This window comes from Lathyrus oleraceus, chromosome 6, assembly GCF_024323335.1.
Source record: "Lathyrus oleraceus cultivar Zhongwan6 chromosome 6, CAAS_Psat_ZW6_1.0, whole genome shotgun sequence".
Lineage (NCBI taxonomy): Eukaryota > Viridiplantae > Streptophyta > Magnoliopsida > Fabales > Fabaceae > Lathyrus > Lathyrus oleraceus.
Genome location: NC_066584.1, coordinates 44,019,510 through 44,080,457, shown reverse-complemented (window position 1 = coordinate 44,080,457; position 60,948 = coordinate 44,019,510). Strand labels below are relative to the sequence as shown.

General features: G+C 34.7%; 4 protein-coding genes across 6 annotated transcripts; all 4 read right to left on the bottom strand.

Moving 5' to 3' along the window:
• Positions 1-7,278: 7,278 nt before the first annotated feature.
• On the bottom strand, positions 7,279-9,063 carry LOC127093916 (uncharacterized). Its single transcript, XM_051032806.1, has 2 exons — positions 7,871-9,063; positions 7,279-7,777 (listed from the first exon to the last, which is right to left on the bottom strand). Exons 1-2 carry the CDS (start codon positions 9,061-9,063, stop codon positions 7,279-7,281), a joined length of 1,692 nt encoding a protein of 563 aa, XP_050888763.1.
• A 999-nt stretch (positions 9,064-10,062) lies between these two features.
• LOC127093914 (uncharacterized) lies at positions 10,063-14,296 on the bottom strand. Its single transcript, XM_051032805.1, has 2 exons — positions 10,830-14,296; positions 10,063-10,540 (listed from the first exon to the last, which is right to left on the bottom strand). Exons 1-2 carry the CDS (start codon positions 14,294-14,296, stop codon positions 10,063-10,065), a joined length of 3,945 nt encoding a protein of 1,314 aa, XP_050888762.1.
• Positions 14,297-14,741: 445 nt separating this feature from the next.
• LOC127093913 (uncharacterized) lies at positions 14,742-15,920 on the bottom strand. The gene has a single exon (XM_051032804.1). It carries the CDS (start codon positions 15,918-15,920, stop codon positions 14,742-14,744), a length of 1,179 nt encoding a protein of 392 aa, XP_050888761.1.
• Positions 15,921-27,236: 11,316 nt separating this feature from the next.
• LOC127098201 (transcriptional corepressor SEUSS) lies at positions 27,237-35,903 on the bottom strand. Of its 3 annotated transcripts, XM_051036730.1 has the most exons (11): positions 35,604-35,903; positions 33,939-35,251; positions 33,734-33,853; positions 33,428-33,476; positions 33,073-33,287; positions 32,874-32,942; positions 32,454-32,551; positions 31,445-31,538; positions 30,269-30,338; positions 28,384-28,692; positions 27,237-28,260 (listed from the first exon to the last, which is right to left on the bottom strand). In XM_051036730.1, the coding sequence occupies exons 2-11, from the start codon at positions 34,983-34,985 to the stop codon at positions 27,746-27,748; spliced, it is 2,586 nt and encodes an 861-aa protein (XP_050892687.1). In that variant the 5' UTR covers positions 34,986-35,251; positions 35,604-35,903; the 3' UTR covers positions 27,237-27,745. The 3 variants fall into 3 exon arrangements, with proteins under 3 accessions (XP_050892687.1, XP_050892685.1, XP_050892686.1); XM_051036728.1 differs by having other exon boundaries at positions 27,237-28,692; XM_051036729.1 differs by lacking the exon at positions 35,604-35,903 and adding an exon at positions 35,347-35,554 and having other exon boundaries at positions 27,237-28,692.
• Positions 35,904-60,948: the final 25,045 nt, after the last annotated feature.

Genomic DNA, 60,948 nt, shown 5'->3' with positions numbered 1-60,948 from the left:
TTTCATTTGTCCATTTGATACTTTCACCTATCGAAGATTCTTCTTTGATCCTGGAATACAAGACAAATGTATTAATCAAAATTTCAAGATCAATTGACACTACCCAAAGCTACTCCATGAGAACCCGACTTTGGAAGAAGAGACTGTAGAAGAGCTCTCTTTGGGAAAGGATGCTTATGCAATCATTTATCCGTCTTGACTCCTCGGGTGTGTTCTTTCCTTTCTCTCACTCTTATTTTATATTTATGCTCTTTCATTGAGGATAATGTATATTTTAAGTGTGGGGGAAGGAACCATTTATTTGTTTTGTTTTCTTTGTTTTGTTTTCAATTTTTCTCTATTTTGATTTTTGTTTGCTTTCTTAAAAAAAATTGCATGATTTTTCCTTTGGTTTTTGAGTTACAATTATAAGCATTTTTCTTAGTTCTCTTGACTAAAGTCTTGTGGTGTAATGTGAAAAATTTGCTGTGCATTTTTAGTATGATAGGTAGGACTAAACTCTAAATTGTATATCATTTGTGATAGATCAATTAACCTTGTGAGATTTTGAGCCTTATATGGATAACATACAAAAATCCATCTCTATCTTTCTTGTGTGATTACACTCATGTTTATTAGTCTCTAGAACTTGAATTAACTCTTGTTGAAACTTTTTGTTTACTTATACACATTGATATGATAAAGCCAACTTGTTTTTGTTTATTTTTTTAGCCAGTTAGCCAAAAAGCCAACCCTGAAATAATTTCATCCCTTGTTTGAAACCCCCTTGAGCCTATTATCCTTTTTTTGTTTAAAACTGATTACAAGCCGAGAAGTGAAAAACAATGTTATCACCCTATTCAAAGGGTTGAAAGAGTCTTGTTTGGAATTGTGTGGAGTTGAATAAATATATTTGTAATAATTCGGAAGTTGGCAGAAAAAGAAAAGAAAAATAGAAAAAGAAAATAGAAAAGAAAAAAAATGAATGAAAAAAAATAGAAGGATGTCAACATACTCCTTATGAAAAAGAAAAAAAAGAATAAAAAAAGAAAGGAGAAGAGAAAACAATTGCTATATAGTTGTTGAAGTGAATGAAATCTTTTGTAAATTCAACTCCCGTAATTTCTTTCAAGTCTCTTTTATATCTTTGAATTTAGCCTAGTACCCCTTAGGATTTATCTCACCCCTACCTTGGCCACGTTACAACCAAATAAAAGTTATTTTGATATTTGTGTGTGTTGCGGTGGAAATAGGATATCAAACTATTAATTAGCTTGAATCACAATTCTTAATTCACAACCGCTCTTTGATTTATCCGAAGGAAAATGTCAAAAGAGGAAAAACCTATTCTTGCATCGTAAGCACAAGGCGGGGAGATACCTAGGTAAGGGGTTGTTTAAGCTTAGGGAAGGTACTAGCACCCTAAACTTCTGTAGTACTCTACAGGAACCTTTTGTTTATTGTATGTCTTTTTATTCTTATTATCTGTTTCGAATATGTACTGAGCTAAAGGATAAAGTGACCTAAAAGAGACCTAAGGGTTAGTCCTAAGTTTACTTGGCAAGACGTCGCATCTTGTGCCTACATATCCTGACGGGAATGGAATCAGAGTAATTGTAGTTCCCCTCGAAAGGGAGGCTAGAAACTTCTTGACTGTGGTCAAGGTTTCGATGGGGCATAAGCATTTCTTAAGGAAACGCTTACGTGGAGCGTTGAAACTCCTATTTCTACGTTGAGGCGTTGAATTGAAATTAGGGCTAAAATTAGGGATTCCACGGCGGGAAACCCTAAGGCAGAGTACGGCGACTCTTTGACCTAATGCTAGGGTAAAGGGCGTTTTCGTCCACGGCGGGACGCCTAGGCTATTGAGGTTTTGGAAACGATCAAGGGTTTGAAAAGGGTCAACATTTAGGGTTATTGACTCGGCGGTCACACTGCTAAACCTAATTCCTTCGGAGGGCAAGACGGTAAAAACATGCAAGCAACAAAATTATTACATGGCAGGCATAAAAAATATGAAAATAAAGCAAACAGTAAAGGAAAGCATCGCGACCACTCGCGTAAATTACAAATCCCCAAAAATGTGAAATAAAATAAACCGCGACCATGGCCTCGCATAAATTACATCCATGGAACAAAAACGAACAAATGAAATAGTAATGATAAACTGAAACAAACAAATTAACGGGGGTTAGACGAAAATGAAACGACTAAGTCAAAACTGAATTTTTGAGATTTTTCTTTGTTGAAAAGAAAAGTTATTATATATTTTTTTATATTTTTGATAAGGAAGGGTTATTTTAAAACTAATGCCTTTTTTCTATAAAAAATTGTTTTAATTTGAAAGTTTTTTTTTTATTAAGAAAAGAACTTATTTTTAACTTTTGTGGTAAATAAATAAAAACAAATTAATCTAAATATTAAAAAAAACTGTGCTATTATTATCCTTTTTTAAACGGTGGAGAATGATAAATACAAATTATAAATTATGTACCTATCTTTTAAAACAAATTAATTATAGACTATGAATAAAAACAAATTAATCTAAATAACAAAAACAAGCTTGATTATAAATTATGTACCTAGCTTTTTTTAACAAAGGAAATTTGGTACGTAAAAGTTATATATAAAAAAATCTTACTTAATAGCAATTATTAACATTACAAATTTTATTAATTAGAAGTTATTAGAAAACTTTTCAATTTACTATGTTAATAATTAGAAGTTATTAGAAAACTTACTTAATTAGAAGTTATTAGAAAACTTTTTATTTAAAACAATTACTAATACCAATTTACCAAAACCCAACAGACAAGATAAACGTGAAAAGAGAAAAGTCATTTGGCTTTGTGCTTGCTGCTAGGGTTTGTCAATCCTTTCTCTTTCTCTCCTTATACCGGCGGCGGCCATTGTTGCATGCTCCATGTTTCCTTCTTCTATCCTACACATCTTCTTCTTAAACCTGAAATGCACACATCAGAGCAAAACGATTTACGGTGATAAAATCCTACATGTACGCGTTTGTTATTGATGGCGTTTGTTGAGGTTCGTTAGCCGATGATGTTTTGCGACTGAGGCGTTGCTCGATGACGGTAATGGGTCCCGGTGGTAGTGGCAATCAGAAGGATCCACGGCCGCCACAAGTTCCCGACGTTGATCCGTTACGACGAGGCTTCGGTTCTGGCTTCCCCTCCTTCTCCCCGGATTTCGGATCCCTCCTAATATTTATATCCCCCTCGAATCCACTGTGGGCTTTGATTTTTCATGATTTCCGCTGAAGTTGTTGCTAGATTTGTTGAGGTATTTTCGGAACAGATTATTAATGAGTTTTTGACTGAACGGCTTTGTTATATTGTTGCTGTGCTTTTGGATCCGGATTTTATGTTTATTGATTTTATTTCGGATTTGCTGGCTGATATTGTTTTGGATTGTTGAACGGATCCAGTGGATTTGAAAACTTGTTAATTAAACCGGTTCGATGGACTGGCTTTCTGAACTGTTTTTCTGAACTAGTTTCTGAATTGGTTTTGTTTGAACTATTTCAGCTTGTTGGACTTTTTGTTGGAATTGTGTTTTTTCATAGGATGATTGGAGTTAAGGTCCCATTTGGGGCAAACCGTCCTCCTGAGAAAAATCACTTCTCAAACCGGCTTTTCAAATAAGCTCTTTTTTGTATAATCTCTTTTTGGCCAAGCAATCTCAAAATGCAGTTTTCCTCTCAAACCGGCTTTTCAAATAAGCTCTTTTTTGTATAATCTCTTTTTGGCCAAGCAATCTCAAAATGCAGTTTTCCTCTTCCTCTTTCGGTGCCTTTCGATAAGAACAAACATCTGCCCTGTTCTGGCCGAGGTCGCGAACGGGACATCCGTTTGATGATATCTCTGAGGGTGTCAAATTAACCGCTTCAATTTCCTTGTTTTGCTCATTTTGCAGGTTTGAAGATATGTCGGAAAAGTAGAAGAATCGGAGCGAATAGACATCGGACAATATAGTAACTTAAGAATTTTATGATTCCTTTTGTAGAAAATGTACTTATTATTTTTGTAATTTTATGTATTATTATTTTTGTGTAAAGAATTAATAAAAATTCCTTATTTTTGTGGAAAATTATTATTATGATTATGCAAAACAAAATGAAAACCACTACATATGCTGTTTGTTTAATGTTGGAAATAGAATTAAAATAAAACTATGAAATAAAGTTATATTTTTTTTAAAATGAAGTTATCTAAAATGAAATGAAAACTTAAAACGGGATTAGTTATTTTAAAATGAAATAAAACTTAAAATGAGATGATCTATTTTTTTAAAATGAAATGAAACATAAAATAGAATTAAATAAAATTAATTTAAAACAAAATGACGGTACAATGCAATATGGTTATCCGACTAACTTCGCTTCCGACACCATTTCCGATTAAAATCTCCCAACCAGATCAAACAAACCAAAGTTCCTGATTACAACTCAAAATTCAAACTTGACGGCCGGATGTAAACAAATGACCGTTTTGCCCTTCATAAGCTAAAGAGCGCACCACGCGATATTTCCTGCAAAAATCAACCAACTACAAGAACTTGTTAGTAATTAGTTAAATGCAAAAATGCAACAGAACGCGAGATGGTTCGACTAATCTTAGGGCAAAATTTGGGGTGTTACAGTTGCCCCTATTTAAATAACTTCGCCGAATGATTTGAGCGACGTAGGCTCGAGAAATCATGGTGAAAGGGATTTAAATATAGATAACCGAAAATTTTGCCCTTAGATGTGGCGATATGCACTGCTAGAGACAAAACGGAATAGAATAATCCTGACCATGCTATGATGCGTATGATGCGGATGATGGAATGATAAATGCAATGATACAGACGATACGACGACACAGGGGACAGACGCAATGAACGAACCACACTGGGGAATATGACGCACTGGGGAAACAGCGTGACACGGGGAATTCTAAAGATGATGGTCAACTGGTGCGAGCACGACCAACCGTCACTTTTAGAAAGGGAATGGTAAAACGGGATCCTCAATGGAGATGGCACCGATGGAACGGCCTCCGCTGGGGAATATCTGAGAGTAAATGATCAACAGGTTCAGGTGTGACCGGCTGATAGTCTAGGGTAAAAAAGTAGGATCGGCACGACTGTAGGATCGATTAACAAGATGCTGGGGCATTGAGCAAAGCATAACCTCCGAGCTTCTGGAAACTCTCCCTCGTGACAGGATCAAACGGAATTTTTAGGAATCCGTAGGAAATATACGGGGTAAAACCGGCTGTATGCCAAAATAAATGGACTTTAATAGGAAATGCCCTAATAAGCTTTCTCGAGAGAGAACTGCCACTTATCGTTGGAAGGGACTTATATGCCAAACTACATAAGCTTTCCAATGAAGAGGTTGTTGCTTATCTGTGGATAATAGATGAAAAATTGATTGATTGATGAGCTCCGCTGGAGGGAATTGTCACTCATCTGATAAATAAACCTCTTCATATCTAAGGTCGGCGCCCGGAATACGATTCAGATTCTTCTTTTACTAAAGGATAAAATGGACTTCTTCATACTTCAAGGTCGGCACCCTGAACATGATCCCGCTCCTTCTTTTACTAAAGGATAAAATGGTCCACGGCGGGAGGCCCAAGAATGAGTGCGGCGACTCAACGTCTTAAGGTTTGATGTAGGTGATACGCTCCTCGGCTGGGAACTGTCGCTTGTCTGCAAAGGATTGTAAATGATTTCCTTGAAAGATAGTGCAAAATAAATGCACGTCCAGGTAGGTTCAGTGACCGACGGGACCGAAGTTCGATCTAGAACTGGGCTAGAAAGACTCCATTGGGGAAATAACCTCAAATGGGGATTATCTTATCCTAACACGGAAAGATAACTGAAATAACCATCGTCCACGAGGGTTGAACTCTGTGGCGATTAGCTGGAAATAAATAGTATCTTATGCTTAGGCTGACGATCTACTTGGAGAGAGCGGACTAACCTAGTTACTCGGAGGTAACGACAAAGGATGACGATAAATAGCAAACATGCTAATGCGCATGCCAAAGTGTATACTACTGTGTATGTAAATGTGTATGAAAAAGTCATGCAATGAGTATGCCATGCTTAGGCTCATGCGTATGCTGACCAAACCGACGAGCGGAGGACCTAAGATGAAATAAGCATTTCGACGGGAATATTCGGGGACCTCTGCAATAGTACCCCTCTCAGGGGATAAGAAGAGCTGATGGGAGAACCGAATCTGGCTTCAAAATATAACTTCCCTGGGGAGAGAATATCATGACTTCCACTGGGGAGAATTCAACAGACATTCCTGGGGGAAGTATTCCTAAGGCAAGTAAGGCAATTCTACTGAAGAACAGATGATCCCATTGAGGATGGGCCTTCCAGAATAGATATCACTTGGAGGATACCGGGGATATCTCTGCAGTCTTGAGAGTCACTGGGGATTATCGAATGAATCACAAAAGTGTTGTCAACTTAAAATCTCGCTGGGGACTGTCTCTGGGAATATGATGGTAATGATCAAATGCTTATGCAACACCGAGACTTACCGGGGAGCGAAGAGATCCTTCACAAATTTCCATGAGTCAAAGTAAATTTCGTTTCCAAATGTATTTCTGAGAAAATTATTTTGGTTTTGAAAACACTTTTCACGTTCAAATTTTACTAACAAAAGCAAATTGCATAACAAAATAAAACGGAGATAATGTGAACAAGGAAACTGAACAGCAAAAGGTCCATTTTATTGAAGAATGGTAACTTGCTAAAGGCATAGCTCCATGGAAAATTACAATTTTAAATTGGCAATATGGGAAAGGTTACATTGAATCCAACGACCTACTATCCCTAATGACTAAGACTACCCAAAACCTTGCTCATGAAGAGAGTGATTGGATTTGAAGTGGACTTCTGTAAATGTATCTGCGATGTTTGGTGTCGTCCGATGCAGTGAAATACCATGTCCCTAACTTTTGCCTGAACTACCCTTTCGGGTTTTCAATCCACCGGGACGCTCATTTTTGCCTAAGTCGCCCTTTCGGGTTTTCAACTTAGCGAGCCATAGTATTTTTTTTATTTTCTTTAGGCATAATATTTTTGGACTGCATCGGAGTTCACAGGATGTGCGAGCTCTTCTCCATCCATTGTTGTAAGAATTAGCGATCCTCCGGAGAAGACTGTCTTAACAACAAATGGACCGTCGTAATTGGGCATCCACTTCCCGCGCATGTCCTTGTGAACTGGCAAGATCTTCTTGAGTACAAGTTCTCCTTGTTGAAACTCACAGATTCAGACTTTCTTGTCGAAGGCTCTCTTCATCCGTTTCTGGTATAGCTGACCATGGCACATAGCCGTCAAACGCTTCTCGTCGATGAGGTTTAGCTGGTCGAACCTGTCTTGAACCCACTCGGCTTCATCTAGCTTGGCTTCCCTCAATACCCTTAAGGAAGGTAGCTCAACTTCAATGGGGAGGACGACATCCATTCCATATACTAGTGAGAAAGGTGTTACCCCTGTTGAAGTTCGAACAGTAGTTCTGTATCCATACAAAGCGAATGGTAACATCTCATGCCAATCCTTGTAAGTCTTAACCATCTTTTGTAGGATCTTTTTGATGTTCTTGTTCTCAGCTTCAACAGCTTCATTCATCTTAGGACGGTATGGAGAAGAATTATGATGTGCAATCTTGAAGGTATCACACAACTCCTTCATAGTCTTATTGTTCAAATTGGTACCATTGTCAGTTATGATCCGACTTGGAACTCCATAACGACAAATAATTTCTTTCCTGATGAAGCGGACAACCACCTGTTTGGTCACATTGGCGTAGGAAGCAGCTTCTACCCACTTGGTGAAATAGTCAATAGCAACTAGGATGAACCGGTGACCATTGGAAGCTTTTGGCTCAATTGCCCCAATCATGTCAATGCCCCACATGGAGAAAGGCCACGGTGAAGTTAGAACGTTCAACGGTGCAGGAGGAACATGCATTTTGTCAGCGTAGATTTGGCACTTGGGACACTTCCGGGCGTATTGGATACAGTCAGACTCCATCGTTAACCAGTAATATCCAGCTCTTAACATCTTTTTAGACATCGCATAACCATTGGCATGAGTCCCGAAGGTTCCCTCATGAATCTCCTGAAGTAACATGTCTGCTTCATGCTTGTCAACACATCTGAGCAAAACCATGTCGTAACTTCTTTTGTATAACACACCATTGCTGATGAAGAAACGGGATGCCAGTCTTCTCAATGTCTTCTTGTCAAGACAGGAAGCACCCTCGGGATACTCCTGTTTGAGCACATAATTCTTAATATCATGAAACCAGGGCTTTTCATCCACCTCATTTTCTTCGACCACCTGACAGTACGCGGGCTCGGTCCTGCGTTCAATTCGAATGAGAGGTGCTTCATTGACCAATTTGACCTTCCACATGGATGCTAACATGGCTAAAGCATCAGCCACATGATTCTCAGATCTCGGAACATGTTCGAACTTGATCTCGTCAAAATACTTAATCAACTCGATGATGTAGGCTCTATAAGGGATTAAATTCTCGTGCTTCGTCTCCCATTTACCCTTTACTTGATAAATAACCAAGGCTGAATCTCCACTTACCTTGAGAAGTTTGATTCGGAGGTCGATAGCTGCTTCAAGGCCAAGAATGCATGCTTCATACTCTGCGACATTGTTTGTACATTCAAAGTCTAACCTTGCTGTAAAAGGGGTGAACCCACCTTTCGGATTCATCAGAACTGCGCCTATACCATGCCTACTGTAATTTGAAGAACCATCAAACATCATCCTCCACCAGAGACCCGGTTCCGGACCTTCCTCAGGACCTGGCTCTTCATAATCTCTCTTTATCAATAGGATGTCTTCATCAGGAAAGTCGATCTTGAGAGGCTCATAATCTTCTACGGGCTGATCTGCCAGATAATCTGATAAAATACTTCCTTTGATAGCTTTCTGCGGTACGTACTGGATGTCATATTCCGATAGCAACATGTGCCAACGGGCAAGCCTCCCCGTCTGAGCCGGCTTTTCGAAAATGTAATTTATTGGATCCATCTTCGAAATCAATAATGTGGTATGACAAATCATGTACTGCCGGAGACGTCTAGCAGCCCATGCTAGCGCACAACAAGTCTTCTCCAAGAGTGAATATCTGTTTTCACAATCAGTGAACTTCTTACTTAGATAGTATATGGCATGTTCCTTCCTTCCAGTCTCATCATGTTGCCCAAGTACGCAACCCATAGACTTCTCAAGAACGGTAAGGTACATGAACAATGGTCTTCCAGGAATATGAGGGATTAAGATAGGAGGCTCTTGCAAGTAATCCTTGATCTTTTCAAACGCCCGCTGACAGTCAGGATTCCAATCAATAGTCTGGCCTTTGCATAGCAACTTGAAGATCGGTTCACAAGTAGCAGTCAAATTAGAGATAAACCTGGAAATATAGTTTAAACGCCCCAGAAAACATCTGACTTGTGTTTCAGTCTGCGGAGCTGGCATGTCTCGAATGGCTCGGACTTTATCAGGGTCTACTTCAATTCCTCGCTGACTGACAATAAAACCAAGTAGTTTTCCAGATCGAATACCAAAGGTACACTTAGCGGGATTCAGCTTCAACTGGTACTTTCTGAGTCGTTCAAATAACTTTATCAAATGATCCAAATGGTCCTTTTCGTTTCGAGATTTGGCGATCATATCATCCACATAAACTTCAATTTCTTTGTGCATCATGTCATGGAAGAGGGCAGTCATGGCCCGCTGATAGGTTGCCCCTGCGTTCTTCAAACCGAAAGGCATAACTTTGTAGCAGAAGGTCCCCCAAGGGGTAATAAATGTAGTCTTTTCTCGGTCGGCTGGATCCATCTTGATCTGATTATAACCGGAGAAACCATCCATAAATGAGAAAACCGCAAAACTAGCTGTATTGTCGACAAGGGTATCAATATGAGGCAATGGGAAATCGTCTTTTGGACTAGCTTTGTTCAGATCCCTGTAGTCTACGCACATTCTGACCTTACCGTCCTTTTTGGGCACTGGAACAATGTTGGCAACCTAATCAGGATACTTTGCAACTACAAGGAAACCCGCATCCAACTGTTTCTTAACCTCATCTCGAATCTTCAAAGCCATGTCAGGTCTCGTTCTTCGAAGTTTCTGTTTGACATGAGGACATTCTGGCTTAAGCGGTAGTTTGTGAACTACAATATCTGTGTCTAAACCTGGCATATCTTGATACGACCATGCAAACACATCAACGTATTCCTTCAAAAGCTTTATCAACCCCTGCTTGATCTCAGCCCCAAGCATTGTACCAACCTTGACCTCTTTCTTGTCCTCGTCTGTGCCAAGATTAACCAAATCTACCTGCTCCTTATCTGGTTGAAGTTCCGTGTACTCGTACTCGACCAACTTTGTCAGTTCAGTGGGTACTTCAGAATCTTCCTCACCCTCATCTTCAGCTTGATAAATGGGTGAATCCCAATCAGGAGAGACAATATCGTCATTGGATTCAACAAGGTTTGTAATGTCACTGCATGTTGAAAGGCTTATTTTATTAAATGTTTAATGAAAATGAGAGAAGTGAAAATGTATTTTAGTTTGTTTTTGAAAAGATTGCCAATTTCATTTTTAAAGGTGAGAAAAAAAAAACAAAAACAAAAAAAAAAAACAAAAAAAACAAAAAACCAGTGGAACAACTTGGAACAGAACAAAATGCATTTATTAATAATTGTTTGAAATGAAAGGTGGCCCTACAACGCGATCCAATAGCATGGGGCAGAGCTAATGGATTTGAAAACACAAATGAAAAATTAAATTACTTTGACACTGGAAAAATAACAGGAATCTCTATAGCCTCCCAGTTGCTCAATGTTGCACTACTCTTGAACACCAGGTTGCTTAAATCGTCATCTTCATTACCATCGCTGACGGCATTAACTTGAAAACCTCCACTGATAAACACTTCTTGGTAAATCTTCGGACGCCCTTCGACATTTGTAGAAGCTTTATCATGAGTTGGTCTGTAACCCAACCCGTGGCGATCAGTTTTGGTCTTGACGTTGATTATCTCTCCCCAACCTTCAGGAATGCCCCTGTCAATTGTTGATCTGGTACTCTTTAAGGATGAAAAAGATGGATTACTCTGGCCTTCCACAGTCTCTTCGACCTCCACTAACACAGCATTGGCGATCTCAAGTGCTTGGAAAGAAGTTTCCAACGCGTCTTCATCGACCTCAATATAACGGAACGAAGATAAATTACTTACCATTAAATCCTCCTCACCGTGAATAATCACCAGCTTATCATCAACTACAAACTTCATCTTTTGGTGCAAGGTAGAAGTCACAGCCCCAGCAGCATGGATCCAAGGTCTTCCAAGTAGACAACTGTAATTGGGATTGATATCCATGACTTGGAAAGTGATATTGAAAACATGCGGACCAATCAGAATTGGAAGTTCCACTTCTCCAATCAAAGCTCTACGAGAACCATCAAACGCCTTGACAATCAAAGAAGTAGGCTTCACCATAGTTTCTTTGTAAGCCAACTTACTAAGATATCTCTTGGGTAGGACGTTCAAAGATGTACCGGTATCCACAAGCACCCTGGCTAAATTATCCTCTTGACACTTCGCTGATATGTGCAAAGCACGGTTGTGATTCGGGCCCTCTTTCGGTAGCTCTTCATTGCTGAAGCTAAGAGTATTACATGCGGTAATATTGGCGATCACACTATCAAACTGACCGGTAGTAATATCTTGAGCGACATGACTTTGCGTCAATACTTTCTGCAAAGCAGCCCTATGAGCGGGTGAATTCAATAACAGAGACAGGATAGAGATCTTCGAAGGGGTCTGATGAAGCTGATCAACGACTTTGTAATCACTCTTCCTGATGATCCTTAAGAATTCAGCATCTGCATCATTAGTAACAACCTCTTTATTTTTATCTCTGGCAGGCCCAACAGTGTTAGTAGTTGTCTCTCTAGGTGGAGCCTCATCAAAACGGGGAGTGTACACGCGACCACTGCGAGTCATCCTGCTTGCCCTATCTATGTTAGTCACACTTTCACCATCAACCTTCACTTCTTCTCTTGGAATGACCTTCCCAGATTCTTTGTCAATCGCGGTTACACCATACTTCCAAGGTACTGCTTTGGGATCACTGAATGGAAATGGACTCGGTTTTTGGATAATCAACGGTTTAGGCTGGTCCACTGTTGGAGTAACAGGAGTCGGTATACTGAACACTGGCATGACAGAATTTGGTGCTGGCAGATTAAACACTGGTATCCTACCCCTTGATTCTGGAAAGTTAAAGGTAGGCTCAATTGCGGCTACTTCTTTCGCCTGGTTAACTACTTGCAAAAAACCATCATCAATCAATCTCTGAACGTCTTTCCGAACCATAACACAACCCTTATCACATCCCTTACAACTCGTACAACCGATATGGGAAATAGATACTAGGCCTGCTTTAAACAGCTTTGAATGGAATTCCTTGAGCGGAGTCTTAATCTGAGCTACATCGAGGATAGAATTCTCTTCAGACGAAGCATCAATGGCATTAACAGCCCCATGGTCAGGCAAATGGTTACTTTTGACATTGGGCGGCGGATCGTTGAATGACAGAATCTTCTTTTCCATCAGATCCCTCACAAGGTTTTTCAAAGCATAACAGTTCTCCAAGTCGTGACCTGGCGCACCCTCATGAAATAAACAATGAGCGGCGGCGTTGTAGTTGGCTGGCAAAGGATTCGGAGGCGGTCCCAAAGCTCGAGTAGTGACCAAACCGCGTTGCACTAAGTAAGGATACAACTCGGTGAACGTCATCGGAATCGGTGGACAAGTCTTGTATAGTCTCCTTGGAGCATTCTGGCGAGGCGCCTGGTTCCTCGGTTGTTGACTCGCCTGAGCGTTGGATGCTTGTTGATAATTCGGAGGAGGATAAACCGGAGGCGGATAACCAGGAACCTGTTGCATGGGCTGATAAACGGGCGCTTGTGGAGCTTGTTGGTTAAAAGATGGTGCAACAGCAGCCACGTATGGCGGTGATGCATACTGAACCGGGTATCCCTGTGGTTGGGCATAATGTGGCGGATATTGATACTGCCTATTCCTTCTCCTATCTGAAGACACAGCATGAGTCTCTCCTTCCTTCTTTCTCTGAGGATTGACGGAAGTCTTCTTAGCTTGGTCCTTCGAACTTGTACTGCTAGACCCACTGGACATCTTTCCACTCTTCATAGCTAATTCAACCTTTACTCCAACAGCAACAATATCAGTGAAATTCGTGGTTACACTACCCACCATCCTTTCATAGAACTCAGGACGAACGGTGTCAACAAACCAGTCAGCTAATTCTTTATCAGTCAATGGAGGTTCAACCTGGGAAGCAATTTCCCTCCATCGCTGGGCGTATTCCTTAAAGGTTTCAGAATTTTTCTGCGTCATACTCAAAAGTTGTCTCCTGTCAGGAGCCAAGTCCATGTTGTACTTATAGTGCTTAATGAAAGCGTCAGACAAATCTTGAAAAGACTTGATGCGAGATTGGTCCAATGTTAAATACCACTTCGACGAGGCACCTTTCAGACTGTCTTGAAAACAGTGGATCATCAACTTGTCATTTTCCACATGGGCAGCCATCCTACGGTAGTACATTATCAAATGGCTTTTCGGACATGTAGTCCCTTCATAGCAGTCAAAGTTCGGAGTCTTGAACTTTGGCGGAATAACTAAACCGGAAACCAAACAGAATACTCTAGCAGCAGCACCAAAGATCTGGTCTCCTTCCATCTTTCTTAATCTTTTATCAATGGTAACAACCTCCTCGCGAAGCCTATCACGCGGCTGGTAACCTTCATCATTATCATCCAGAATTTCATAAACAGGCTCATTAAGATAAGGTTGCACCCGAGTATGGACATTAGCTTGTGTGAAGGTAGGGACCACCTTTGGAGGCTCGGGAACCAAAGGCACAGTCTGTTGAACGTTTTGTATAACCGGCATGGCTTGTTGACCACTTTGTGCAACCGACATAGTTTGTTGAACTGACGTAACAACAGGCGGATGTATGAAACTCTGCGAAAGACCATAAGGAAACGGGTTCTCAACTGAAACAACCGGAGGATCTACGGCAGCGGTAGTGTTGATCTCAGAAACCACAGTAGGCTGAGTATCCATCTTTGCATTGATAACCTGAAGTAGTTCCATAATTGTTCCTACATTCCCTCGAAGGTCTGCTAGCTCGTTGTTAACGCGATCCATCTCTTGAGCGTGCTCTTCCATCCTTCTTCGAGCTTGAGCTCTAGTGTTGTATCGATTCAGGGTGACAAAACTGTACGCGAGAGAACCGAGTATGAGACAACCGGGAGACACATGAAATGCAAAATGTGATGCAACATGCGAATGAAAGATTTCATGGAATTCAAGCCTTTACGAACATCGCGGAATACCACTGGGATCTTTATTTATTAATTTGAAAATGGATTACAAATAAATATTCTTAAAAAATCTTAACAAGAAAAAAAAAAGCTAAATAAAAGCTACGAAAGCCCTAAGGAAGCGTAGTCCACGACTTCAACGAGTAGGCGGAGAGTCGGAGGAAAATAAATCCTCGTAGATTCTTCTCTTTTTGTAGGAAAGCACTTCTTCATTCTTCGCCTGCAGCTGCTTTTGTAGCTCTTCATTCTCACTGACGATAACCTGATATTTATTTTTCCACGTTTCTGCCTCATGTTGTGCTCTCTTCAAAGCGAATTTCCAACTTTTCAGCTTCGGACATGAATACTAAAACAGGTTCTCTTCTCGGAGGTAAAGGATCTTGGCGAGGATAAGGCATCTTCAGCTTGATGGCTCTTTCCCGGACCCAACGAAGATAAGGTTCCATGGACACACAATTCGGCTTTCCCAAACTTTCTTTGCCCTTCTTGTGCAAATGACGCCAAGGGGATACAATCTGATCTTGAAGTTCTTTGTCACCCTTAAAGAAGATTTTCTCCACATGAACACTTTTAGGCGGTTCTTTCAAGGGATACCCTAACTGTCGGCGAGCTAGGACTGGATTGTAGCTGATTCCTCCACTAAAACCAAGTAAAGGTACGTTGGCAAAGTCTCCACAGTTGTCAATAATTAGTATTCCATCATACACACGATTATACCAAACGATGTCCGAGTGTGTCAGCGCCATGACCCTTGGTGACCAAAATCCCTTATCAAGACTCAAAAAAGACTTGGGCAAGTGCGAAATAAACCACTTGTATAATAAAGGCACGCAACAGGTGATCATTCCTCCACCATGAAAATTCCGGAGATGTATGGAATGATAAGTGTTACCCAATAACGTTGGTACTGGATTGTTCTTCATGAATATTTTGATGGCGTTAATGTCAACGAATCCTTCAAAACTTGGGAAGAGTAGCATTCCATAAATAAGCAAAGCAAGGATTGTCTCAAAGGTAGGCATGCTTAAATGATCGGCATAATATTGGGCTTTCTTGATTAAGAAATGCGTAGGTAACCCTACAGTTCCGCCTTTGGTGATCATGTTGCCTTTGATGTCGGACACCTTTAAGCATATGGCTTTAGCAATGTCTTCCTCTTTAGGGTCCTTCTCTAAGAAAGGGAATGGAGACTTATCCACAATAGGTAACCCCACCAACTGAGAGTACTCTTCTAAGGTAGGTAATAGCTGATAATCTGGGAACGTGAAACAATGGTAATCCGGATCATAGAACTGTAGTAACGTAGAAAGAAGTCCATCCTTCACTTGGATTCTCAATAAGGATAATAGCCTTCCGTACTTGTCCTTGAACCCCTCTTGATCTTCAACCAAAGCTCCTAGCTTCCTTAGGTCATCCAACTTAAAATTCTTAAAAGAGTATTTCAAGGTGTTTCTCTTATTGTAATCCATGGTAGCCTGCGATGTTCATAAATAAAGTTTGAATTCCATGAGATGTAATGCAATGCGATGTTTTATGGATGTAATGCACATAAACACACAAAGTCCTAGGTTAAAGGTATATGAGCGGAAGTCAAGGTCTACCCATCCCACAGAGGTATGTACTATAGGGTTAATTGTACCTGCGGAACAAGGGTTCTAAATCGGTGCCCAAAGTCATCAGTCCATCTTTCGGATATTATCAATTTCCCAATTGACTCGGTGGTTAATAATATTCTCAAGAGAACCTCTTTTGAGTGTGGTATCGCGTAGCAACTATTTTGGGATTACTCCCTCATAGTCCCCGTACTACGTCCTATATAAGGCCAAAGTGGTGTTAAGGTAACTACGGTCCCCAGTGTCATAGGCTCCCATCGAAGATAGTAAGTGTCTTCACGATTACTCGTTCAACAGAACTACCTTTCAAAAGGGCCTCAACTGAGCGGTGATTCTCAAGTCGGCTTGGTCGGGATTCAACTCCCTATAAGCTTCGTTGAATCTATCACCTCCTATAATAAGTTCACTCAAATCCGGGTGTAGGACTTATCTCACAACAAAGATACCCCCCATAATACACAATAATATATACAGATAATTAATAGTATAAAATATCATACAATACACAAAATAGGGGCAACCCTTAATTATGTTGGTCCCCAGTGGAGTCGCCATTTTCTGTTGCGGTGGAAATAGGATATCAAACTATTAATTAGCTTGAATCACAATTCTTAATTCACAACCGCTCTTTGATTTATCCGAAGGAAAAGGTCAAAAGAGGAAAAACCTATTCTTGCATCGTAAGCACAAGGCGGGGAGATACCTAGGTAAGGGGTTGTTTAAGCTTAGGGAAGGTACTAGCACCCTAAACTTCTGTAGTACTCTACAGGAACCTTTTGTTTATTGTATGTCTTTTTATTCTTATTATCTGTTTGGAATATGTATTGAGCTAAAGGATAAAGTGACCTAAAAGAGACCTAAGGGTTAGTCCTAAGTTTACTCGGCAAGACGTCGCATCTTGTGCCTACATATCCTGACGGGAATGGAATCAGAGTAATTGTAGTTCCCCTCGAAATGGAGGCTAGAAACTTCTTGACTGTGGTCAAGGTTTCGATGGGGCATAAGCATTTCTTAAGGAAACGCTTACGTGGAGCGTTGAAACTCCTATTTCTACGTTGAGGCGTTGAATTGAAATTAGGGCTAAAATTAGGGATTCCACGGCGGGAAACCCTAAGGCAGAGTACGACGACTCTTTGACCTAATGCTAGGGTAAAGGGCGTTTTCGTCCACGGCGGGACGCCTAGGCTATTGAGGTTTTGGAAACGGTCAAGGGTTTGAAAAGGGTCAACATTTAGGGTTATTGACTCGGCGGTCACACTGCTAAACCTAATTCCTTCGGAGGGCAAGACGGTAAAAACATGCAAGCAACAAAATTATTACATGGCAGGCATAAAAAATATGAAAATAAAGCAAACAGTAAAGGAAAGCATCGCGACCACTCGCGTAAATTACAAATCCCCAAAAATGTGAAATAAAATAAACCGCGACCATGGCCTCGCATAAATTACATCCATGGAACAAAAACGAACAAATGAAATAGTAATGATAAACTGAAACAAACAAATTAACGGGGGTTAAACGAAAATGAAACGACTAAGTCAAAACTGAATTTTTGAGATTTTTCTTTGTTGAAAAGAAAAGTTATTATATATTTTTTTATTTTTGATAAGGAAGGGTTATTTTAAAACTAATGCCTTTTTTCTATAAAAAATTGTTTTAATTTGAAAGGTTTTTTTTTTATTAAGAAAAGAACTTATTTTTAACTTTTGTGGTAAATAAATAAAACAAATTAATCTAAATATTAAAAAAAGTGTGCTATTATTATCCTTTTTTAAACGGTGGAGAATGATAAATACAAATTATAAATTATGTACCTATCTTTTAAAACAAATTAATTATAGACTATGAATAAAAACAAATTAATCTAAATAACAAAAACAAGCTTGATTATAAATTATGTACCTAGCTTTTTTTAACAAAGGAAATTTGGTACGTAAAAGTTATATATAAAAAAATCTTACTTAATAGCAATTATTAACATTACAAATTTTATTAATTAGAAGTTATTAGAAAACTTTTCAATTTACTATGTTAATAATTAGAAGTTATTAGAAAACTTACTTAATTAGAAGTTATTAGAAAACTTTTTATTTAAAACAATTACTAATACCAATTTACCAAAACCCAACAGACAAGATAAACGTGAAAAGAGAAAAGTCATTTGGCTTTGTGCTTGCTGCTAGGGTTTGTCAATCCTTTCTCTTTCTCTCCTTATACCGGCGGCGACCATTGTTGCATGCTCCATGTTTCCTTCTTCTATCCTACACATCTTCTTCTTAAACATGCACACATCAGAGCAAAACGATTTACGGTGATAAAATCCTACTTGTACGCGTTTGTTATTGACGGCGTTTGTTGAGGTTCGTTAGCCGATGATGTTTTGCGACTGAGGCGTTGCTCGATGACGGTAATGGGTCCCGGTGGTAGTGGCAATCAGAAGGATCCACAGCCGCCACAAGTTCCCGACGTTGATCCGTTACGACGAGGCTTCGGTTCTGGCTTCCCCTCCTTCTCCCCGGATTTCGGATCCCTCCTAATATTTATATCCCCTCGAATCCACTGTGGGCTTTGATTTTTCATGATTTCCGCTGAAGTTGTTGCTAGATTTGTTGAGGTATTTTCGGAACAGATTATTAATGAGTTTTTGACTGAACGACTTTGTTATAATTTGGAGGCAAACCGTCCTCCTGAGATTGTTAAGGTCCCATTTGGGGCAAACCGTCCTCCTGAGAAAAATCACTTCTCAAACCGGCTTTTCAAATAAGCTCTTTTTTGTATAATCTCTTTTTGGCCAAGCAATCTCAAAATGCAGTTTTCCTCTCAAACCGGCTTTTCAAATAAGCTCTTTTTTGTATAATCTCTTTTTGGCCAAGCAATCTCAAAATGCAGTTTTCCTCTTCCTCTTTCGGTGCCTTTCGATAAGAACAAACATCTGCCCTGTTCTGGCCGAGGTCGCGAACGGGACATCCGATGATGATATCTCTGAGGGTGTCAAATTAACCGCTTCAATTTCCTTGTTTTGCTCATTTTGCAGATTTGAAGATATGTTGGAAAAGTCGGAGAATCGGAGCGAATAGACATCGAACAGTATAGTAACTTAAGAATTTTATGATTCCTTTTGTAGAAAATGTACTTATTATTTTTGTAATTTTATGTATTATTATTTTTTTGTAAAGAATTAATAAAAATTCCTTATTTTTGTGGAAAATTATTATTATGATTATGCAAAACAAAATGAAAACCACTGCATATGCTGTTTGTTTAATGTTGGAAATAGAATTAAAATAAAACTATGAAATAAAGTTATATTTCCTGCAAAAATCAACCAACTACAAGAACTTGTTAGTAATTAGTTAAATGTAAAAATGCAACAGAACGCGAGATGGTTCGACTAATCTTAGGGCAAAATTTGGGGTGTTATAGTGTGTATGTATTTCAATTGTGGATGTTAGATTGTTTTCAAGTTTATGGTAGTACTAACTTTCATGTTGTGCTTTGAGTGTAAACAGTTAATCTAAACACTTAGAGTTGAGTGAATTTTATCTTGTGAGGATCTTACTGTTGTTGATGTACTCTTTGGTAATCTATTTTCCTATCTGCTTTGAATGTTACAAAAAGTTGCTTACTAACACCATATTCTAGAAACTTAGACTTAGAATTTTGTTTGTATCTTATATCTTGAAAGCTTTTGGAAGTGCATGCTCTGTTTTCTTTCCTTTTGTTTTGAAATTGTAATTTTGCTCGGAGTGCAAAAGTTCAAGTGTGGGGGAATTTGATCAGTGCATTTTGATGTATATTCTTCTATAATTTTCCTTAGACATTTCTATATTTTATTCTATTATTTTTACTATTTTAGTGTGTTTTTACATTTAAGTTTATTTTTACTTTTATTTTATTTTCGTACTTTATTTTCAGCATAAATAGTTATTTCATACCATGTTACTATGCAGATCATAACTTGAGCTACGAGGATCGGATTAATGAGTTCTAATATGTGTTGGAAAGCTGAGAGGATAAGCTAAAAGTTTCATGATGAAGTCAAAAGTTGATTCTAAGTGAAGGAGGGTCGAATAATTCGTTGAAGTTCCAGACTTAATTAAAATAGTTAGTTTGGGCTAGTTTTTGTTATTTTCTGGTCGGATTCTAATATGGGCCCGAATTTACCTTTTATTATATTAGGTCTTTCACTACTATAGAAATCCTAATTCTGAATTTTGATGATACAATATTGTTTAGAAGATTTCATGGAGAGCTAATTCCCAAAGAGTTGATATGTTGTATCGAATTCCACTTTGAGGTTTTTATTAATTTCAATTTAATTTCAATTTCTTTTCAATTCTTCCTATAAACTCGTTTGCTTAATTCGATTACTTTCGTTTGCTTAATTCGATTGTTTCTTATAGGATAGAGTTGATTAAATTTGATTGTTTGTATGATTCTTAACTATAATCACGTTAGCGTAACTTTTTCGTTATCGTGTTTGATTAAGTCGCGTTTGCTTAATTCACGTCTGCTTAAATCCGTTTGCTTAATTCGGAAATTAGGAACATACATCATATAATACCAATTTGCGCTTGTCAGTGGATATTGTAATCGAATGAGATTGAATCCATTAGGGAATTGAAATTATAAGAATCGATGATAAGTCGGAAATCGATACAATAGATTAACTTATTTATCAATTTTGCTTTTACCTTTAATCATCTTCGATTTAAGTTTTGAATCTTAAAAACCCTTTCTTTCTATTCGTTTGATTATAACATTCAAGAGTCCTTGTGATACGATATTCGAGTGTCGTTTCCGTTTTACTACACTTTTAAACTCGTTTTTAACCCCTGTGCGATAGCGGATCACCTGGCATATAGGGTGTAACCATTTTGTGATTCTTGAATAATAGTCATGATTACACTGCATTGGAATGTATATATAGATTCCTTTTGATGACCTGCTATAGCAGGTAATGCGTAGGACTGACTGACACATGTCAGTCAGTTTGTTATAGTTAGTTAGGCTTGTTATAACTGTTTCTAACTGTGTTAGAGAGTTAGTTGCAGTTAGTTATAGGGCTATGCTATTTTGGATATTGTGTTTTCTTCTTGAGTGTTACGTAGGTATGCTATATTGTAAGTTGAGGTTACTTTGTATATCATGTTGCATGCAAAATATACGAAGGGAGAATTCATTTAAGTAAATTCATGAAGCTTTAATTGTTTTTTGGAATGGAGTTTTTATAAAAAAATAAATTAAGATTATTTATTTTAGCATATCTAGAAGTTATGTACTGTCTTCATGTGATTTGTATCTCAGTTCTGTAGATGACAAATTAGAGATAAAGTGGTTAACTGTTTTGTTTTCAGGAAGAATAAAAAGGAAAGGATTATGCTTTGTGGAACTCAATAGATATGAGTTTGGAATATTTTCATTAAAATTGGAAAGATAAAGGTGGCACTCGAAAGGGCTCCATACAATTTTGATAGTATCCATTTTATCATCAGAAAAAACTTTAAATTTGATCAAATTATGTAACTTCGCATCTAAATTGTCATGTATTTATTTGTAAAAGTTTACAGTTGAACCTTCATAGTTTAGAGAGTTGTTTAGTAGAATCAACCAAAACACGCATGGTGATTTATTTGGAAAAATCATTTGTGATCTTTCTTTTAACTTTAGTTTTGTTGAGTATGAAAAAATCTGACTTTGGGTGAAATATTTCAATTCATGTGCCGAAATAATCTCTAGAAATACCTTGATTTTAGATATTGAAAGAAAAAAAAAGGACCAAGTTTAAAGAAATCATGGGAAGGATTTTGATTAAAATTTGTCTAATATCGAATATTTGGACAATGTCTATTAGTGAGGGTTATATTTGTTTAACAATTCATTTTCTTGATGAAAATTGAAAGTTAGTTAGTCGTGTTCTTAACTTTTTTCGAATGAAACATGTATTGCGTTGAAACAGAGTTGTCATAAGTTTTGGGGTCCTAAATAGGTTAGTTACAATTTAATCATAAAAAAATAAATATAGTCCCTATTTAATTACGATTTAACCTAATAAATATTTTTTGAGATCCTATTCAATTATAAGTTAACTATGAAAATTTTGAGGTCTTATGCGGTAGACCGTCTTTCACGCCCTCAAAGACGGTTTTGTATTGGAAGCCACTTTATTTGACTGTTAGGACCGTCTTTGAAGACGTGCAAAGCGGACTACCGCACAAAACTTTAAAATTTTCATAGTTAAACTATAGATAAACAGGACCTTATAAAATATTTTTCAGATTAACCGTGATTAAATAGTGCTTCTATTTATTTTTCTTATATTAAACTGTGATTAACCTATATAGAGCCTTCAAAATCTTGAGACAACTTTGTTGACTATCAATGGAGAATATATAAGAAAATATTTACCATTACTTTGGATAAAATGACAACATGCAAGACCATTTAAAAACTCATCTTCAAATGCAAGACAATTTGATGTGTGATCGTGAATTTTTTTCATATCCGATGTGGGGGTTTAAAAGTTGCTAGGAAAGTCCCCCATAAAATTAGTGAGAGTATAAACATGTTATAGGATTCGATGGAAGAATGTTTAAGTTTAAACAATATGTTGATGATGCAGGATAAGTGTTAACGGTGGTTTACGATTTAACGTATTTATTAAATGAAATAACATATATTTAATGTTTGAAAGTGTCTTGCAATATAGAAAAAAAATGAGTTTTAAAAGATGAAAGATATGAGCTATAAACATTATTCATCTAATGGGGAATGAGATAATTTTAGAGTTTTTAGAACCGTTTTATGATATTACCAATTTGATTTTAGGTTTATCTTATATAATTGTAAATATGAATTTCATGCAAATGTGAAAATTTTAGTGTATTTTAGAGAAAAAAAATCAAAAAAGAATTGATAAGATGATTGCATGGATTTTTTAAAATTTGAATAGTAGTAATACTTTATTTTATTTTTTTTCTTATTTGTTCATTTTTATGATATATTGTTGTCATTGTTATGTTATACCTACACCTAATTATGATTGATTGTGTTTTTAAGATGAGGAAGACATCAACATTAAGGATGGATATAATATTGAGGTGACATTATTTAGATCGCGAGATTGAAGTGGAAAATTAACTATTGTGGATGAATTGTTTTATAAGTTGTTGTATCATATAAATTAATCTTTTGACATCTCTTTTAATTTTTGTATCTAGTAGATTTTAATGACATAGACTCAATTGTATTTGTTAAATTGATCTTTTCCATGTATTTTTTCCATCTTATAAAGATCTCTTACTAATTATGTAACTTCCTTATTTTTAATCTTGTATTGATTGCATGAAATAAAAATTTTATAATCATGACTTAGACATGACTTTTTAGTTAAATGAATACAAATATTGTTGAGTTTGATTACGAGTTATATACTTTGATGAATGATAATATTGTTGAATTTGATTATGAGTTATTGAATTTGATGAATGATAATATTATTAAGTTTGATTATGAGTTATGAAGCTTAATGAATGATAGTATTGTTGAGTTTAATGTACTTAAGAGATTTATAAAATTTAAAATCTATTAAGGTGATTTTGGGAGAAAAGTTTTTTAATAGAAAACAAATGTTTTTTTTTAAAATTTAAGAATATTATATTTTAGAATTAAAAAATTAAGTTTTTTTTTTTGAAAAAAAATAATTATTAATTTGGGTTTTGCAGTCCTTCTAAATTTTGGGACCTACATATTTTGGATTCATTATTCTTAGGTATTTTTAGACCCCCCTCGTTATATGAACCGTGACTCAAATTTATTAGCCTTTTAAAATGACAACGGTAGATAGTAACATACAACATAAAATACATGATAGAAGAAAAATTTGATTAGATGTGAAGTTTTTACACAATTAGAAATTGGTACATTTGTTGTTAGGCATAGAATCATCATCTTTGATGCGAGTGAAGGAAGAGCTTGGTAGGAGAGTCATCGTCGAGTGTTCACAATGGAAATCAAAACTCTTCTTCTAATAGTTGTATTTTTATATAAATCATAACTCTTCTTCTTTCTCATTTCAATTTTTTAAAGTTTACATTTTAAAATACCCAAAATTTTAACACGACAAAATTTTATATATTAAACCATCAATCATACATAAGTCACATAAATTAAAACTCAAAATATTTACATAAAATACAATTCAAAATACAACTATGGGATATATCACACACTCTTGTTTCTCCTCTACCTCATATACCTATGTGTGTCTTATGCTCTAATAATATCACTTATATGATATCCCACTAAGGGTTGCCTTCCTAAGACTTTCCTCTACTTAGATACGTCGACATCTAGGTAAGACATTCATAACATGACATGTTCTTGCTTATCCCTTCTCTAATATCTATCGATGGCATGACCTTGGGGATCTCTTGATGGCAGTGGTGTTAGATAAGGATATGAAACTCTGTAAAATTATTGAATGTAATCGTATATTGCACTCTGATTAGAAGCTGACACATTACGTACATCTTCTGCCACTGTATGCCCATGGTAATCCGCAAATAACTCCTAAATATCTCTATAACAGAATGTGGGAGGCGCATCCAATGTATGGTCCCTAAGTATACCTTATAGATACCCAAAATCTATTAGTACTAACTTAGGTAAATATGGGTACATATGTCGAGATCCTTACGTCAACCATCTAAAGTACCATCATATATCATATGATGAAAGTGTCTCGTGATGCTCACCGTATGGTGTGAAACAAATATTATCCTCCAAAATGTAGTCAAGATCGTGTATGTAGGGCTTAGTCATCAGATTCCCCCTGAGTTGGATAATCGAGCATGCACGTGTCAACTTCTAGGTGTAGTTAGTAACATATTAGCATTAGCTGATACGAGGAAATGGTGGAGGATCCATGGTCTAAAAATGGTTTAGATTAAAATTAGTAATTTAAAAGTACAAGAAATTAATAATTAACATGTATGTAAATTATCTAAAATACATTGTTGTTTCATATCATTTGTCATGTCTTCCGCTGACTAGCTTTACAACATGGACTACAAATAAATTAAACGAGATATCCCCTAGTTATACTCATAAATCATCTTAAAGTCTATGAAGTAGTTAATATAGACAACATTGACTTAAGGATTGTCCACAAATATGATTGTGTCAGCCAAAAGAAAAAAAAAATGTTTTCAATGCATATTATTTATGATGGTGACGTGTGCGTCATCACCAACATGATTTTCAGTGATAGTTAAATTGTTTACGTAATTATCCTTTAGAAATGAAAAATGGCATGTGAGCCTCGAGTGTCTAGAATCTCCTTTTGGGCATTCTTCGGACCAACTCCTAATTATGTCACCATTAAGTCTAATGCTTCGAATCTCCAAATTGAAGAGTGATCCAACACTATTCTTATGATCACAAGATGGAGGATGCACGATACATCATTTGGAGTAATACTCATCTCACCAATGGAAAGATAAAATATAACTCTACTCTCCTACAAAAGTCCTCTAGACCATATGATTTTAATACTTCTTGAAACCATAGTTCATCTGAATGCAACAACTCTGATATCTTCCTACCATGATTTATACACTTGAGTGTCTCACGATACTGGAAACATAAATACATCAACGTCAAACGATTCAATTAGTATAATCATCATAAAACAGATGTTTGAAAGCATAATAAATATTTTTTTGCATCTGCTTCCCACATATGAGCAGCAACATGGTTTATATATTGGGGAGTAGTGACATTTCATCTGAGACTCCAGAAAAACCTGAGGTGTGCCAGCAGATTCAGCGTGTAGGTGTACATCAAAAGTATGTATGGCAACAACGGATGCATCTTCATGAGCCTTATATTCTTGATCATGAGACGTTCCTTCATCGGCACCATATAATTGTTCAACTATATAGGAAGATTTAATTTTTTCCCTACGCATTAAAGTATGTTGAGACTGTACGTACCTCTCAGTTGTTTGTCAGAAGCATATCAAAAGACAACCACATGACTTAGAATTTAAACAAAATGATTTTAAAAAACATGGCAAACATCATTTTTTATGGACAATGACTTGGATTATAAATACACGTACATTTGACACTCAGAATTTATGCAACTAGCATATGTAATATAACAAATAAAATTAACCTATGACAATATCATCCTTGTCTAAATGAATTCAATAATGAATTCAGAAGACAAATATTACCGCAATCGAAAATACACACCTCCAAATTAAAATCACATATTTTTCACAAAACTACGTAAAAATAAAATTGAGTTAAAGACCAAAGGTATTATTCGAACTTTGATCTCCGTATAACTTTGATATTTGTGTAGTTTGCACTAGACTTATACCATGCATAAACCCTACCCTCCAAATTTATCAAACTCAAACCAAAACAAACTGGAATGAAAATTATATAACATTGACATTAGAGGAAATATAATATAATTTAATTTAAAATTAGGAAAATGAATGGATCACAATCACAAGATAGGGATGGAAAACTTATTGATTATTCTTCAAAGAAATGAATAATCAAAATTGATTAAAGAACTTAATTTGAGTAAAATTTAAGAGATTTTGACTAGTCTTCACCCATAGTCTGCTCTTGACTACGTATGTGTTGTTTGCTCTTTTGATTTCAAATATTACTAAATGGGGAGGAAAAAACTATTTGTTTTATTTTAAATGGTGCATCCGAATGTTGCAGAAGTAGCTATATTCTCATCCCTAAACACAAACATGATGCAGGAGTTTTTCATAGATTCAATTGTACATCAAAAATATCCTTGTTCTACACATGTGTGATGATGACGTAAGCAATCCATCTGCCACTTACACGTCTGTATTTTCTCCATTCCAAATATTTTATCAATTTCTAAATTTATCTCTTTCAAAATTAACACAATTAAGTATATAAATGTTGAGATGCCAGATAGATTGCTCTGAGGACATTGAGGTTGTTTTTTTGGACCATTTGAAGTGCCTTAGCAACCTTTATAAATTTCCATACCTTTTTCAACATGTAAAGATTACATTGTGTAAATTCCTGGAAACTATTCAGTTCCAGTTTTCTTCAATGCTGCTTGTTCTTCCATCATTCACCCATCAAATATTCTTGCATAAAAATCAGCTATGTGCAAGACTCATCCCCATTGATGTATATGAACATATGCTCCCAAACAGTTGAAGTTTGCACCCCAAAATATCAACTGATAAGGTTGTGTATGCCATAGACGTATTTTAAAAATACAAAAAGTAAATGTTACAACTGAATACAACGGAAAATCAGCCCCATCAGCCAAACAAACAGCCAACAAATTTTCATTTTCTTATATATATATATGTAAAAATAAAAAAAAAAACAGATTAGTACAAAGACCTATGACTACCTGACTGCTGCATACTGCCATCAGCAGGAGGGTTCTGAAAGCAAATCTAGCATTCCTCATGCTGCACAGGAAGCTGCCCAAGAACCACTCTCTGTATTCAAAAGATTGTGCTTATGTTTGGACGCGCATTGCCATACTTAATCCCGCGTCCATAGGCATTTTTACTGTAGTTTTTCAGAAGCAAGAAAGTTTAGAGATGAGTGAATGCGCAGTTATGTGATCACGAACAGGCACTGTGATGGACCTGGTTTCTAATCAAATTGAAGATTATTGAAACCATTTACTGCTCCTAACCCACTAAGTAGTTGGCTTGACAAGTCCTGTTGATGATTCATAGCCTGTTCCCGAGTAAGCGATGTCATTCCTCCTCTCCCGTTCATGACTGAATTATTTCCCATTCCTGGCCTCATTCCATTGGGTAAACCAGATGGACCAAGACCCATTGTGCCATAACCCCCGACACCAGGATTACTGTTCACACCTCCATTACCCATCATGCCATTGCCACCGTTGAGGCCAGTGTTAGTACTCCCTGGTAGGATACCATTTACATTCTTCATGTCATTTCCAAGAGAATTGGCACCTACCATTCCGCCTGTTCCGTTCATCTGGGAGGACATCATCATCTCATGAATGATTTTCTGGACCGAGTTCTGTGCATCGTTACTAGGGTCACCTTCACCAGAAATAGACGTCTGGTTTTGTTGTTGCAAGGAAATATTAGCTGGTGAGTTTGCTGTACCCATGTGATTTGCAGATGTTATGCCTGGGTGAGAATTTTGTGGGTTGTTAGAGGAGGACGGTGTCGGTGAATGAAAAGGGGACGAGTTTGGTTGCGTTTGTGGCACTGTATTGCATGAACCTGGGGATGGAATATGGGAAGAATTACCTCCATATGGACTGCTTGCATTGTTCATTGAATTTTGCTGCCTAGCATTCATAGAGTTCTGGTGGAGAAGTCCAACAATGGTGCTTGTGGTAGTCGATGCAGATGCTGAATTGACATTGTTATTTACATTTGCCACACCATTGTTAGAAGGAATTTGCATGGCAGCAGCTTGCACAGAGTTCTGATCACCATTTGAGTTATGGGACGCCATATGCTGTTGTTGCTGCTGTAATTGATCTTCAGACTGTTGCGCCTGACTATGAAGTGCAGATGAATTACTTGTTCTCCGAGGGAATTTGGACAAGCTGTCTGAGAGAATGCAAGAAAAATGAACACTCCATTATTAGCAAATCATTACAATCAAATAGATAGCAATATTAAATTGACAGAGAACACACTGACAATGTCTTTCTCAAATAATTTCGAAGATTAAAACTTTCCTTAATTTAAGGGACATGACACTGAAAATAGTTTGAGCTCATTTTCTAACCAAGTCAAATGTGAAAAAAAAGATGCACAGTTTTACCCCTCAGTTTTATTAGTAAAAATGGTTTGACTGTTCTTACTTCTTACCATCCACAAAACTAGTCAAGTACTCAAAACACAAGATTTGTATCAACAATACAAGGCACAAGTCAACAGTTAAACCACAAGCATATCTTCCCAAACCGTAGGAAAATGGTTGCAGATAGGACGGGGACAAGAAACTTCACAATGAAAATATATTGCATTAGCGTTATCAACAGTGCATTACTTGTTGCTGATTTGCTATTGCTGCTTCAAAATCAGCTATTCACAGAAGCTAATGCTTCAGAAAAATCTTGTTTAGTTAGCCATATTTTTAATTTGAATTTCAATGTTCAGATACTTTAAACTTGTTTGTTTTCTTGACTTACTAAGGTTTCTACCTCAATCTTTTTCTTAAGACTCATGCCTTATATTTCATAAATATTGAGTATTACTTTAGTTTGTGAGCATTTATATATCTCACTATACTTTTAGTTTGTCCGTATTTCTTTGAACGCTGCAGACAGTGTCTTCAAATATCAAACGAGTAGCACAACATTTTTCATGGGAATAAGTTGAACGCCAAAAAAAAATATACATGATAGGTCAAACTACTCATTTAGTCTCTCCATTTTTAAACAAAATACAATTTAGATTCAACAATTGAAAACCAATTAGGTTGACTGAAGTTTCATCGAGTGCAAGTCTATGATGTGCCAACCTAGTGGTAAGAGCTTAACATCATAACCTCAAGCGACAGAGTTTAAATCCCTTACGAGACAGCTTTAAAATGGCTCATTAGTGCCACCATTACTAATAACAATTTCCCCTTACTCAATTATCTTTAAAAGAAGTTTCATTGAGTGCAAACCAATAGTGTATACATGGAAAATGATAAGTAAGCAAACAACAATACCACATGGAAAACACAATATTTTAGTACTTGGTGGCAAAGAGCTATATTGAATATGCCAGTTCACCTTGGCATTCATGAAAAAATAATCCAATCAATGATCACAAGTGACTCGTGGACTGGCAAGGGACACTTTTTCCACCACTGTCATTAAAACTACATAATGCATATTATGTTTGACAACTGTATCATCATTTGATAATATTTTTATTTAAACGACAATGTAATTATCAACATAACATGTGACAGAATGAAATCTGACAGCAAGAACTATTTATAGCTTGGAAACTAAAGGATCTGTTTAATCAGTTTAAGTTGCAGGGCAAAACAGAATTTTTATTTAGAATGAAACTATAGGGACTAATAAGTAACTTAGCTAAATTTTAATATAAACTGATAATAATAGTGAAGTTAAGCACATATCCATTCACAAATGTGTCAAAAAAAGTGAACAGATCAACTTACCCATAGGTCCAGTTCCTGTTTCTCTGCTATAATCTATCAAGTCTTTCATACTATTTACCACTTCTGATATCTGCAACATAAAGAAGGAAAAAAGAACTTGTCAAGTTAAGCTCAGCAGACCCTACTTTAATAAATATTGGAAATCATACTTAAAGAAATTAATAATTTTTCTGATAACTCTTCCAATTTTATTTATATACACTGTCATCATTTTCTAACTATCTAAAAATAGCTAATTTCATAGTACCAACTAATTGGGTAACTAGCTAACTGGGTGGGGCTATGGCTACCTACTGGAAGTTACACAGTGCGAACTTGGACGTTACATTTATACTAAAAATAGTAAAATACTTACCAGACAGACTACTCAACAAATCTTATTGAAGAACTAGGTTAGAATCTGGAAGGCAGGGCTTGGTAGAGCCGGACAAAACATGTGCTCTGATTTATGTTTGGTACATTTCAAAAACAGAAAAGGACACAAGTCTTAATAGTAGTGCATTTTGGTCCCCTTAAAAAGGTGGAAAAAAAGACTAGTCTATTCATGTGCTAAAACTACATGTATCTGAATTGCAGGAAGATTTATGAAATTAAAAAAAATATATAAAAAAAAAGCTCTAAATAATAGGTTCATTAACTATTGGTATATACAATTATATTATTGAGATTAGAGTATCAACCCAGCATAAACCGTTTTGCAAATTGATGCTTCACAACAGACATTAACCTACTTGTGACACACCGCCTAATGTGGAAGTACCTCAAACAAAAATCAGCTGACCATTGAATGAATACACACCTAAGCAAAACCTGCCAGTCTATTTAGTTTCGGTAGAGTCACAATAGCATTCAACTACTAATTACTCCATCTGTCTCATACTGCATGTCTTACAAGGTTATATATTATTACACTTAAGAAAAACATTGAGTGTTCTTTTTTCCGTGATAAAATGAGTTTCAGTAACTAAAATAGCCTTATTAATTAAAGTAGTAAGTGGAGTAACTAAGTGGATTGAGATAATATAAACAAGGGTGTTAGTGGAAACAGTTATCAATGTTTCATTGATGTTCTTAAAAAACAGACAATATGAGACATGCAATTGTTCTAAATGTGACACTTTGTATGATATGGAAAAAGAAAGTACTAAAGCGCGTGTCTCAATAATTAGAGCTTACTTGTAGGCACCGCACATATCTCTTTGTGTATCCTAAATCATTAACCAATGGAACTTCCAAGGCTTTTGCCAACTGACGGGCTGATGCAACAAACCTGGAAAAGCAGCAACGCAGGAAATAAAATTAGACAAAGAAAAAGAGAGAATTCTAGAAACAAGTGAAAATAATTTAGAAAGCACACAGATCATGAAAAGCAGCACAATCAAATGGGAAATGAATGCATCAGATCATGCAACACATGTCCATGAGGCCCAAATATATATGATGAGACCTAACATGCAGCAAAGACACGGATGCCATTATCCTAGCAACAATGACACCTTAGTTCAGAAGTTCCAATAAAACCCAGGAACAAAATTTTATTCTTAAATGAAAAAAATGCACACTTACAAGAAACATCTCAGTATATAAAATAAAAAAGGTTGCAAAATCAAATTATATTATAAGTCTAGGATATGTGCAATGGTGGAAGAACACAGATGTAAAACTCTAACCATAGAAATTTGATACAAGGATAAGACGAATGTTTGTATCATCAATAAGAATAAAAAATCGGTAAACAGCTGCATCTGAAAATGTATTACAAGCAAAATTTGTTCTTTCAATGAATGAGTTAAGTGATAAACAAATTAAAAATAAGATTTCATCCAAAACTCCTATGAAGCATCACTATGAGATGTATATCCAAGAAAGCCAAGCCAAAAAGAAGGGTTGAAAAGAGACCATAACAGATTGCAGACTAAAATTTAAAAGAGAACAAAACAGATTGCAGATTAAACTTTAAAAGATAGGAAAATTGAAAGTTAACATACAAAATCCCTACTTATAGGGAAAATTAACCAAGGGCTATTCCATCATCCAAGAAAAAGAAATCACAAGAGAATTAACAAAGAAAACTTTTAAGTTTTAAAAAGTGGAATTGACTATCATAGAAGTTTCACAATTAGATAATTTAGAAAAAAACGCCGGATCAGAAATTAAAATATAAATATATGAAAAATGGACTCACAAATTGCAATTATTTTGTAACTCTGGAATGGATAGATTGGGTGCTGCATTTTGTGTACATGCCTGATATTTTTGAGCAACTGCTCCAAGCTGACTAACCTGATACAAGAATTGATATAAGCATATATAAGCATAATGTATAACACACTTCATTGGAAACAAAAATTTAATTTCATAAGTACTAATCTGTTAAAACCTCTACAAGTCATTACTGGCAAATAATATAACTGGCAACTAAGGTGGTGGTTGGCATATATATTACCATATGAAAATATGCTATAATCATATGAAACAAAAATATAAAACTCGTTTAACTCGAAATAAAATATGCCAGCCATCACAGCATAAAATTTAGTGAGCATGTAATGATATTGATATTTGATACAAGATCAAGATATAAAGAAAGTATTTAATCAGCAACCTGAGGAATTAACAATCTTCTGGGGATGAGCTCTTCATGACGCCGAGCACAAAATTCCCAAGAACATATCTGCAAATGAAAGAATGAACAAAATAATGTCAACTAAAAATCCTGTCGGATATAAATATAATTATAATATCAATAATAATGCAATCTCAGATTCAGTTAAAAGCTCAAAATAATCGTTTATATCCATAACCTTCAGGTCTGGAGAGAAAACTATTCGAAGTTGGCCATCCCGGACAACGCGGAGTTGCTCAAAAACACTTTCTTGTATTGCTTTGGCATAATCTAGAACAATCTGGCCAGAGGAATTATGATATTCACGAGGCATGTCAACATACAAGAGCTCTTCTAAAGTACCACTTTCATACTTTATTTTGAAAAGCCTGGGAAGAACTTCAGCAGTTGCCTCTGAAAATACAATAAAAGTTTCAGAAAAAGCTTAATACATTAATCCATGTGCTAAACCTACCAACAAGTTTGAACATTTATAACACCAATATTTAGATGTTAAAGAACCAAAACTTGATAAAATAACAGAAAGAACTTACCAAACCCACGACCAGGTTTGCGGTTACATATTTCACAGTGCCATATATCCTGAAAATATTTCAAAAATCAATAGGTTAGCTTGAATAAACACTTGTTTTCTGAACCTAACATGGCCGCACCTTAATAGAATATTTGAAACAATAGCTGCTTGAGATATAACATTATGGCAATCATAACAAAATGAAGACGTTAATAAATGAGTACAGTACAGTGAAGAACGGACTATGGACATCATTTAATAATCAAGATACTAACTTAGAGGAGGCTATACAGGCATCTAAATATGGTTTAGTCTTGCAGCAGACCTGAGGGAAAACTCCAGTTGTTTGTCTGCCACTTCCATACATGGAAACGCACCACTTCTTTTTGGCATTAGGAGCAAAATACTCGGCAACAAATTTCCTCCAGAAATCAATGTTGTTATCCTACATAAAATCAAGGGCAAACGTATATTAATATAATATTGTATACATATTTAGAAGAGTAAAAAGTAGTAAGAATAATTATTACTTCGGGTCTATGTTGTTGCTGATACATGTAATGTGTCAGCCGCCTAGCACACATCCCAGGTTCATATGCTGGTTTCACAGGAGACCTTATAGGCATATTCTGCTGCTGAAACTGTTGCGGTAGCTGGGACCGTTGCTGCTGAGGCATTGACTTTAAGAGTTGCTGCTGCTGATGTTGCTGCTGTTGTTGATATTGCAAAAGTCTCTGCTGTTGCAAAAGATTCATCTGTGCAGCAGTAGCCTGAGAGGTTTGCCTTGACATGTGGAGGAGTTGTTGCTGCTGCTGTTGTTGCTGTTGATGCAAAAATGGTTGATCACTATGCTGGGGCTCCATTTTTACAGGTGCCATACCTCTCATTGATTGAAGTTGTTGCGGTTCCAATTTCACCTGAGCAAGATTCCTCAGTGATGGCAACTGCTGCCCAAACTGATCGTTGTTTCCCTGAGGCTCCATCTTCACAGGTCCAATGCCACCTATACCTCCCCGCATGGATTGAAAATGTTGTTGTTGCTGATGTTGTTGTTGTTGAGAGTTCATTGGAGCCGAAAACTGCTGCGCTGACTGCTGCTGACCATGCTGGAAATTTTGGGCGTCGAGTTGTTGGGAATGCTGTTGATCCGACAGCAACTGGTTACCAGAAGGGTTTGAAAATTGCTGACCCTGACCTTGTCCTTGACCAGATGAACCAGAGTTAGCCATATTTGATTGCCCAAACGACGAGGAAGGATTACCAAATCCCATTCCATTGCCAACACCAGACAAAGGGTCCTGTTCAGCCCCAGTATCCATACCACCCCGTTGACTATTTCCCAATCCACCGAGTCCCGAGTTCGGAATCCCATTGGAAAAAGACTGATTCATCATGGAAGCAACATTAGACATGTTGCCTAACATGTTCATGTTATTATACTGATTTCGCTGAGAAACCAGCGAAGGAAATGAAGCTTGTCCACCTTGACCCCCCATCATCCCCGAATTCGATCTCATAAGTGAAGGCGACGCAGATTGGGCACCACCAATAGGAGTGGGTGGCCCCGGAGGCACCATTCTAACAAACAACAATCACTCAACAACACTAAGCACAACAACAATACCCAAGTACACTAAACATGAGTTCACCCAAGTTACAAATCACACCCAAACTTATGATAACCAAACACGTACACACAAAAATTACAGAAGAAAAAAAAACATAAACCCAAAATCCAAGCCTTATTATTGTGCCTCCAAAATAAAGTGATAAATCCACAATTACACTATCTTGCCATTAAAATGCTCAATCTTCAATCTTCAAGCAACTTCGAAATGAATCTCTGCATAAAACAAACGAAAATACAGATCCAAATCATCAACCAAATACCACAAAGTCACTAAATAACAAACCAAATTAAAAAATATATATAATTACCAAAGACTTCAAAAGTTTCTTTCAAGATAATACCAAATCAGCTAGTACTACTTCAAAAATTAGCTTCTACTTCTCAACCAAGTCTAAGCTCAATTGAAGGAAAAAAAAACTAAAAAACAATAATAAATTTCAAAAAAAAAAACTCTAGAGTTCGAAAAAACAAAACAGATGAACAAAAATAGTAGCTGAAGATCGAGTTCCAGGTGAGTAAAATTCAACGATCCATGAGTGAAAGGAGTTGAGCCGAAGAAACTTACGAGAAGTAGAAATTGAAGAGAAAATGAAAATAGAATTGAGTCGAAGAAGAATGAGTTTCGGAGTTTGTCTAGGGTTTGTTATTGTTGTTCTTCTTCTTACTAGTGAAGATGAGGGACCCTGTGGTTCTGTTATCTCTCAGAGATTATATTTTTTAGAGAGAGAAAGTAGAGAGAGAAAGTTATGTGTAGCGGACGTGAAAATAGAATTGGATCTGATTGATTTTTTGCTTTTTTTTCAGCTTTCTCTTTCTTCTTCTTCGTCTCGTTTTGTTGTTAATGTAACACTTGCACACACTCTGTCTTCTGAAAACAAGTCAAATCTTATTCTTCTTTCTGGCCTGTCTGTCTTCTGCTCATGTATCATGCCATACCATCATCATCCATCATCCATCACCATTCATTATGTATGTCCATTCGATGTTCATGATATCATTAAATCAAAAATAAACTCCGCTTGATTAAAAACGTAACATGCATAGTCATCACCACCATACATGCATTCAACCATGCATCATAGGATATGTCACATGTATGTACCATTAAGACATGTGAAATAAGAGACCCGAATAAAACGGGTAACAAATATAAACATCATAAACTTTTTGAGAAATGAATAATTAGGTAAAAATAATAAATAGTACAATATTTTAAAATTATTCTTAAATGTTTTATCAATATTCTATTATTAAATATTTATATATTTAAATTATAGAAACAAAAAGTTTTGAGTGAGTAATTTTTTTATTACTTTTTTTTTTAAGAAATTTTTTAATCTCTCTTAAATGAATTGGAATAAGGAAAAGTCTTAAATAGAGAAGGAGTCGTTACTTTACTAAAACTTACTAAAACGTTGATTTTCATAAGTGAAATGTCGATGTTGTCCTTTTCCGAAAAATGTTAAGGCGCACAAGCATTATATAAGCCTAGAGACATATCTACCTTAATGCATGCATGGTTACTTTGGATGGAATAAAAATGAAAAAATAAAATTAAAATTAGTGTTAGTTTGGATTGCAAAAGATGAGTCATGTTGTAGACCTATGGTTGACATTGGCAACGTATTAAATCCAAACATGTGTGTACTCACTCACCTTGACTGTTTGGTTAAAGTCCACTAGTATGATCTTGCTAAGGTGACTATTTATAAATCCAAGAATATTTTATGTATCCTAAGTTGTATTGAGTTTTTAACCTATAATGAAATGTTATAAGTTTGGTTTCGATAATAAATAGTTTTCTTTTACTTTTTATTTTAAAATTTAAAATGTTATTATGATAAGGTGTGATAAGGACATAAGGTGATAAAGATTGAGTTATTTTGTTGTATTGAACTAGTAAATATTGTTGATTTGGGATGAGTAAAGAGACTCAAGTTAGGAAGAATTAATTTGGTTTTATATTTGTGAAATCGGAAATTATCTATTTCCTATTACGCGTGATGGAGAAATATTGAATTGATCAATAAGACTTGCATATAATTTTTTGTTGATTTGGAAAAAGTGTGTCATAATGTGTCTAGGAAAGTTCTAGAGAAAAAATGCATGAGGATTGCATATATTTTATATATCCAATATATGTATGAATGGGTATAGATTAATGTGTGAACATAGGATTGAGAGACGAACAATTTTTCCATTACAATAGAGTAGGACTTTTAGGGGTGCTCGCGGTACGATTTTGATCGATTTTGAAATAAAAATTCATTTGATCCAAAAATATTTTTTTTTGCAATTAAATTTAATTTTAGATGATTGATTAAAAAAATATGATATGATCCGTTTCAATTTTATGCAGTTTAATTTGTCAATTTTTGGATATTTTTAAATTACAAATTATATTTTTTAGTAAAATTATAGAAATGCTAGTAAATAATATATTTAATATAATATATAACCTATAGACTATAGTATGTTAAAAAAAGTTTATATTACATTGATTATGGTTGAAACAAATAAAATATTATATACAAATAGATTTAACTAAACTAATAAATAATATTAAAATATAATTATCATCCAATAATAAGTTAACACAACATATATTAATAAAAACATAAATAAACAACTATAAAAGTATTTACACGTGGTTTGATTTGATTTGGTTTGAATCAGTTTCGAAAAATTAATTTAAAATCTGATCTGAACCAACTCGTTTTTACAAAATGACATTCAAACGCATTCAATAATATTCGGGTTTTTTTGTAGCTTTCGTTTTTTTTATCGGCTTGCAGTTTTTATTTGGATCGATTTGAATTTGAACACCCCTAAGGATTTCAGAGATTTTATGTGACACAAAGATACCGATCAAGCAGAAGAATTTTTTTAGCGGATTGTGGTAAGATATGTAATGTTGTGCGGAACATAATATTTGGTAGTTAAGAATCTAACACATGAATAAAGTAATTTTTTATCCGATTGTGGTAAGATATGCAATGTTGTGCGGAACATAATATTTGGTAGTTAAGAATCTAACACATGAATAAAGTAAGTGTTATAGAGATGTGGTTGTTGTATTGGACGTGTGATAAGACTATAAATGATAAGATTAGAAATGACAATATTAAAGAGAGTGTTAGGATATCACCAATAGTTGAAAAGATGGTGAAAATATATTTAGGTATTTGGGCATGTAGAGATAAGACTTATAGATTATGTGGTAAAGAGAGTAGATCAGGGAGAAAAGAGACAAACAACTAGAGGTAGAGGAAGCCTAAAAAATTATAAGAGAAATCAATCATTAAGAAATATCTCGATATTAATAATTTGAATATAAGCATGGTTGTAGATTTTACGACGGATGTTGATCCATCTAGTCGACCCCACTTAATAGAATAAGCCTTGGTTGTTATTATTATTGTTGATAAATATGATAGTTTATATTAAATGCATTTATCTTAAATTCCTTTGAGATATTGATAACTAAATAAATAATAATTTTTGTGGTGGAAGACAAGAGAATAAAAAATATGTAAATAAAATGGACTATGAAAATAAATAACACTTGTTATATAACTAACCGGAGTTTTTCGAGTTTATTTTATATCAAGTGTGTTACCTTAAATTTTAAGAAATCTCAGGGTTCTCCCTATTAAAGAGAATGGAAGAATTATCCCTCTGAATTGCTTGACACGAGAGGTGATATAAAATATCATTCCTTCTTGAGAGGCATGTTTCTTAACAACTTTTTCACCAAAAATACTTTCCAAAGGCAATCAAAATCATATTTCTCTTTGTTGAGCCTTCAAAATCATGCTTTGCACCGTTTTTCTCTAATTTACATTTAAGCCCTTGAAGTTGGAAAGCATTCCTACAAAGCAAGTAAGAAAATTGGACTAAAATCTTTTTGGGTCTTCTTGCGTTTGAGCCCGTGGATTTAAGATGTCTTGAGTTATTCCCTTTAGACTATCTTAAGTCATACATTTTATAAAAACACAAAGGTTCTAAATGACCAAGTTTACGACAATGATTACATTTATAAATAGGATGATTGGTCTTCTTCTTATCATGGAAAATACTAATAAACAATTTATTTGGTTGATACTATAATCAGGAATGGAGCCAGAAATTTCGAGTAGTGGGGTCAATATAAATATAACATTTCATTTTCAAAAATATAAATATACATTATAATTGTTCTCTATGATTTTTCATGTTATGAAAATGTTAAATGATTTTCTCATTTTCAACATCAACAAAAAATATAAGTATTATATGTTTGAGGATTAGAAGTTGATGATTGCTCAATTGATTTTTTTTAAAATATTTTTCCATTGCTTATAAATAAAGATAACAAAAAATCACAATTAAAATCATATTCATACTAATACTAAAAATTGATACAAATACAACAATTTTAAATAAACACTAAAAAACTCTAAAATTAAATTTCCTACCATTAACATAATCTCAAAAGCTAAATAAGGTAATAATATATTTTTATTTTTATTACAATAACAAAAATAAATTATAAATTCATAAAGATTAAAATTACAAAATTTACTTTTTAAAAGAACAACAATAGAGAATAAACTAATAACAGAGAGATGCACTTTGATTTTGCAAGAGGAAAAATGATTTGTTTATATTGAAAAGAATCAAAAGAATTAATATGAATAGGAAAAAAAAGTTGATTTTTTTAAAATTTTATTTAAAGCATTTATTTTATTTATTATATAAAATTAATTATTTTTTAAATATATAAAAATAATAATTGGATATTTTAAATGCATTTGGATAATTGGTGTGTGTGAGAAACTAAATTATTCAATATTATTTATTAAGTGGGGGCCATTATAAAATATTCTTCCTAATTTTTAATACAATTAATATATTAATATATTGCTTATAATACTAAATATTGAATAGGGGGCATGGGCCCACTCTTGCTATAAAGTAGCTTCATCCCGGACTATAATCCAATTTTATTACCCGAGGTCCTTTGATTTAACAAAAATAAATCTAAATTTTCTTTGTCCTTTGCAAATTTACCTAGGGTTTCATGTAAACTATTAACTTAATTTTTCAATGAATTACAGGTTTCACGTTTGCTAGATTCTAATGATTACCTTATAATATGAGCTAATTCAGTTCCAAGTATTTATTATTTTCAATCAATTTTATATGGTATTTAAAATCTATGATGTTTCTTGCTAGTTTCTCAATTTTCTTACTAAGTTTAACACTTAATTTAAATATTTTCTTCTAAGTCATAGATGTTACCTTATTGACATCCTGTTCATATGTGGATTTAAAGCACACGTGTTCCTCTTTATATTTTGTTGATCTTCTCGAAGATATTTTTTTAGAACCTCTTGATGAAGTGTTGAATGAATCTTTGCACAAAATTTTAAAGGTTTCTTCGGTTGATTCTTCATATGTTATCTAAACTTCTTTATCAAAAATTTCGTATGTTGGATTAAACTTTTGTATGTTGATTCTTCATACGACTTTGTCAATTATGGCTCTTCAAAAGATCCTTCATGTATGGTGAAGTTTATTCCATATGACACTTCTGATGATGATCTTTCAAAAGTTTCTTCTTTGGATGATGAAAATTCTTTAGATGTATTTGAGTTCATTTCCTCATCCTTAAGCGGTTTATTTAATTCTCTAATCTTCATGATAATTTTATTTTCATCTAATATCTCCTGAAATTCATCTAAAACTTTTCTATCCTCGAAGTCAAATATTGAATCAGGTTTATGATGCTAGTTCTTGAGTCGTGGATATCTATTAGAAGCAAATTTTCTAAGATTAAATTTAAAATTGATAATTATCCTTTATTGGTACTTAGTATCTCAATTTCTTGGGCACACATGTTCATCTTTTCTATCTCAGTTGGAACTTCATGGATTTATTTAAGCGTGCTCCACACTTTTTGGGTCGTGTTATAGTTAAAAGCATGAAAGGACTTTCTAGTGTTTATCGCACTGGTCATCAAATGCTTGTCTTGAAACCAAAGTTACACTTTTCTCTTTTCTTTTGTGCTCCACAAATAATTTACTTTATCTAATGTTTCATTATTTATAAAATTAATAGGGACAAAAGGATCATTTAAAACGAAATTCCAAAAATCACAATCAATTTAATCAAAAATATATTTTAATTATTTCTTTCCATGTATCAAACCATCAAACAGTGGAGGTGTATTCATGAAAAATCTTTTGTTAAAAGAATAAGTGTTCAAAGTTATCATGCTCTCTCCTGAGACGATTAGTCATATAAAAATAATTAGGCGTTGGTGCCACTTGTTAACCAAGTGACTCCAAACACAAGACAAGGAGTAGGGGTGAATTGGGTTGGTTGAAAAATCATGTCTAATTATAAAAACTCATATTTATAAAAAATGGTTTAAGTTAATTTTATAAAATAAACAAAATAAGAAACAGATTAAGTGAACTAAATAATGAAGAAGAGATTAAGAGAAAGAAATAAGGTGTAAAGAAAATAAAGTGATGGAAAATAAAGAAATAAGGGAAATAAAATGAAATTTGGTTCTCCTTTTGGAAAGATGTTAAGCACAATGTGCCAGACAATGTGTATGACACTCTGGATGCAGTAACAATAACATTGCAGATAAAGAAAATTAAACACAATGAATTGGTGACCCATTTTGATGCAATAACACCTACATCTGGATGGCGTTAACCCCTCGAAATGAAATCCACTCTTAATAGTATAAGTACAAATTGGTCTTAGATGAACTCTTCTAGTTCATGACCTTTTTCTTAATACTACACTTGAATTTCTATGTAGGACCCCCCTAAATATGAGTCCCATATCACTTTCTCCCAACAACTAACCCTAGTGTTGGACAATTACAAAAGAGTTTGAATGGTGAAACTATTATAACTCAATAACGTAAACTTTATTCCTTAATATAAGAATGATTAAATAATAGAGTTTTACAAGAAAAACACAAAGACTTAATGGACACAAAATACCTTGTCAACCTCTCAAGGTCTGAGTCTTTTGTCAATGAGTTGTACTCCTTAAATTGCAAAATAAAACAACTGCAAATCGATTAAGGTTGGAAGAACATGCAACTGAAGTAAAGTCCTAAAACACATATTCAGATAGTTATTTAACTTGATTTGTAATATTCCATAAATAAAATCTCAATCACGGATTTGGTCTTGATTTACTATCATTTTTAGGAGTTATTTCCTAATAATGAAAAAAGCTCACAAGCATGTAGACAAATAAGGAAACAAATCTGATGCATGATCATGGCGAGGCACATCAACTTTTGGCGCAGAAGGTTCCATTATGTGTGGGTCATCTGGCACCACATCTTTACGACTTATTTTGAGCGCATAGAGACCATATGTCTCAACAGCATATCATGACATCATGCATAACATGTTGACTATAAAAACGTGTCAATCACTTGTAACAATATAAAACATGCACCATAAGTTTATACGGGTTTGACCAAACCACATGGCCTACTCTCGTCCCCAAGAATTTTCTCTTGAGAGTTCCACTAGAGATGTGAGATTTTCACAGGTTATACCCACGAACCTTACAACCAAACAATTATTTTAAAGGGCTAATCTCACAAACCAAAAAATATATTTCAACACAATTATCTCCAAACCAAACAAGAGATTTTATTAGACTAATCTGCAGACCAAATAGGGCTTTTGATTGGTTGAGCTTAAGAACAAAAAAAAAAGAAGTTAACTGGTTAATATTAAGAACCAGACAATAACTTTTATTAAAGATATTACACAAGAGATAACATTTTCTTAAGTAAATCACAAGATAATAACAACATCAATACAACAAACTCTCACATATATTTTTCACTCTCAAAACATTACGACAACTTTAGTGAGAAATAGAAAAATATTAAGTATAAAAGGGTAGAAAGTGATGATTAATAGTTATAAATTTGATTTCTTGTGTGTAATTAAATAAGGAGAAGCCCTATATTTATAATAGATGAATTGATTCAAAAAGGAAAAGATTCATGGTTTTTTTAATGTTTTAATCAATTAACCCTAGTTGTTAATCAAGTAAATGAGCTAAATAAGGAAGATTTTTAAATTATGTTGTCACTGATCAATCAATGGCTTCCTTAATAAATTTGGAGGTATTACAGATGAGTTAATATATTAACCAATGTGTTAATTGATTAAATAGTGTAAAAAGAATTCATAATTTTTTAAGCAAGTCAGTAATCAATCAAGTGCGCATATAAAACTATTTAAAGGTGTTTTATCATATGAGAGTTACTTCAAAACATATTTAAGTGTTTGTGTGTAGGTTGCTTTAGTATCTAGATAATTACTCATATACATTTATATTAAAATGATCACTCAGACACGCGTTAAGCATGAGACCAAGCGAGCTTTCACACTTCATGTCATTCACAACTTTGAAGCTTCTAATTCCTTTGCTTGGTTCTATATTGACTTAGCACTTCATCTGAAACATGAATCTTCTAACTAATGAAGCTTAAGATAATTTCTTTCATCAGACGCCATCATTAGAGGTTCCTGACCAGAGATCATCAAAGACTTTGGTGAACACCGTTTAACATAAGGTGTTGTCATGGCTTGATACTTTATCTTACAAAGAATATATTGATCTTAGAGAGAACATATTGATCACTGAACTTACTTTACATATGAAGATTTCATGTAATTTCATTTGACATAAGATTTCCTCATCATTAAAACAATCATGATCATCTAAAGGTTGCATACAATTATACATGCAAGCACATAGATCCATAAAACTGGCCCAACTCGTCTTGTCCCGCATTTTGGCGGACTTAAGTGGACAAGCCTAAACAGGGAAGACCTTCTCATTTTCCACCCCTAAAAAATGTAAAAGGTCCCAAATATTATATAGAAACACGAAACATGGGGAGAAATTTAGTAATGAACTAATTTAACATATTATAGGTCACAATAGAGGCTGTGATATAATTTTTATGAATAACCTCAAACTTAAGAATAGTAAAAAGTGTTTTGACATATCAGGATCTAATAACTCTTGAAACAAATATTTATTTAGCGTAACTAACCTTGAACTAATGACCCTTTAATCTTTACTTTTTTAAAAATATTTTTAGGGTTATTTTGATCATTTAGGATATTTTTATAGTTTAAGAAGAAAACTTTGAAATGTAGTGATTTTGAAAAGAATTATGTCAGGTGTTTATATTATGTGTAAGTACTAAGTTATTTATAGAAAACTATGAAAAATGGTGCAGTATTTTGAGTAGGTATGGTGACAGAGTGGGTTACGGGTGGGTTTTGCCACCCCATCCCCGCCTCGCTCCCATTCTTCATCGTGGTAATTATTTTATTTATTTTCTTATATGTAACCTACCATCACACATAGGCAAGTGACAAATATAGAAATTGTGTGTACATAAGCCCATCGATCAAGTGATTGTGTTTGAACATGATTATCTTTTAAATCAAGACAACTTATAACTTTTAATCTCCCAATTATCAATTCTTAGCCTCTCAGTGGTCAATCTATACACTTAAGGTATACACGTCATTCACTAAAATTTTAAATTCATCCTAAAAACTAACTCTCACCATTGAATTTAATTTCATTGAAATATATCAACACTAAATAAAATAAACCGTACAATAATGGAATTAAAGCACTAGTTCATTGATCATTTTAGTGAACTGTATAAACTAGAAATAAATGAAACAGATAAGAACGAAACAAATAAAAATATAACTTAAAGATACAAAGTACAACTCAATCATCTTAATCATATTAACCATGTGACTACTATCAAACTTTAGCGGCGAAAAATTATGATGCAAATGGTGAACAAACATAGGTTCTCCCGTAGACTACACCAAAAAATGACATGCATATAACGTCAAGTTATGATGGTATGCCAAGTGCTCATGTGAGTATCAATGATGTGCTTTTTGTTCTTGAAAAATACAAGAAATCATCACCATGAAACGATGTTGCATATAACTCTCATCCATTTTGTCTAACAAAATGAAGTTCTTCGATGGTGGTGTTCCTTGTTGCAGGGTCAGTGTGACATTGCTCATAAATCTATGTTGCAACAATTAACTCCTTCAGTGACGCGAGCTTGTCTCTGTCGTCGTATCATACTTTATAATGTCTAACATAAGAATCTTTTTGTATGCTCACAAAGGGATGTGAAATGGTTAAAATCTAAGAATTCATAAATTAAAAAGCAAGGTCGTCTATGAAGGTGTAAAATGTGGGCTATAACACATGATTTCATTTTTTTTCATGGTTAAATTGTGAATAGATAAGGGGTCCATAATAAATTTGTCATGATTAAACCATAACTATATAGATCTCCTAATTATTTTGTTTGGGTTAAATTGTAGCTAACCAACACATGGGTTTCAAAAAGACTTTGTTAAAAAGATCTTGCATGTGAGCATCACACCTTACACTCGTAATGTAAGATGTATTTTCAATGATCTAATGATTAACTTTTCACACACATGTAAAATGCTTCATGCATGTGTGAAATAACATCAAAAGGAAGCTCAAAAACAACTATTTTGCCCATGCAGAATCTAGCCTTTACGCATGCAAAATAGCATGAAGATCGAAAACCAAAACTGAATAACTTATGTTGAAACTCTAATGATACACCAATCTTAACTATACTAAAACTCTAATAAGTGTTTTTCACTTAACAATAAACATTCAATCAAAATATAATTTTAAGTGCAAAGCTTAGGTTAGCTACAAACACACCTTTAATTATTCACAAATATTTACTACTTACCTATTCTATTCAACAATATTTTTTGAAGTAGACAATCACACACAAATTCACAATAATTAGTTAATTGGTGCCAAAATATAAATTTAATTAAGGTGACCCAAGCTAATATTTATGGCTTAAGCTAGTACTTATCTAACACTTGACTGACACATGATCCACATTATGATTAGACACGCTTAAACTTGATATCACTAATGTGATGTCCTAAATCTCAAACTTAACTAAATAAAGAATTACATAAAAATTTAAGAGATTACCATAATTCACAGATGAATAGTAAATGTTTTCTTCAGAGAACATGAGCTCGTAATGTTATATATTACTTTTAGCATTACTAGAATGTTTATTTATACCACAATTTTTTCAAAAAAAAAATCAACTTTACATTTAGCTTTGAACTCAAAAATACATTTCAACTAAAAAATTTATAAATATAAATTAGTTTAAGACTATACAAAGTATAACACACATTTTTCCTTATAATATGATATATTTATAATAAGTCACACAACAGTTTAACAATATTTCTATTTTTCATTTTAATTACACATTTAATGTATTAAATCACTCTCACATGATGTCGACTTCTGACTTCTCCATATATAAAAATAGAGAAACAAGACATTCTTATTCTTTTTAGGCCTAAATGCACTTTTAGTCCTCTAATTTGTGCATTTTAAACAATTAATCCCCTATTACAAAATCAACGATTATGATCCCTTAATTTTGATTATGATCCCTTAATTTTGATGGTCTTTGGATTTTTATGGCCCTCCTCCACTTTTGCATATGTGGCATTGATGATTGGGATAAAAAATAATTTTTAATGATATATCATTGATGACTAGGATAATTTATTAACAAATATTTTTTATAGAATAAATTAATAATTAATTGTTTTAATTAATATATTTAGAAATTAATTATTTAAATTTTTGAAAAGAATTAATAGGCCTAAGCCCAATTAATAATAGCATCAGTTTCATTTAGCATTTTTCCAACACACAAGATGACAACAACCCATGTGTGACTAAGTTTTATAAACACTCATTTTATTTGCAAACAAAACAACGTGGAACTTTGTTGATATACAAAACAACTCAGTCACCACATATTCCATCAACACCAACGCCTTTTCCGATTACATGTACATGAACACAAATCTATGCATTTCAAACAACAAGTTCAGGCTTAGCTTATGCACTTTCATGAACATAAATCCATCTGTTTCCACTTGTGCTACTACTATGACAAAAACACTCTTATTTAACCATACACTTTTCAATATCTTCTTGTTGTATTCCTTTCTTTTTCAACATTTTTTTAGTAAATTAACAGTGTTATGTAACAATATTATGTTTGCTCTTGTTTGGATTAGCACTTGAGCATTTATACTATGAAGAAAGAAAAAGGATCACCACTCTTATTTATTTATTAGAAAGATACTCATCACTTGTATTTATTAGATGTATACCTGTTGCCAAACTACTTTGCTTCAATTTTTGTGCATATCACGTTCTGATTATAGACTTTTGGTACATATATTCTTGAGTATTCTTGCAACTAACTCTCTATCTATTGCAAGAGATAAGACTGGATGTTGTGTGATGCAGTATTGTACTAGCCATGCACAAGGATAAGCTAAGAATCAGCTAATTGATGACATCTTACTCAATGTTCCACTATTAGCAGAAGATTGTCACATGTTAGTTTTTACATGTATTCAGTGAACCTTCATATGCGTAACGAAAAAGACTTAATGATAATAATGATAAAATAATAAAAAGTGTGGAGGAAACTATCAAGAATAATTGTTTTAAATTTTATGAGTGTTTTTGTCATAGTAGCAGCACAAGTGGAAACATATCGATTTATGTTCATGACAATGCATAAGTTGACCCTGAGTTTGTTGTTTGAAATGCATGGATTTGTGTTTATGTATATGTAATTTTCTATAATTATTTATTTAATAATAATTACTCCACTAATTTGAGTAACCTAACTACAAAGTGTTTTTTCACGAGTTGCATCATCATCATTAGTCTAAGTCATTCTTGTTCTCTCTTAAGTAGTAATCAAATCCTTTAGACAATTGGTTAGTAATAGATAATTACTATGAAGCATTTTTTATTCTCGGTGTGCACTCACTTTAATCCATTATCATGTGGGGTATATTTAATTGACATTACGTGAATATTTCTTACTGCATTATTAAGAGGTGATCACAGACTGGTTGTGTAATCTTGTCCCACAAAATAAAAAAGGTTAAAAACAGTTCTCGATTCACTAGACTATAAACCAAATGTGGAGTCAAGTTAAGCTTCTAATTATCTCGCCTAATTATTTGTCATGTTGGATTCATTTCAAACTGAGGGAACCATGAATCAAATAATGAGTTGTAGTGTAACACAAATCCAGTTTTTTATTTGTATGTTGAAGTTGAAGTTGAAAGTGAGTGGTGTTGGTAGTATAGCCTCACATTGTTTTTTCTTAGTATAATATAAAGGTTTATATAGTTTGAACATGTGGAGCTAATTGCATAAATGTCTTAAGATGAAAGTGAACTTTTGATAATTGACCATATATTCCAAAGAAATGAGTTTTAGGCCCCGATTGCTTTCTAAAATTTTAATTAATAAATTTATTAAATAACAATGCATTTAGGCCTTCTTAATAAATATATAATACCTATAATTTCAGACAAAATCAACTAAGATTTACCTTATTTTGAGTAAAGAAACTCTCCAATATTAAATTGACTCATTGCAACATAGATTCACAAATTACAACATTGCTAAAGATAAATAATATTTAGGTTAAATTATAGTTTTGGTCCTCCTATTATGCCTTACTCACGAAATTAGTCCTTCTATTTTATTTTTAAATAGTTTTGGTCCTCATCCTTAAATTACGAATCACTTTTTCCAAATAAATTCAATAATTGAATGTTAAGAACAACCAAACTTATCCTAAGGCAAAATATTCTCGGGTGTAACAAATTTTCATGGAACTTCTTTTCCATTTTTTCAGGAATGAAAACTATTTTTCTACTTCTTTTTAATCCATTTCAGCAAACGAATGTTCCTCAGAGAATACCGAAGATAAAGTGTTTTGATTTTAAAACCACATTGAATACATCTATAACCCATCGATGGTGACAAAATTAAAATTCAGAAAACCAAATTCAATCAAAATTGTAGTTTCATAATGATCAGTAATTCAAAAATTTGGAACAATGTTAGCTACTGCAAACAAAATGAAAAGGAAGGAGCATCAATTGTTGATTCTGAATAATGAGGAGGTTATTGAGTTGCTTCTCCTTCCATTGTTGATCGTGAGTGTGTAATCTAGAGTACATAAAAGTCTCACATGTGGGTTATTATTAACTTATATATATCATACTTAAACAAAGCATATTAAAAGTTTGTGTGTTGAAGAAATGAGCTAGCCCTTTAATCCAATAATTATGTTTCTAAAATTTGTATTAATTAATTTCTATATGAATTTAAAAAAAAATTAATGAAATTTGTATTAATTAATTTCTATGTGAATTTCAAAAAAAAACTTAATAAAAATATTAATTAATAATTTACTAATAAAATAACATGAATAATAAAAAATTAATAAACTGCATGCCACATCATCAAAAAAATTCAAACATTATAAAAATTTACACCTCATCAAAATTAAGGATGGAGAACCAAAATCATTTAAAAATAATATAGGGGTACTGATTTCGTGAATAATAATTTAGTCTAATATTTATAAATTTAATTTTAAAAACAGTACAATTAAATTTTAAAGACAAAATACTAAATCCATATCTAAATAAGAGAGAATAATTTGATAAAGTGATCTTAATGCAAAAAATTGGTCTCCTAAGTTATCTTTGACATAACATAATGTAGAATTATTTAGAAAAAATATACCAAAATTAAATAGAACAAGAACACTATTTTAAAAAGAAATTAATGATTGAAAGAGGAAATCTTAGATAGATCAATAGTAACAATAACGATATATGGTATTTTGCTTGCACCATGATTTGGATTTGAAAGATGTAGTGTAGTTCTCAACAAGTATTTTTTATTGGCTTAAGTTTTTGCATCTTAAATAATTTTATTTGAAGTCTTTTTTATTGGCTTAAGTTTTTGCATCTTAAATAATTTTATTTGAAGTATTTTTTATTGGCTTAATTTTGTTTACAAGTTTTGTTAAATATGTGTGTGGGTTTGTGTGTATTAATCCAACATTTAGTCTCAAACCTTCATAAAAAAACTTACATTTTTCTTAAAATATTTCTTTTTAGCGAATAAGTAATCTGTTTTTCAACACCATTAACTTCATTATCGTTCCAAATTATAGGTAATGCATCTATATATCTCTTTTCTTTGATGTATCTTTCCATTCTTCTTTAATTAATAGTGTGAAAATATAGAGGAATGGTCATTCCATAACCCTTAAAATCACTTCAAAAAGGATCCTTCTAATATGGGAGTTGTAGACTGAATTAGTGTCTGAGGCTCAACTTGAAGAACAAAATTTTCCAATATATATATATATATATATATATATATATATATATATATATATATATATATATATATATATATATATATATATATATATATATATATATATATATATATATATATATATATATATATATAAAATATGGAAATGTATGATGAAATATCCTAATGTGTCATAAAAGTTCCTTTTTATCCATCTTTTCTCTAATTTTAAAATGGAAAAAAAGAGTGTCCCTAAATATATGCAAAACATATGTATTTATTATCATTTGAGAGGTATATTTCATGAGCGTGTTCATCATGGTTTAGGAAGAATGTTAATGAAAGTATATTTCGGAAGGATACTCCTAGAACTGCTCCAGATAACACAAATCCATGGCAACAAACATAAGATTTCTTAAATCATATATAACTATTGAATTGTAATTCCTTGTGTCGAAATAGGCTGTTTGATAGAGTAAGGAAGTGTCTAACCGCCTAGTGTATTGAGTTGTGTTAGTGTCGAAGTGTCGAAGCATGTTGCTTCACACAGGATTTCGACTTATGCCTATTTTAGTAGTGTTAGTTATTTTAAACTTTTATAGTTTTGGACATTGACTTGAGGTCCAAATTAACCTAAATCTATAAATAGAGAGAGTAACCCTTATTTTGTAAGAGATGTGAATAAAGTATTCATAACACTTGTAATTCACAATATTTTGCATTTGCAAAGTGAATAAGAAGTTTTCCACAGTTTGTGGACAGAGAGAAACTCTGCAAAATTTTGTTACTTTTCTCCTTCATCGTTCTTTACTTTCTTTCTTTCTCCATTGCTCTTTTCTTTTTATTATTATAATGTGGGTGATAACAATCTTGTTCATCAAGATTGATTGAAATTCTCCATAGGTTTTGAGGAATTTCTAACATCTGGTATCAGAGCTCCGGTTAAACGATTCGTGGGAAGAAAATCACCATGGTAACGAATCATCCAAACGGGCATTTTCCAACAAATCTTTCGATTCTCAAGAATAACAATTACGAGAGCTGGTGCAAGCAGATAAAAGTTGTGTTCTGTTATCAAGATCTTTGGGATCTTGTGAAGGAAGGAGTATCAATGCTTGTAGAAACCGCGACAGATCAGGAAAAGGCTGCACATAAAGAATTGAAGAAGAAAGATTATAAAGCTCTCTTTATAATTCATCAATGTGTTGATGCAGATAACTTTGAAAAGGCTAGTGATGTAGAGTCAACGAAAGAAGCATGGGAAATTCTAGAGAAGTAGTTTGGAGGTGCAGAGAAGGTGAAAGAGGTGAGGTTTCAAACTCATAAAAGAACGTATGAATTGCTTCAGATGGAAGACAATGAAAGCACAACTAATTTCTTCACCAAGGTTACGGAACTGGTGGATCAAATCAAGGTATGTGGAGAAGTGTTGACATCAAGATCTGTTGTTGGAAAAATCTTGAGGTCGTTAGCTCCAAAGTCCGGCCACGTGGTAGTAGCTGTAATACCCCAAAATTTACCCTTCATTTTTTCCTGGAAGCATGGGATTATGTTTCACACTTCATTAGCATCATACTAGGTCATACTCATTGCATACTGCATTAGTGACATGGAAATCAGATTTTGATTGATCACTCCTTGACAGAAGGAGTCCACACAAAGCAAGATTGAGAATTGGACTTCATTTTCTAAATATACAAGTCTCAAGGGTATCACGGGGGTCCAGGTATCTTATTATGGTCCTCAGTTCATCAGTGAAGGATTCAGAGCTATCAGAGTATTCATCTGGATTTAATCAGGAAATTAGGGTTTCATGGCTACCTGCAACAGGAAATGTTTGGTTGGAAGTATAGGAGCGCATCCATGTCATGATTAGAGAGGCATCTTGGCCTAGGAAGATTCATAATTATCTCAGAAAGATCCATTGGCAAGCAGTGCAATCAGTTCCCGATTAATTTTGCCCTAAACTAGGGTTTGGTATAAAATTAGTTTATTTCTGATTCTTTTGGTGAAACTCTTTTCCATGGCCCTCCATATGTCCACAAGGGTCTACATACAAAAAATCAGCTTTTTATTGGAGCCAGAAGTACTTCAATTGATCATTGGAATCAGGAATCAGACAATTTGGGAAAAGTCAACTATGGGGCCAGAAAAGTCAACTCTTGACATTTTGAGAGTGGAATCTCAAAATCCATGCCTAAGGGAGCCTACATGTGAAATTTGATCAAGGTTGGATCATGGATTCATCATTTAATCGGGAATTGGAAAAGTTACCTAATTTGGAAATGGTTGACTTTCCATTTAGGGCAAGTTTTCATGATTGTTGCACTCACTTTAAGCCCATTTTCCATCAAGATAAAAGCTCCATTTGAAATTTTCTCCAACATGAAAGTTGTTCCTCTTGTTCCAAGCTTTCTAGAGATATAAAGTTTGTTCCATTTAGATCAAAATTGAGAAAGTTATACTTAGTCAAAGTGAGACATATTTTTAGGACACTTAGAAAAATTTCTAAGTCCAAAAATCTGCAAAGTTTGTCAAGACTTCTTGGCCAGTTTACTTGCACTTCAAGGCATTATTTGAAAATGTTTTCTTCACAACAATTATAACTTGCCATGTCCTCTTTCACATACTTTTGGAATCATCTCATTTTGATCTATGGTTTGAGAGATACATTCACCTAAAGTGGGCACCATGACTTGAATTTCTAGGCAGATTTTAGGCCAAACTGGCCCAACCATTTTGCAGTTGTGGTGACATGACTTTGAGGCGATTTTCCACCTTTTTCCACTCATCATTTCAACTTGTGCTCAACATGAAAGATGCTATGCTCCATGAGATCTTGCTACTGTTTGCATTATTTCATCATTTGGTGACTTGATCATCAAGTTACATGGCCACAAAGTCATCACTTTGAAATGAATTTCTTGCTTGCCAAGCCATGCTACAAACCAGCCCACGTTTTTACTACCTCTTTTGGCCATGCATTGGATATCCATTCACTTAAGTTTGGCCCAAAATAATAACATTTCACATGCCCTCTTTCTACACCTCACTTGGCTTATGGACAAATCATTATTTCAAAGCCCATTAGAACACTTAATCCACCATATTTAAAAGATGCAAACCCTAAACCTAAGAGGCATTGGTGAATTTTCGTGGCAAGCAAGGCAAGGTAATCATCTTGATTCTCTTCCATGGCCATGTGTTGATATATCTATGATCATTATTATTCATCATCATCATTACCATGCTCATCATTATTATCATTACTGTTCATGTGCTCATATTTGTTTCATGCTTGTTTACAATGCCAACCACATGCTTGTGTTCTTGTTATTAATTTATGCATGCTGGATTTTTTTTCCATTATGCCGTGCCCATATTGACATCTTGTGGTCCACTTTTCTCCATGATCAAGCCATCATTTTACTCAAACAAGGATACCATGATAATCTACACATTTCGTACTTGAATTTTGGTTTTTATTTCGTGGCATTTGGTGCCCTATAGTGCTTGTATTTTGTTGTGGAAGATTGGAAGAATGCACTGTTTTTCACGTTTTTAGCATGCATGGCATTAGGGTTTCTTGTTGCATGGAGAAGACGATGACGTGGCACATTGAGGGCCATTAGATCATGCGCTGGTCTTTTGATCGTGGTCATCCATCTCTATTTTGTCTTTAGTCACTTAACATAAGCTGACCAATTGATAGGATGTCACATGCTTTTTAAAAATAAAATGTACATTTCTTTTTGTCACGCCCTGAATAAATGATTTGGACTGGGCCCATGCGCTTTTCACTCTTCACACCCTCCATTTCCAGGCCCATCAACACTAGCACGTGTCCATTTTTATTTTCTTTTTTAATTCACATTTATTTTTCTGTTTTGATTTTAATTGATAAAAAATATTTTCTTTATTCATAAAAATCCCCAAAAATATTTTCCACATTTTTTAATGCCTTATTTAATTTAATTTAATTTTTACTTTCGTATTTATTTAATATTAGTATTTTATTTTAATTATTTATTCCAAGTGGTCCATTTTAGCACACATTTTTTTCTTAATTTTATTTTCATGTCTTAAAATTATTTTTAACTTTTGATTTTTGGGATGAAGGTTGACCAATGTCCCATGGTCAACCTAACATTTTCTTGGAATTTTATTTCCCATTTTCCATTTTATTTTGGATTTATTTTTGACCTAGTTTGGTTGGTTGACCTTTGTTTTGACCTCTATTTTATTTCAATTAATTTATGTACTAATTTTCATTATTTTTAAAATCTTTTTGGGGGATGATGATTTCCTGACCCCACCTTACTTAGTTTAATTTTTCATAATTTTCTTGATTAATTTTCTATTTATTTGATAATTATTAATTTGACTTGAATTTTCAGTTGACTTTGTTATGATTGATGTTTGACTTAGGGATTGCTTAGGGCAATTGAAGAGATCTTTTGATCCTATCTTGTTCATCTTATGTGCCATGTATTAGAGGCCTTTCATCTTGATTTTATTTGGTCCTCACCTTATTTCCTGATTAAATTATTTAGTGACCCCTTCTTGTGCATATTTTCATCTGTCTGGTTCATCTATTATCTGTTGCATTTGTTTCTTTCATCCATGCATACTATTGCTTGATTGTTTAACATGTTCATACTTCCCATGCATTGTTTAATGCTCCATTATTTCGTTCTTTGATTCTTTTATTTGATTATATACTTGATTAATGATCTGATTTGATTGATTAACTGTTGCCTACTTGTATGATGTATGAGGCATATATTCTTATTGTTTGATTGCCATGAACAATCCCCATTCATAACAAATGTACCCCTCTCCCATGAAGTGTATAATGTTTATTCTTTCATTCTTTATTCATCTGTTAATATAAGAATTAAAACGAACATCCGATAATCATTTCAAAACAAGATCAAAAGCTCGATCCAACATCGAGTAATCATTTTCAAAACTTAACAGAACCAGCATGTATTCATCCATTCTTTTGTAAGTCGATTGCTTCACGCATCGCCATTTCTCTTGTAAGTCGATTGCTTCATGCATCGCCATCTACCCGTAAGTCGATTGCTTCAGGCATCGCCATCTACCCTTATCCGTGGCTCCTCTCCTTGCTCCATCCGTCGACTCTTGTTCCGTTTAGGTAGCACCCATTAGGTAGAACCCTTTGTATGATAACATAGATAGAATTCTCTTCATCTTTGCATGCTAACATTAGGTAGATGTTCCCATTTGTAAATCCTAACACATAGGTCCGCATTGCATGACAACTCTAGGGCAGAGCTTCCCCACTTTTAGACCTTCTGTGAGTCTCCGATCTTATGGCATGTCAATCCGTTCTATTGCAAAGAGGTAACTGCCTAAGACTCGATTCAACGAGTTGCGACACCTACTGCTAGGACGTTGAACACATTGCCCACTTTCCTTTGACACAGCTGGTGTCCTCTTTTGTAAGTCCATGTTTAGATGGCAATCCTTAACCCCTAGTTAGTCGAACTACGACAACTCTGATTCTCATGTTCAGATGAGATACGTAGGCACGAGATGCGATGTCTTGCTGAGTTTGACTGACGACTAACAACTAATCCTTGCTTGTTTTCACCCTTGCTGTGATTCTTTTCTCTCGCCCTCGTTGCGATCGAGACCTTCCCTTTCTCTTGCCCTAGTTGCAATCGAGACCCTTGTTCCCGTAGTTAGCTGAACTACGTTTTACTCTGATTCTCATTCCAGATGAGATACGTAGGCATAAGACGCAACGTCTTAGCGAGCACACTTCTCTTTAGCCCATAGGTAGCCAAGCTACAAAGACTCTGATTCTCATACTCATATGAGATACGCAGGCAGTGGATGCGACATCCTTGCGAGTCATTTTCTTTTAACTTTCCTTTAGCAGATAGTACCTTAGATATACCTACACCCTTTAGACTAGAACAACAAGAGTGGATCCTGTAGAGTACTACGGATGCGTAGGGGTGCTAATACCTTCCATTCGCATAATCGACTCCCGAACCCAAGATTTGGTTGCGAGACCTTGTCTTTTCCTTTTTCTTCAGGTTTTCTTCGATCATTTCCTTTCCCTCCTTTGGGATAAATAACGAACGGTGGCGACTCTTCTGTTTTCTTTTCCTTCGCCGGTTGTTTTTTCGCATCCAGTTGCGACAGTAGCCATAAAAGAGTCGAATGATTTGTCAAAATTGACAAAGGAAGAGCTTCAAGGGACACTTGAATCTCATGAACAAATAATGGCTGAAAGAGCCGCAGGAAAGTCGAAGAGTGATATGACTTTGCAAGCTCAATCAACAAAAGAAAGAAAACACAAAGGAAGCTGGAATGACAACAAAGGCAGAGGAGGTTACAACAATTCGACTGGTCAAAATCAGCAAGAAGGAAATTGGTCGAATCAGAGAAAACTCTGGAACTAAGGCAACTAAAGAAGTGGTGTTGCAGGTAGAGGAAGAGGTGGTGGTCAAAAGCCAGACAAGAGTCACATTTAGTGTTACAATGATCAAAGGTATGGTCACTATTCTCGTGATTTTCCATAAAAGAAGAAGAATCAAGAAACTTATGCAAAGCTGAAAAAACATGAAGAAGAAGAGACGTTGTTGATGGTTAAAACAAGAGAAGAATAGAGATTCAAGGACCAATGGTACTTGGACTCGGGATGCTCATCACACATGTCTGGAAGAAAATATTGGTTTGTCAATATAAAACCCTCAATGAAGAACATGGTGAAATTTTCAAATGACAACACTCTAGCAGCTGAAGGTGTTTGGTGATGTTCTGATTATGAGGAAAGATGGCAAGAGGTCAGTAATTTTAAATGTGTTATACATACCAGGCATGAAGAGTAATTTGCTCAGCATATGGCAGTTGGTCAAAAAGAACTACAAGGTGTTGATCAAAGACAAGATGATGAGAGTTCTCGACTCAAATGGAAGGTTGATCTTGAAGGCTCTAATGTCTCAGAATAGAACCTTCAAGATTGAGCTTAATGTGATGGAGCATAAGTGCCTTGCAACAACAGCCAACAGAGATGAATGGATATGGCATTACAGACTTGGCCATCTCAATTTCAAAGACATCAGAGATTTGAAGAGAAGAAATATGGTTTCAGGATTACCAAAAATCGACATTCCAAACAAAGTGTGTGAAGAATGCGTGCAGGCGAAGCAACATAAGAACAACTTCAGTAAGGATGCATGAAGTAGGTCGAAGGCAATTCTTGAAGTCATATACTTTGATGTATGTGGCCCTCTCCAGGTGGATTCGATTGGAGGTAACAAATATTTTGTTACATTCATAGATGATTTCAGTCGAAAACTGTGGTCTTACCTGATCCAGAAGAAAAGTGAAGTGATCGAGGTATTTTCCAAGTTTAAATCAATGGTTGAAAGACAGAGCGGTCGAAAGATCAAGATTTTGAGGACTGATGGTGGTAGAGAATATGTGTCGAAATATTTTGATGCATTATGTGTGAAAGAAGGGATTGTGCATAAGGTGGTGCCACTCTACACTCCACAGCAGAATGGAGTCACAGAAAGGAAGAATATAACCATTATGAATATGGTTAGAAGTATGTTGAAAGGCAGGCATTTACCCAAAGAATTATGGGGAGAAGCTGTGTCGAGTGCGACATATATCATGAACAGATGTCCGACGAAGAAGCTAGAAGGAATTACGCCAGAAGAATATTGGTATGGTGCCAAGCTTATCTTGAGTCATCTGAGGGTGTTTGGATCTATAACACATAGACATATGCCAGATCAGTTGAGAAAAAGACTTGATGACAAGTCGAATCAGATGATCCTGATAGGATATCATTCGATTGGAGGATACAAGTTGTTCGACCTAGTGAATAAGTAGGTGGTGATCAGCAGGGACGTGATCATATATGAGCTTAGAGAATGGGATTGGACTGATAATGTCAAGAAAGATTTAGTAAAAATCTTTTGTGATGAACCAACTAGTGAAGTCGAAAGAGAAGTTCGACAGGGAGAAGTCAAAGGTGAAGCAAGCACAAGTAGACCTCAAAGAACAAGACACATGTCTGCAAGGTTGCAAGAATGTGTGATTACATCAGATGATGTGGTCAATGTTGAAGGTGAGTTGGTACATTATGCTTTCTACGCAGATGTCGAACATGTCAATGCAGCTGAGGCATTGAAAGATTCGAAGTGGATGAGAGCAATGGATGAAGAGCTGAAGTCAATCGAAGTCAACAACACTTGGTCACTTGTCGAATTGCCCAAAGACGAGAAGGAAATCTATGTGAAGTGGGTATTCAAAGTGAAGTTGAATCTCAGATGTAAGTTACTCGACACAAGGCGAGACTTATGGCAAAAGGATTTCTTCAGAAAGAAGGAATCGACTTCGATGAAGTTTTTGCACCTGTTGCTAGGACCGAAACAATCAGGTTGGTTATTGGTCTAACAAACATGAACAACTGGAAGATGTTCCATATGGACGTGAAATGTGCATTCCTTAATGGCCCCTCAGAAGAAGAAGTTTATGTTTCACAACCAGCTGGGTTTGTGAAACATGGCGAAGAAAGAAAGGTGTACAGCCTGCATAAAGCCATGTACGGACTTAAACAAGCTCCAAGAGCTTAGAACAAGAAGATAGATGGTTTTCTAAGGGAGAAGGAATTTGTGAAGTGCACAAGTGAAGATGGAGTATATGTAAGAAGAAGCAAGAGTGAATTGCTTATACTATGTCTTTATGTCGATGACATGTTGATATTAGGTAGCTGCAAGAAGGAGATCAAAGAATTCAAAGGTGATCTCAACAAGGAATTCGAAATGTCAGATCTGGGTGACATTTCATATTTTTTTAGCATCGAATTCTACAAGAGTGATAGAGGTTTGATGATGCACCGTAGAAGGTATGCGGGCGAAATTCTCAAGAGATTTGAGATTCAAGATTGCAACCTAACTTCGACTCCAGTTGAGCCCAGATTATAACTGTCAAAAGATTCAGATGAAGATGATGTCGACCCAACCCAATATAGAAGACTTATTGGGTCACTTCGATACCTTTGTCATACAAGACCTGACTTAACATACAGTGTAGGTATGGTGAGTAGGATCATGCAGAAGCCAAAGGTATCACATCTAGCAGCGGCGAAGAGGATACTAAGGCATCTGAAAGGAACTCTCGACTATGGCATTTTATTTCCTATAGCTGATGAAGGAAAGAATACAAATTAGTGGGATACACCGACTCAAGTTGGTGTAGTGATGTTGAGGATCGAAAATCCACAACTGGCTATGTGTTTATGCTAGGTGGTGCACCAGTTGCTTGGAGTTCGAGAAAAGAGTCAGTAGTGGCATTATCATCATGTGAAGTAGAATACATAATTGCTTCTCTTTGTGCATGTTAAGAAACATGGATGGTGAATCTGGTCGAACAGATAACAGCGAAGAGTCATGGAGCAATTACCATAAGAATCGATAGCATGTCAGCTATCAATCTGGCGAAGAATCTGATAGCACATGGTCGAAGCAAGCACATCAAAATGAGGTTCCATTATTTTCGAGAGCAGGTAGCAGATGGGAAGATGAATATGGAACACTGCAGAATGGAGAATCAGATTGCAGACATCATGATGAAGGGAGTGCAGGTCGAAGTGTTCAAAAGACTAAGAGCTATGATGAATGTAGATAGCTTAGACACAATGAATTAAGTGGTGTGTTGAATTGTAATTCCTTGTGCCATAGCAGGTTGCTCGACGAAGCAAGAAAGTGTCCAACCACCTAGTGTGTTGAGTTGTGTTAGTGTAGAAGTGTCAAAGCATGTTGCTTCATACAGGATTTTGACTTAGGCCTATTTTAGTAGTGTTAGCTATTTTGGGCTTTTATAGTTTTGGGCTTTTATAGTTTTGGGCATTGACTTGAGGTCCAAGTTAACCTAAATCTATAAATAGAGGGGGTAACCCTTATTTTGAAACAGAGGTGGATAGAGTATTCAGAACGCTTGTAATTCACAGTATTTTGCAGTTGCAAAGTGAATAAGAAGTTTTCCATAGTTTGTGGACAGAGAGAAACTCTGCAAAATTCTGTTACTCTTCTCCTTCATCGTTCTTTACTTTCTTTCTTTCTCCATTGTTCTTTTCTTTTCATTGCTATTGTATGGGTGATAACAATCCTGTTCATCAAGATTGATTGAAATTCTCCATTGGTTTTGGGAGATTTCCAACAATAACTATGTAGATTGTTTAATGACAAATACATAAATTAAGCAATGATATATTGTTTAATTATTAGGAATAAAGGGCAGTTCTTTGCACTTGGTTTGGATGTAAAATAAGAGATTATAATATATGAGTGTTTAGAAATGTTTGAACTGAAATTGATAGATTGAGAAAGGAGAAAATCATATCCATGTATATAAATACATATTATTTTTGAATTTTGAAAATAGTCACGAAGAAGTTTTCAGGATGAGTCGCATAACAATTCGCTCTATTTAAGACATTTTTTGTCCAAAGTTATGCAAGTCAGTCACTCAATCACGTTGTCTCCAGGATAAAATAGATCAGTTCTATATTATAT

Coding starts and splice junctions, on each gene's coding strand:
- LOC127093916 (XM_051032806.1), bottom strand. CDS start 9,063: ATGGATCCAATAAATTACATTTTCGAAAAGCCGGCTCAGACGGGGAGG. Junction 7,778..7,870: donor AAAGCTTCCAATGGTCACCG/GTTCATCCTAGT, acceptor CCGCTTCATCAG/GAAAGAAATTATTTGTCGTT.
- LOC127093913 (XM_051032804.1), bottom strand. CDS start 15,920: ATGGATTACAATAAGAGAAACACCTTGAAATACTCTTTTAAGAATTTT.
- LOC127098201 (XM_051036728.1), bottom strand. CDS start 34,985: ATGGTGCCTCCGGGGCCACCCACTCCTATTGGTGGTGCCCAATCTGCG. Junction 32,552..32,873: donor GAAGATTGTTAATTCCTCAG/GTTGCTGATTAA, acceptor TTCTTGTATCAG/GTTAGTCAGCTTGGAGCAGT. Junction 28,693..30,268: donor AACAGGAACTGGACCTATGG/GTAAGTTGATCT, acceptor GCATTCTCTCAG/ACAGCTTGTCCAAATTCCCT.
- LOC127093914 (XM_051032805.1), bottom strand. CDS start 14,296: ATGGAAGAGCACGCTCAAGAGATGGATCGCGTTAACAACGAGCTAGCA. Junction 10,541..10,829: donor GTTATTTTTCCAGTGTCAAA/GTAATTTAATTT, acceptor TTCAACATGCAG/TGACATTACAAACCTTGTTG.